Source organism: Colias eurytheme, chromosome 6 (genome assembly GCF_061535395.1).
Source record: "Colias eurytheme isolate Ceu_HAF_F1 chromosome 6, ilColEury1 Martin Lab GWU primary, whole genome shotgun sequence".
In the NCBI taxonomy this organism is placed as follows: Eukaryota; Metazoa; Arthropoda; class Insecta; order Lepidoptera; family Pieridae; genus Colias; species Colias eurytheme.
In genome coordinates, this window is record NC_142985.1 from 4,600,972 (window position 1) to 4,673,060 (window position 72,089).

A 72,089-nucleotide genomic window follows, 5' to 3' on the forward strand; every position below is an offset into this window, starting at 1 on the left:
CCCCGGCTTCGCCCGTGGTACATATGAAAAATAGATGTTGGCCGATTCTCAGACTTACCCGATATGCACAGAAAATTTCATGAGAATCGGTCCACCCGTTTCGGAGGAGTATGCAGACTAACATTGTGACACGAGAATTTTATATATAAGATATAAGATTAAATACAATATTAAATAAAATAATTTAATTTTTACATAATACTAGCGGTCCGCCCCGGCTTCGCCCGTGGTACATATGAAAAATAGATGTTGGCCGATTCTCAGACTTACCCGATATGCACAGAAAATTTCATGAGAATCGGTCCACCCGTTTCGGAGGAGTATGCAGACTAACATTGTGACACGAGAATTTTATATATAAGATAAGAAGATTTAGTGGTTCAACGTTCAGTTCGGATTTCAACTTCTGGGAATAATTAATTTACAAAGTAACCTATCTAGTTTCAAATAAAATGTAAAAAATAAGTTTTTTAAAGTTAGACGTATTTTTTTTATTTTAGGCATTTAATAAATCAATAAAAATTATATATTTATTCATTTTTAAAACTGCGCCATCTATTTTAACAATATGAAAACTCTTAAATGTTTGATGTGACCTGTGACCAAATAACGAATCACCTATTAATGGTATAATTTTCTAGATGTCACTATTAAAAAAAAATATTCCGCCTGTAGATAATTATTTATTTCATCGTAATGACCAAATGCTATGGTTATTTGCTTAATACGACAGTGACTTCAATAATTTTAACTTCTGTAATCGTACCAACATTAGTACATAATATCATCTACATATATATTTATGGTACCAATCTTTATCATAGTACTTATAAGTAGCATCTAATATTGCCTTTTGCAAATGTAACAATGAACGTTGACATTTAAAATATTTAACCATTTAAACATTTTTATATTAATCCAACAGTCACCATATTGCAATGACACTATTCCAAGTACTTACTTATCAAAAATTTGCGCCAAGTTCCCTTAAAACCTTATCATTATCAATGATAACACGTCACCTATTAGATTCGACTCATACAATGTTATCTAGTAGAGAGTGTCGCACGTAGATATTAACTCCACCTAGCTTTTGTAAAACAACATATTAACAGATTATAATCTGCGAAAATAAATTGGGTTGGACTAATCAGCACTGTGAATTTTGTGTACAATGTGAATTGGTAAGTGTTCAACGAAACTTAATACAGATAATAACTGAAAACTATTGGTACCTGTAGTACCGGAATTCTTGTTAACGATATACTCTGATTTGTTTACTTTTATTTGCAAAATCTTTTCACTAATTTCATGTTAGTCTAATGAATTTCAATACGTGTTTTCCAGTATTTATTCACAAATCTTTGCTCTTGAATATGGATTGTGGGCTGTAAGAAGATTTTTCAAGTTTGTTTGCAGTTTCGATAACAGGTGAGCTCTAGTTACGTTAACGACCTAAATTTAAGTATTCCACAACTGGCCTTTATCAATGGCTGATAAAGAAGATAAAATTGTTTTAATAAGTTGTACTTTTGTTGATATTTTCTCACTGTCAGTAAATTTAATCACGGAATTGGGACAGTTACCGTTTTTGGACTAAGTAACGTGACGGGAAAGAAATTGGACAAATTACTTGCTTCAAATGAACACCTGAGTATGCGTCAGGGCTACATCGTGATGTGACTCCTTAGGATCAACACGTAGAAAAAATATTTAACAAAAAATGATGGTATAACTAGTGATATTTTGAAAATAAACATTGTCTACTTACTTTGAGGTACTTTTGAGCCTTCACTTGCTTTGTTGGTGATTATACAAATAACAGCATGATATGAATTTATTCGTGTTTTCCTATTTTCTCTGGTGAATACGTAAATATACTCCTTTTCAAAAATAAACGTTTTGGTAATAGACTCATTAGGTAATTGTAAACTTTAATTTGGTGACTTAATGTGTTTCCTTTTCAGATAGTAATGACCCAGAGACGTAATGCTTCTATTGAAATTTTTACTTGTTTATGTTCTTATTTCGTTAACAAATTCAGAAATATTGGACTTCGATGAAGGTGGGACTGATATTTGCTACCTTTGTATTTGCAATTTTGATAAGACCAGTGTAGACTGTTCCAGAAGAGGATTAACCGATCTACCAGATGGAATCAATAGTAAGGTAAATGATTTAACAATATTGAATTACTGCTTAGTATTTATATATTAGGATATACTATGATACCTCGTAAAGAATTGCATCAAACCTAAAGACTTTAAAATATTATTCATGAAAGAAAAATAATGACTTTAAACTATAAGAAAACATATCACATATATTTCTTGTACTCGTAATAAAACACAATTATTTTCGATTATAGGTTCAGAAGCTTAATATTTCAAACAATGAAATATCAACATTTCCAAGGGCTTTTAGTCAATTATATAATCTGGTATCACTAGACATAAGCGGCAATCAATTGAAAGAAATACCAGCAAATGGATTCAACAATCTTACAACACTAGAAGTACTAAACTTATCCAGAAATAACTTTGAATCATGGGTGGACCTCAATCCAAACGATATATTGCAGCCAACAACGAACTTAAAGACACTAGATTTATCTCACAACAAATTCAAAACTATGGCGAATTTGGCAAACCAAGAACTACTTATGAGCTCATCGTTAGAAACTCTTATTGTGGATAATTGTGAGATAGCTTCAATACACGGAAGATCACCATTAAGTGGCCTTACAAACATACGTATCTTTAAAATAAACAACAATCCTTTGTTGAGATTTCAAAACCTAGTTTCGCCAACTTTGAAAAGTTTATATGTGAGCAATTGTAAGCTTTCTTATATAAATCCAAATGAACTCTCATATTTACCGTCGTTAGTGTATTTAAAAATGTCGCATAATTTTCGATTGGAAATTTCGTCGACAGTCAATACACTTTCCTCAGTGTCATTAAGATATTTGGATATATCATTTTGTAACGTTATTCAACCTAGCCTAAAAGGATTTCCTAATTTAAGGAAAGCTATAATTAATCATAACATGATAAGAATACTACCAAATAACGAATTTTTGAACAATAGCAAGTTGGAACATTTAGACATGTCTTACAATAACATTGGATCAATTACAAGCGACACATTCAGAGGTTTAACGTCTCTCAAATTTTTAGATCTTTCATGGAATGAAATTGCACAAGTACCAGAAAACAGTTTACTAGAAATGCCATCATTAACACAAATAAGGTTATCCAGAAATTATCTAACAAAGGTGGGTCACTTAAGGTCGACATCTTTGTCTGTTATAGACATGAGTTCCTGTGAAATTAATACGATAGGAAAAGATTCATTAGAAGGCTTACCATCCTTAGTAGATTTGGACCTCTCTCATAATCTTATATCAAATATACCAGACAGTATTTCTTCAAACTCCCTCAAATATTTAAATCTTAATTATAACAGACTTAGCTTCATTAGCAACTACACCTTCTTTATGTTGCCTCGCTTATCAGGGCTTGGAGTTGTTGGAAATAGATTTACAATTATATGGAGCAGATATTTTTTTCAATCTAATTTATACCTCGAGAGACTTGACCTAGGCGACAATATGTGGCGTTGTGATTGCGATGATGACAACATGTTTGATTTTTATGAATATGTTACTCTCGAACCAAATAAAAAGGAAGAGTCATATAATTTGGAGTGTCATGGTCCACTCGATGTCGTAGGGCAAACTTGGCTTGAAGCATGCTACTTTACTTGGAATCCTAGTGAAAGAACTGGGAATGCAACAAATTTAATTTGGTTCATCATTATAATGATCGTTGGGCTAGCATTGTGCCTTGTTTTAGTAAATGGAATTAAAACTTCAATGAACCGTCGTTTGACGGCCATGCAAGCTGAAAGAGAAAGACAAGTCGAGGAAGCCAGAGATCGACTTAGACAAATGAGAATTCGTGCAGAACAAGAATCTTTGATTAATACGCCCGATCCAAGAGATTTAATTGCACCACCCACCTACGACGAAGCTCTCTCTATGCCAAAACTAAACGTATCTTGTCATTCACTAAACGAAACGGGTACAGGCAAGAGCAGGAGAAAACGAGGAAGGAGGAAAACAAAATCAAGCGGAGATTTACTCGAAGAAACGGAAAGGAATGGGGATGTATTGGACACTGATGAAATGGAAATGACGGAAGCGTCAGATGATGGCCGAAGACGGCGTCGTCGGAGGTCCAGAAAATACGGAAGCCATGAGATTGCAGAATTAGATCAATCACCTGGAGTAAGAAGAAGGTTAATGTCTGATAATGCTACAGACGATAGTGTGACAGTGCAAGTTGAGGCACAATTAGAAAGACCTCATCAAAATAGAAACCGCAGACACTCAGTAGACGAGATACCTAGAGAGAGCGATTTTTAATATAAAGTTTTTATAAGATGTCTAAGTGTAATTTATATTTATTATTTCTTTTAAGTAAAAATTAAATAAGACAAGAATAATTACAATCTTTTAATACGTATTAATGGATTTATTTATTTATCTATATCCAATATCTTTCTTATTCAATCAAATTTTGGATACATACCTAATAAAATCTCGTATCGGCTTTCATGGAAAGCATGTAATTTCAGATTATCTTATTAAAACATGTCTTCGTACAAATTATTATTGCGGATTTGGTATTAATTTCATTCAAAATCAGATTTTTAATAGGTTTTTATATTAGCGCCATCTGTAATTTTATATGTTTCACAATTTAATAAACAGATGGCAATACATGCTACCTCTAATGCACAAAAGATGGCGCTGTAGTAAACATATTGAATAGTTTTTTTTAACGACACAGTTAAATCTGATACTAGATAAGTACGTAATAATATGATTGTATGATTATATTTAAAATTATAAATCTTTTAGTTAAAGTTTAAAGTTCTTTTTTTGTAATTCAATAAAACAACATTCCATTCAGTCGCTTTTGACATTTTTTTTCTGACTATTTTTCATTTCGAAATTACTTTATGACTATGTAGTTCTTATATCTATTACTAGCCCACAGGTCCCTTTTTCGCCCTTGGTAAAATTATAGCCTTGCACTCAGCCACACAGGGATCACATATCGTCAACGGAAAAAGAATTATTGAAATCGGTCCAGTAGTTCCTGAGATTTGTGTGTTCAAACAAACACACAAATAACAATCTTCAGCTGATGGCTGGCTACAGCTTTGTGGTTAATTCAGTAGTTATCTTCTCATACTTTCTGGTCAGAATATTTAGAATTCTTTGTCTATTAAGTATATTATCAATTATGTGCTATCTTATAAAAATAATTGTTCCCCATATCAAAAACATTTTTTATTAGGCAAACTATTAACTCAATATCGGGAGTAAAGGTGATATATCATTTATTAGTAATGAAAGACACATTTTCAATCAACATTTTATATCGTTCAAAATAAAATTACATCATTTATAAAACTTTTTACAATGGAATATTTATTGTTCTTGTATTTGATCTAGATTAAGATTCAGGGTTCTTAAATAAAACGTTTGATATAGAAAATAAGTCACAAGCACAGCACAACAAGCACAGATAAAGGATCAGAAAATAAAACCGGGATTTATAAAAATTAAACGAAAAGAAAATTTAAACAAAATAACCTATTATTATTATAATTAAATATACAATGTATTATCTGCAATTTGCATACATATTACGTAATAGCGTTCATTACTTATAATAAATGGTATCACATTCTTAAATACTAAATTTAATAAAATTACTTAAAGGAACTTATTCTTTAACCATGAATAAACAAATCTCTCGTAGGAAAGCTAAGACAATGAAAACGAGCGTTCGTTGTTATATCGTATAATATATGAGTTATGGATACAACATGTAAGTACACAACCATTGAAAACTCAAAATTGTATCCGAAAAATAAAATAATTATGTGGAATAAATAATAAATGTACAGGATGCGTCACCGAGAAACAAGATATTTAAAAATGTTTTAAAATTCAAAATGTAACTCTAATTATCATGGCAACATTTTATACACGTATAAAAATATTTCACTTATCGCACAATATACTCTCATAAATATATTATACTACTAACAAGTTAAAAATAAAGGCACTGTCGACTACAAACACACTTTGGCAGTACTTAATACACAATCATTACCATCATACCAGCAAATACGCTAGTCCCCCTTCTGACACACACACGTAAAATCACAGATTTTGCCAATAATAGAATGTTTGTTAATTGACACCGATATTATATAATATTATACAATCCTCTTACTGTTCACAATTGAACTAAATTTCAAGTCGTCGATTTACGTGCGGTACCATCCACCGATGGCGTGATTATAATATCACCTGCATTCGACCTACTCCTTGTGACTAACACTGGTGTTTTCGGTTTGGGAGTTTCTGACATTTTTATACGAACACGCCCCATGTCAGGTGAGTAGACTGGTACATATTCTCGGGATGGTGACAAAAAGTCAGAGTTGGTTCTGTCCCCGTTAATTAAAGGTTGAGAGTAATCCGAATCAGCATTGCCATTCAATCTTGGTGTATCATCATCAATAGGAACGAAAATATCTTCACTCGAAAGGGAATTTCTATCTTTGCCGGATGTAGGCGAAGCTGGTTCTGATTCAAAGGAAGTTTCTTGCTGTGAAATTGGATCTTCAATTAAATTATTATCTTTAGAACTACTTTTATTTTGATTTGTATCTCGGGGACTATCCGTTCGCATTTGTTTATCATCATCATGCTTCACACCATTTCCTACGTCTCCATTTTCATTTTTCTTTAAATTCGTATCATGTGTAGGCACAAGTTCATATTTGCCATTGATCTTTTTATCTATGGGAGCCTCTACAACGGCTGGCTTGCCTAGCAATGATTTATTCATATCGACCATTTCTTTAGATGCCTTTTCTACATCTCGTTTTTGCTGTCTAAGTAATCTCCTGTCTCTTCGTTTCCTCATCTGTCCTTTTGTTATAGCAAAACCTATCAATCCCACGAGAAGCACAACAATTAACGCAATACAAACGTAAGTTCCTGTTTTATGTGGAGTGACTTCTTCTTCAGTACTAGGTATCTGACCCAACACTTCAGACGCATGCGTGATACGAATTTGTTCAGACACAGTTGTATCTCTAGTAATTTGCGGAGTAACTGCTTTTTCCGTGACTTCTTCAACTTCACCATTTCTGCTATGCCAATCAGAACCACCCTCATAAACAGATGGTGGTTTAGGAATAGGAAATTCAGATGTGGTACCGTTATAGTCATCGTCATCCTCAAATATTTTCCGTGGAAGCTCGGGGTTCAGTTCTTCAAAAACTGGTGTAGTCGTTTCTGGCATCTTTTCTGTTTGTTCATCATATTCAAATCCGAAGAAACCTGATCCCTCCCCAGATCCTTCTTCCGGACTTTCTGTTGTAAGAATATTGTTTACGGGCAATATTTCTTCAGAAGCTAGAAGATTTCCGAGTACTTTGCGCTCCTGAACCGGTTCATTTATATCACTTATTGTAGTGCTCTCAACTTCACCAGAACCCTCTATATCACTTATAGGAGAAGAAGATGAAAAGCTACCTACTTTCATAAATTGCACACTATCGTCATCTTCAGCCACAGGTTCACCGTGAATTATATTTCCATCCTCTAAATCATTACCGGCCATCAAAGGCATAGATTTTAATGCTGTAGTCTCTTCACCGACTCGCATTGCATCAATAGGCTGATCTCCCATCATCATGTCTAAAAATTCTAATTTGGAGGCTTTGCATATATCTTTTGTTTTTAATTCTAACCATGAACGACCTATAAATTTTTTGGGCGTGTGACACTTGACGTTATCAATAAAAACGTTGGTGGCTAATAACTGGTCCCGAATAATAAGATTATCACAAGAACAATCCAGAGGATTACCTTCAAGTTCTAAGTGTTCCAAACTGTTCAAATGACTGACATCCGAAGGAACATCTTTTAGCAAATTATTTGTTAGGTCTAACGAGCTGACACTTTTTGGTAGATATATCAGTGACAGTTTTTTTAATCTGTTATTCGCCAAATTTAGATGGACAAGTTTTCTTGCATTGTGCAAAAACTTATTGATATCCGTAAGTCCATTTGTGGATAAGTCAAGTGTTACAACTTCAGTTAGTCGATCCAGTTCGTGAGTAATTTTTGTGATATTATTGTGCGAAAGATCTAAAATATTGATGTTATGGTGTTTTTGACGAATGGTATATTTGTGTAGTTCAGCAATATTGCTGCAGGTAGCTCTATGTAGGCCATCCCGTGTGGTACTGCATACGCAGCTATTCGGGCAGACGACAGCCAAAGTTGGATTGAGAAGTAAGGACGCCACCAAGATGCAAGCAGATATATGAAGCCACGCCATTTTAATAGACTAGCGCCATCTGAAAAAAGAAAAAAATCTAATTTAATATGACGTTCTATGCTTAAGTAGATTTATAAGGGATATTTTGCATTTTGAACCGTTGATATCAAAAGTGTTACTAAATCACACCTATTGTATAAATGTAGGACAAAATAATCTCTATTAAGACCCCTGCGATCTATTGCGGGCAAATCGGTATCACTTCAATTGTTGCAAATGCAGTTCAACGACAATTTGAATCTATGTTTCCTTTCGTTGTTGACAGCAACTGAACAATTTGTACGTCATTTATATCATATATCATGATCTTGGCAATGCCTGGGCGAAAGATTCAAGGAGAATATTCATGAAAAACGTTTATTAGAATAAACTTTGACAAATGTTGACTCTTTTTATTATTATGTCTTCTTTTATTACTTTTTTAAATATACAATATGCATTTGTTTTTAATAACTCAGGCCCCGGAATCACAGACACAATAGAAAATCTATTGTGTCGTGGACCGATCGGGCCGTTCGGGCTCAATGGGTTAAATAAATAAGACCACTATGTTGGACATTCCCTGCGGTCTATCACATACATACACAAACATAACTTAGATTATAATCTATCTGCTGTACCTATTTATTAAAAAAATATAACACCTCTTTAAATTATAAATTTAATTATTTTGTATATCGATCGTCTATTGTTTTTTTAATCGCAATTAATATTTGTAAACAAAGTTCGCTATAGCCTAACCAAGATTGTGTTAATTTTAAAACGGATTAAGACATCTGGCACATACTTGTTGGAGACAATATATTATAAACTATAAGGTATCTATTTGTATCCATATTCTCAGTGCACTTGGCCGGCGGTCAGACTAAAAGTAGTTCAATGTTATACGCAGGAAGTAAACTGTTAGGCTAACACGAATGTGACACCGACTTCGCGGGAGTGTGAATATTTTACACAATGTGTAATTGACTTTGCTTGTCCTTTTTTGCAAATAGTAATAGGGAACCTTTGCTAGCAAAATAATGATAGTCACGTTAAGAGGTAAAGACGGAAAAGCTATGATTTATAAACTAAGAAGATGTAGAGTTAGCACGATGTTACAAGGTATTTTAAAATAATAAATATCAAGCAATTGTTGGATAAAAATTAATGTTTTAGTTTTTAAAGTGAAACTTTTATTACATCGTCTCAAACTTTTTGGTCTGTGTAGCGCATGTCGCGTGTAGGTATACCTACTCGGCAGCCGACCGACACGCGCTACACAAAGCAGTGTTCGGAACCGTTCGAATAGTTTCACTTTTACCGTGGTTTCATAAAACCACACAACATTTTTTTATTACGTAAGAAATTCAAATAAAAGGATCGTTTAAATACTTGGCAATTAATTATGTTTTTTGTATGTAGTTTTTTTTTTACATTTTTTTACAATATAGACGACGATATATTTTAATCACAATATGTTTTTTACATTATACAATCTTTACAAGGTTGTAGTTGTGACTTGTGATGTTGAAATCTATCTTCACGTAGCACATATATTTAAAGAGCTACGTAACAATTATGTTAATAAAACAAACAATCTGGTACCGTCGGTATATTTACGTGTTTATTGATCGGGAAACCTGAATAGCGAACGGCCTTTACAGGCGTTGCATTTAACCGAAAGGCTGCATTTATGATGAAATATATGAGTCACAGAGGTCGATGCAACTGATATAAACATTATATACTTACAAACAGACCGGCCGTGAACACTGAAACACACCATATAGGTTTCAATTAAATGTCTCTTGTTTTTATATCCGAAATAAATGTCGTGTTCGCAATTATTTATACAGCTGTGATTGGTTTGGCGGAAACGAACTTGGCCCATTTGTAGGGTCAGAATTTATACATGATTTTTTAACAGGTCACAGGTGTTGTGAATTATATTATCTTTATTGTGGATATAAAACTTTTTAACCATAACTTGCCCGATTATAAACTAAATTCCCTTCTACGGTATTCTAAGACGGCCTGATAGATACCTAAGTTATATTTCAGCCATTTCAGCATGACAAAATAGGTATCCCATAGCATATTGAAAACATATTAAGAGTGGCAAAATTCACTCAATTCATTTATATTGAAACTAACTGTACTTTCTAAATATTTAGTCAAATTAACAAAACTTCGTATCTTCCTCTGAGTTATTGATATGAACGCAAATTATGCGTAAAATTGAAAACGTTCTCACGTTCGGTTTGGCTTCGATAGCAGCTATTTATCATTGAATCCATAAATCATTTGAAGCTTATCTATTAATTACAATGCAGTTTTCCCGCTTTCGCGTCATAATGCAATATACTGAAGACCGCCTTTCATTCAAGGTGAGTTACGTCAATAGAAACATGTGTAACATTTGTTTATTTATTAATTATTACTAACCTATGATAGCTACTAGTATAGTATATGGAGTTTCCTGCCGCTTCATAGATACTAGATACTTTCCGAATCGTTGGTAAATGTTATAAAATGTAATGAAGATTCAAAAGTTCTTTTATAGAAGTCTAATTGAATAACTCAAACTCAAGCATTTATATACTTAATTAGACTTCTTCTAGACGCACTTTTGAACTGTCATAACATAGTTTTACCAATAAGGTACCACTGTCATTACATTATCTGTGATAAAGCTATACAAATATACCTGTGTCTCCCTAAAACAAGTAAATTACTAAATCTCTTAACTTTATGTGTCTTAAATCTAGAATACGTATGCTATTAATAAATTATCATGTACGTACTACACTTTAAAAACGTTAGTGTAGTTTAGCATTAAATAATTGGAGATGATCACTCTGGTATCCTGTGGCTCTATAAAAAGCGTCACTATATGCAATCGAATCCACAAATTGGCATATCTTACGAATTACACTTCTCTTTATGCAATAGGTTAGTCACAGTAGAGAAACTGGTTTTAAAATGCAAATGCTTCTAATAATTTTCTTGTAAATATAGGTAGCGATTATTTATAAATAAATTTAAAGGAATATTATTTCGAGACCGTATTTATATAACACTTTGAGCTTACATTATTTTTGACGCAGGTATAATTAGGCTATCAGACAATTCGGCATCTCATATCGAATGCTAACCATATTTTGACGTGCTCTGGTGCGTTCTGCGAGAGATCCCGGAGTCCCCGCTATCATGCTTTGGGTTTGGCCGTCGAGGAGGTTTTAGTGGGTAAGAATCCCACATGCTCTCTTTTTCCCCCAAAAGGGAGTATCTTTTGAAGATTTCCTCCCCGTTACCAAAAAAAAAAAAAAAAAAAACATATTTTGACGTAAAAATTCAAATTAAATTTTAACCTTGTCACCAAAACTGTATACACGTGCGTCATCCTGCAATCGTGAATAAATATGAGATCAGCGATAACTAAGAAAATTACGTCAGAAAAAAGCCCATGTAGAACCTGTGTTTTGAAATTTTAAGGATAAGTCATAAGCCCAAAATGTTTTACATAAGAGTCCGTATTATGATTGCATTTCAAGTAGGCAAGTAGGTAGGTATTGCAAAATGAAGATGCAAATGGAAACCTACAAAATGATATTAATGAAGAAAACCTTATTACAATAATTATGTAAGGTAAAGACCATGTAAAAAAAAACCGATGCAAGGGTGGATATTTTCATAAAAATATTTATATTTAGATACACGAGAACTTAGATGTAGGTTACATTTCCTTATGGATTTAAAACATTTAATTAAGAATTAAACGATATCTTGACGTAAATACTTAAGCTCGAAACCAAATTAGTTCCCATTTATTTCGTTATATACTGGTTTTTAATTGATCGTATCTGAGCTCATTTGGTACTATTTCAACATAATTGAACATTTTCGTTCTCAACTTATTTTTGGCAGATTTACTTTCCTTTGTTTACTTTTATCTGATTGTCTCTGAAACAAAAAATGTTTATCTCAAAAATATATTGATCTCGCAAATGTCAACTTTCTCTTGAAAGTGAAAATGCTCTTAATTACTATAATTATTTATGTTGTGTACTGGACATTGGTTAAAAATAAAAAAAAGGTTAAGAGCTTCGTTAACAAGTAAACTTCCTTATTGGCTGGGTTTTGGTTTTCAACTCGTTTTTTTAATTGACCTTAACCCACTAAAACCTACTTAACACGCCTGCAGTTATGGTACCTATTATTACTTTTCCGCCTTATCTTTCGAGATATCCTGAAGTGTAAATAATTTAAATATATTACGTAGGATTTATTATTATGAATCAAACTATTTTAAATTCATTTTCATTTCCTTGCCATATGTATAATATTATTTACTTTGATTGAGTATTATAAGATTCAAATTTTGCAAAATAAAAATTTACTAATTAAATAAATCTGAATATCTGTATCTTTCTTTTATGGGATACCTACTCATATTGAAACATTTCAAATCTACCCTCAATATGTTCCGGTGCGGCAGTACCTACCATAGAATATTATGTACTTGGCAGTACACAAGTTAATCAGGGCAAATAATAATTATTTGTGCATGGACTAAATTAGCTACACAAGTCTTCTTCTAATTATAAAGTAAGTAGAACGTATTTTTCATTGCTCAATATTAATTTAAAACTAAAACGAAATTGTACTCATAACCGTTGATACACAAAAATTCAACAAGTCTGCTTACGTAAACCAATCGTGAATTCACTACTTAATTTGCATATAAATTACCAGAATCTATTATGAGTGTAGTGCACGGCTTATTTTCAATTCACTTGAACGTAAACTGTGATTCTTCAAGTCACTCCATTACTGAACGCGTGGGATAAATAGCCCATAAATCTTCAAGAGCTGCGTGAGCGAAAATTGTATGGCAAGTTACGTCAAATTGATTCCGCTAAATATTTCTCGTAGCATTGAAATATATTTGATTAGTATTTGAACTTTGAAGATAGGAATTGAAAACTAGATTTTAGTATACTGTAAAAAAACTATAAACTATATAAATTAAATATCAATTTAAATAGTATTTTGTCCGCGTAGAACGGCGGGAAAACCGTATTAATTTTTTAATGTAAAAATAAATTAGTTACTCCTTTTAACGTAAGCCATTTGCCGATATAAGAACTGTTATCAAATCCACATATAACATTCATAAACCATAAAATACATGTGCCTTGAGACATTTAAGAGATAAACTGTATTTTTTCCAATTTCGCGGTTTTAAACAACCGCAATAAGCTTCAGCGATACGTAATTTAAAAATAAATTGGTGTAAGAGTAAGAATTACAGTCTAAGAGCGATAAATGTGTTTCCTTTAAGTAATAAAATACATTCGTCCCTACTTTCCAGTTAATAGCGTCCGTTTTATGCGCCCGCGCATTTCGTCATAAACCTTGCTCGGAATTCCATTTAATACAAGTGTAAAATACAATTCATTTATTCAGAGACAGGTCACGTTAGTACACAAATCACGTCATATGACTGAAGTCATGTTCTGGGTAATATATTATGTTTTATTAAGTTGTTTGCAATTTGTCTATTGTGCGATGAGCCGTGTATAACAAGGCTAGAACATTAGAATAATCAGAGCTGGTTGCTGATGAAAGATTGTAAGCAATTTTATAATATCTTGAGTACGTAAATGTTTGAAGAATAGTTAATCTATTTTTAACTTTTGTCATTTCATTGTGCGGTCGATACTTTCGTATTTTTTGAATACATTTCATCGAGTTGAAAAAGATTATCATACAAAAACAAGAGTCGATTGCAATTTAAACTAGCCGGTTATTTTCTGAGGCAATTATGTATTATTTCACTCGAATAAAAACATTACGACGCGACAATTTGATGATACATAATTATTTTATTTATTTCAAAACAACAAAGTAATGTATCCAAATGTATCTCACGTTATTCGTATACAAAAGGCTAAGCTATAAGTAGTAACTCGATTCACAGAACGTTACCATTTGTAGAAAACGGAGTAAAAACGACAAACATCAAACAAGGTAAGTTGACGCAGTCACTAACCTCACTCGAACAAAGACAATTTAGTCTGCAAAGCAAACAAACATTCAAACGAACTCGTTATATCAAACAATCTCGGATTTCACTCATATACGAGAAATGAGAACTGTAGTGAACTGAAAAGTGATTTTATTTGCGGGTAAACACTCAAGGTGATGTCGACATTGTCTTTCGTTGGATAGCTTCCAATTTTTGGGATTCTGTGATATTGGGCACAAAAAATTCTGCTTTCGCTTTACATTCATACTTCAATCATCGTTCCGTTGCAATTGCGAGACAGTTTCACAGTAATTTGATATGTATGTCGTACAAACATCAACAAATTACAAAATGCGCAGGAAATGGCTTAATTTAAAAATAGCTAAGTTTTACAGTTGATGCATTTTTATAGAGGAATATAATATATTTACAATCTTTTACTAAACAAATTATTATGCTATATTATAAGCCTAAAGAATACAAAATGCAGTATGCATTCATTGATATAAATTCAAACCGACTTTACGCATAAAACACGCAGTGATATATTTATATAATAATATCATAACATCTAAGGACGTTTCTCAGGTGATTAAAAATATGAAGCGCGGAAAGTCACCGGGTCATGATGCTCTTAGTATAGAACACGTTTTATATGCTGGTAAAAACATCTACCCTGTTCTGGCTCAATTTTATACTCTCTGTCTCAAACATTGCTATTTACCTAAGGATTTAATTAAAACTATAGTTATCCCTGTCCCTAAGAATAAAACCGGTAGTATCTCGAGCGTGGCTAATTATCGACCTATCTCGCTGGCAACAATTGTGGCCAGGATACTTGAAAAAATTTTGCACTCCAAATTGTCCCCATATATTAATATTGACGATGCCCAATTCGGTTTTAGACCTGAATTGGGAACTGATATGGCTATATATACATTAAAAGAAATTGTTGACTGTTATAATAATCAGAATACTAGTGTATATGCATGTTTTTTAGACTTAAGTCGTGCCTTTGATACCTTGAACCATGATATATTATGGAAAAAAGTTCGCAGCAGTGATGTTTCTTCCGACGTTGTTGGTCTTTTTACTTATTGGTATGATAATCAGACGAACAGCGTTAGGTGGGGCAGTACTCTGTCCGACAGCTATATTCTCCCGTGTGGTGTTAGACAGGGTGGAGTAACCTCTCCCGATCTGTTTAACTTATATATTAATGATTTGATTGTGGAGCTGAGTAGGACTGAAGTTGGACTTAAACTAGATGGCAGATATGTCAATAATTTGAGTTATGCTGATGATATGGTCCTACTCAGCCCCTCAATCAAAGGGCTACGAAAACTTGTTGGCATATGTGAAAGATATGCTCTTTCGCATAGTCTACAGTATAATGTAAAGAAAACAGAAATGTTGATATTCAGATCGGGTAAGGGACCGGATAACATTCCGCCAATCTGCATTAACGGTCACCCTATTAAAATAGTAGATAGCTTTAAGTATCTTGGCCACATTGTTACATCCAAAAGAAAAGATGATGCCGATATTGAGCGACAACGACGTGCCCTCTGTGTCGTCGGCAATATGATCATCCGGAAATTTCGTAGGGCATCCAATTCCGTTAAAGTTCATTTATTTAAGACTTTCTGTCAGTCCCTCTATACTTGTCAACTTTGGACTAATTACACCAAAAAAGCATACGATGGCATTCGAGTAGAGCACAATAACATCTTCCGATATTTGATGGGGCTCGACAAATTTTGCAGCGCTTCGGAGATGTATACCAACTTTAGAGTAAACTCCTTGAATGCCATCCAGAGACACAGGATTGCTACATTTATGTCCAGAGTTGACAAGTGTAGAAATAAAATTGTACGCAGTCTGGCTGACAGAAATATAACTAGTAGTTTATATAAAACTTGGATCTCAATTATTATGAGATAATTAAGTAATGGCTTTATGTTTTTATTGTATTAAAATTGTATTCATGTAAATTATGGGACTAAATTGTTCTGAAATAAAGAATTTATTATTATTATTATAGTTACATTCAATTGAAAGTGTCTGTTTATCATTACATAAATTCAAACACCTCCACTAACCCAATTATAGACAACAATGAAGTAATATTGCAGTACCCTCATTCCGTCTGCCCACTGCAGCATACATTTGTGTTTATTATTTATTCGTTTGGCAAAATGCGTCAAACGCACACGTCAAACGGTTTTTTTGCACGAAAAAATTGCCGGTCACCGTATAAATAGACGTTATTATAATACGAGTCGGCATAATTAGCACATTAGCGTAAACTATGCTGCCTTTGATCAAGACCTTAATAACATTACATCCAGTATTGTTTATAAAGTTTATTTTGTTGAACTTTTGAGAGTTTAACTATTTGGACTTGTGATTGATTTATAGTTGTAAGTATATATACTGTGATATATACATTTAAATGTATTTTCATTTTAAGAACATTATTTTATTTACATAGACACACAAGATATACATCTTAGATATGTGCCCTTATACCACTTGAGCTACTAAACAGATTTCGATAGAATGGCACACAAATATTTGCTACATTACACAATAGTTAACTCTCATCTAAATATAAATCGTTATCCCAATTTAATTGCACTCAAAGCAGGAAGCGAACGATTAACGTTAAAAAAACTAAGAATAAAAGAAAATTGGTATGAAAACCTAGTAACACAGTGAATGTGTGGTATTTTGGGGCACGGTGCCAAAACTGAGCAGCTGGGGCAGACGCGTGGTCGCCCGAACTTGACTCTTGATTAATTAATTAGCTATTGTATTAAATTTAGATAATCTTGTATTATTGGTACGTGTAGTATGTTGTTCATGTTTGAAAGAAAGTCGGATGCTGAAAAGGAAAAGTACCAAAAAAATGGCGATATTTACAGGAGTACCTAACTATGTACATATTTAGTAATTTGTTTACTTCTTTTGCACGCCTCATAAGCGCAGCGTTGAGGTGGGTACTACTGTCACTTCGCGCAAAACATCTGATTTTTCAAACTTAAAATGTCTTTATGTATCATACATTGCACTTGTAAGATAATACATACACACACATATTAAGAAAAAACACTATTTTTAACGTTCATGATATTTTTGATGTCATTTTTGTTATTTAAACTAGTTAAAAAACAGTTTAAAAAAGTTCTGTCTTGGACGTCCGTGTGTCTGTATGTGCGGATCCTTTTTCTTGTTAACACGATAGCGACCAAAATACTTTACTAATCGAGTCTTTTTTTTTCTCTTACGCTTGAGTATGCTCAGGAATAGAACCCTTTCATTTTTCAGGGTCTGATTCGATGTGGTTTAATTGTTATTAAATAAACAAAAATAATAATTAATAAATATTTATTAAAAAAAAATTATGAGGCGTGCACTTTTGGATTTTCCAAATTATTTATACATGCTTTTTATGCATATTTCGCATAAAAATCATGTACATATAACTAACTACATAATATCTAAATTTTAAATAATTTCTTGCTCTTGTCAACTTGTTATTTTATGCAATGAAGTAAGAGGTGAAAGAATTGTTTTTTTAAGAAATTACTAGAACAACAATCCACGATAACCGAATTCGTTCTGATAGCGAGTTATTATTGAACTATTAAATACTTTCAACAGTGACCCTATAAATTAATTTATATATTATTCGCATACGATAAGCTTGTTTAAAAGTTCACCATCTAGGTCAAAAATAATTGCTTTTTATTTACAATTTAAAAAAGTATTTAACTACGCACAATGCACCTGTCATACTCCGTTATTATTTACTATCAAATTTGTATGTGTTTAATGAATCTAGACATAAGATTTATCTAGATATGAATAAAGTAGGTCGTGTTAAATCATCGAACAACTTCGGTCAGTAAGTAGTGTTTGATTGAAGTTACCGTACGAATTGATAGCAAATATAAAAGTATAAACTATAAACCAGATAATATTAATTAATTATTATTCACCTTAAATTCAGTCACATTCTCTGTAACTGAATTTAAGGTGAAATATGAACATAGGTATTATTCTTATAAAGTAAGCAATTTTATTGGAATATGAACAGAATGATTTTTTACCAATCACCATGTACCGATAAGAAATCGTCTAAAATTAGAATAAGTATCGATTGCAGATAGGAATTGAATAGATATTATAATTTTGCTATGTCTCTTTACCATTTCTCATTAAAACGTAACAGATATTTGTACTATTAATCCAATATCCAACGTTCATGTGCAATTATTTATTAATAATGACTTCGTGAAATAATCGTGATTTGTCTCATTAATAATTAATTAACAGAAGAATATTATGTTTTCACATAAAATATAAACTATTGCGATATCAGTAAAGTTATTTACTTGTACGAATAACCTCGTACCTATCGATATGCAATAAATATTCCATATCTATCTGATGTAAACCTAACTCATGGATAAAATATTTATGATGAAAACATACTGATACTGATTTCTTAGGATACATTTTAATATCACTACTTCGTAAAAACTTATCTGTTAAAATAACAATTGAATCAATGCATAATTTAATTTCTTTTGCTAATACACAATTTTAAATCCTGATTCACATAAAAATAATAGATAATACACAAAACAAATGACGTAAACAATTTTGGTTCTTCGATTACAACAGGATACACGAATATCGACTATCGATATCGATACTATAGAATATCGATAACTCTGATGACGTAGTGCAGATTAAAAATACGTTATCTAGCAGATAACAAACATTTGTGATATCCTTTTTCAATTTCTGCGAAGCACCGTCAAACATTCTCATCGTATGTTATTCTAGTATAGGAAAAAATGTTTTCAACTGAGATTGTGTTTGTTTTTGTATCGCACTAATGTGCTAAGTTGTTCGAGCTTCCAACGTCATTGCGGGGTGTGGGGTCAACTTTTTGTGTACAAATAAAAACATTATACAATATGCCACTGAGGGTCATAACTCATAGCTATGAGATGAACATCAGGGTATAGCTAGCTTGAATAAAATGCATTGTATTTTCTTGATATTGAATTTAAAGTTGTATTTTGTAAACTAGCTCAGACCATGTAGTTGCTTGTAATACTGAATGGTTTTATGTTAATCTTCATTTAGTTCAATTAGATGGAGTAATAGTAGAACATCGTCTTAATTAATGCCAACTTTTCCATTTATAATTACCCTTTTAAATTTTGAAACAAAAATGTAAAGGTAATTTATTTTTGAATATTAAGTATATCGTGATCCAAGGCTTTTATAAAATAAGCATTTGAATAAAATATGGAATTTTATTCCACGCATCGATTAAACATAATTCCCGATTTAATTAATTTTTAAATTACCTACCTTCCGTATAAAGCAAATAATACTTTCATTGTTCTTAGGGCTGATTTTTCAATCCTTGGTTAAAACTTATTCGTCGAATAATGTATAAAACTATCATTTTAAAAACGTATTCTAATTGTCCGGATTTGACAGTTTACGTGACATTTTAATATTATCGTGTAATACTTTATTGGACGGATAAGTTTTATCCAAGCATTGAAAAATCGGCCCTTAACCAATTACAGACGGTTGTTTATTTGTACGACAGTTAACGTTATTTTCTTTAACTAGGCTCGCGGTCTATATTTAAATCAACTACCTACTCATTTAAAAAGTATAGCCTGAGGCGAACGACAGTGTCTAGAATAAAGACAAGCAGCTGGTTATGGATTTACAAGATCCATTCATAATAATAACAGTATAATGTAATTCTATACACTTTATAAAATTGTAAAATGTCAGTAGATAATATAGATGAAAACTAAGACATTATAAAGTGCAACAAAGTATCAGTTTATAGTTATTTATCCTGACCATAGAGATAATAATGCCATAAAATATGTATTTATAAATACTCAATGAAAATAAAGATGCTGTCTTATTGCATTCCAAACACAATTGGATAAAAACTCGAATGAAGAATTTAAAAAGTAAAAGACATCTCGTGCCTTTAATTGAACAACAATCATTTCATTACGTAATTTATTCTTCTTATCATTACGTACTTATTAATTAATTAATTAACGATTTGATAGCTCAAATATCTTGACTGATGTGTTGGTCAGAAGATTAGTTTTCAAGGATTTTCCTCTATGTGTTTAACCCAGTAAATGGACAAGAGATAGTTATGAATCATTAGTAGGTGTATTCTGACGTCACTTTGAATCATCTTGTCTCACTGATTGTTGTTTTGAATCTAGTGTAGAAATAATGGACGTCGGAAAAACTATTTTAAAACACATGAATGGTGATCACATAACAGTCTTTGTTGAACGTAACGTAAACACTTATGGGAATAGAGTGGTCAATATTTATAAAGGCAATCATTACGCACACTATTTTTATCGTGAAGACTTGTCTGTTTTTCTAGGTTTCACGGCTCTGTACTTTGTGAAAATATACACTAAAACCATATTATACATTTTTTGTACGTGAGTAATCGGATATCTTGACTAACTCATAAATAAGCATACATACTAGTGTAAATACAAAACCAGCTAGTCACTGAATTCATCTATGCCTCTATGCCAGTTTTTATATTGATTAAATATTGAAACAATTTTGCAACTCTAACAAAAATCTAGACGTAGACGATTATACTTATAGTTATACTTTTCGCATGAAACGTTTTGACAAATTCGACTGCCACAAGAATTTAACATAAACCTTAACCTTTAACCTTTGTTTATAAAACAAAGGTGTCATCGAAGACATGATGCATCAAAAGGAGTAAGTAATTACCTTAGATTACAAGTAATTACAAATTAATACGAATACGAGATTGATCAGCGTGGTAAGAATTTGTCAAAAGAAAATTTAAAATAACCAGTTCCACTGGAATAACTGTTAACTTTTTAAATATTTCGAACGTCCTAATGGATGCATACGTCTCCTTTGTAATTAAGTCAATTAATAACAGCAATATAAAAATGCGAGATTCTAAAGTGAATTCAGTAAGTAAAAGCAACAGGTAATCTATACATATAATAAATCTGTAGAAGGGTCAATTCTGTACATTGAAAATATTGAAAAAATAAATAGCATGGGGTGTTACTGGATCGATACCAAACCCAAATATGTGATTAAAAATTTTTTTGTCTGTCTGTCTGTCTGTCTGTCTGTATGTGAAGGCATCACGTAAAAACTAACGGTTCGATTTCGATGAAACTTGGTATAATTATACCTTATTATCCTGGGCATAAAATGGGATACTTTGTATCCCGGAAAAATACGTAGAAATAAATAAATCTTAATAATTTTTCCGCGCGGACGGAGTCGCGGGCGGAAGCTAGTATCAAAATAATATGCAAATGTTAATAAATCTTGCAGATAACTGATTCCCGAAGACAGGTAGAAAGCTCTCTGAATTTGTAATTTAGTAGTTGGTGTGTGAATATTTTTATTGCTTTTTTATTTTTAAGTACTTCTTAAATAATCATACTGTAATTGAAACTTACTCAATGTAACCAGGCTCGGCGGTTAAGGCATCCCACTTCGTGCACTTCTGAAACAAGAGAATATAATTTAGTAATTAATTTTAACAAATGTACATAGTAACTGCATTGTATAAAAGCATTCTGAGAAACGGCAACTGAATTTGATCGATAGTCTTTCTAACAATGTGATTTATAGGAAATTTTCGGCGAAATATACTCCCATATAAACATTGATTCACGTCTGCAATTCAAAGCCCTAAAAAGCCGGCACGCTTTAAGTTTTTGCGAGGCCTTCGGAATGTTATTCACATGCAGCTGCTTCGTCAATGAAGATCACAATAAAATACTTGCTTCAATAACTTTATCAAATACTATCCCGTATAATAAAAGGACAGGCGAACAGATGCTTGGAGCCGGATTCCGTATTATTACCCGCATGCAGGTAAAATATCGTACGATCAAACGTTTCGCCCTTTGGCTTGTAACGGTCACAACTAGAAACTTGTGAGAAATATGTGTATGCCATGTGAAGCTTATTAATTTAAATTAAATATCAATGTTCTATTCGCTTGGAGCATTATGATAGTTGTGATTTGCCTCGAATCAACGTCAGTTCAAAGGCTATCATGAACAGCGCCGTGCCTTATTAGTTCCATGATTCTTATAATATGCGACATTTAATTTTATTTATTGAAAATAATATGAGTACTTGACTTTTAAGTATATTTACTTAATTTAATGTTGGTTTTCGTTAGCATGGTAGGCGGTATCTACTTAAAAAGCGGTGGTATATAGGTACGAATAATATATAAATATATTGATGTATGAGTTATTACTAATTAAGAAATATTAATTAAAAATGTTGTGTGGTTTTATGAAACCACGGTAAAAGTGAAACTTTCCGAACACTGCTTTATACCTACTCGGCAGCCGACCGTCACGCGACATGCGCTACACAGACCAAAAAGTTTGAGACGATGTAATAAAAGTTTCACTTATTATACAGAATCGCATCTCCGAAAGATATCGAATAATTGGGCATTAAATATGTATAACCCCAAGGTAGTTAACTTTCCCTACTGAAAGGTTATTATGCCACAATTATTTATAAATAAATTCAACGTAAGTGCGCAGGTTTTTGGAACGAATGAATGACAATATTTCCGCCGTGAACATAACAAGGTCAAAATCGAATATGATAGCGATTGACTTTGATTTGACTCGCTGTATATCATTTGAGATAGCGATAATTATTAGAATAACTTTAAATCTGTAATAAAACATTGCAGATAACATATTTTTACATGCATTAAACAAACAACCGGAATCCTTATTAAAATAAAAAGATATATTTCATATTACTCAACATGTAAAGTTTGTTTGCGTAATTTATGAGAATTAGAGTGACTTCACCTTTGTAGATAATTATGCAGTTTGCGACAATGCCTTGCGATAGGCATACGATTCATAAGCACGATAGCTCATAGTACAAACTCCACTCTTCACGCAGTTGATGTTTACGATCTTTGCAATTTGTACCTAATAATACGCGATACAGCTTATTTAAATGCAGCAGTGAAACATAATTTTGTTCCTAAAATATCTGTAACAACTGGCCATGCGGTAGTTAAAGTAACGGTAAATATAAACCGCTTCAAATACCGTACGGGATATAAACCAAAAATGGCTTTGCATTGCAATTTGCAACGTTCTCATATTACCAAATATGGCTGTATCTAGACAACATTATATGAGCACGATTTTGAATTATCAACATCTTTACTTAATAAGTAAGTAACGTAGGTCGAGTGCAATCAATCAATCAATAGTTTAAAAGCCTTGAATAGGGTTTCTGCTAGGCTAGCACGGTAATAGGTTATGAACGTACTTTGTCGGTTTCATGATTGCGGGGAAGTAGCAGCTGAGCTCTAGTATGACAATGAAAATATAAATACACATAAATTGCTATTTTTATTGGTAACGACGTGTTTACATTCTACCCAACGACTTAGGGCTAATGTATTCATTACGATTCCAAAACATTGAAGTATTTGGCAAACAATCTTAATTGATCTTAAGAAAATAAAAAGACGAATTCGGCGTGAATAAAAAAGTGTATTTTTGTCCAAAGAAACAACAACAAACACTTAACTACGGTCATGGCCATGTTAACATTAAAATTACACATTGTACGTCAATAATTTTGGTAGCGCCAAAAACATTACATGCATTCTTGAAACATCAATGACACATTGTTTTGAATAATATTTAATTATATTATTATTCATATTATGCATATAATAGCTTAGCCTTATTACTGCCCGTACAGACAAACCGAAAACTTATGGATTATTGATACCTATGTTAGTAGTAATACACAGAACGTGAAAGTAGGTAATTGAGTGTTCACTGTTTGCAAATTTGTGATAAGTAGATCATAGAGATCATTTATAAATATCTATTGAAAACAATGATGCTATTTACGAAGTACTATATTGAAACTAGTATTTAAATAATTCATATAAGCGTCATCATAGAATAAAATAAATAGAAGTCATATTAAAATTTATGCAGTTTATATCTATCAGTCCATATGGTTAGAACAAAACGAACAAGAAGAAAGACTTTTAAATAAAAACAAAACACACTTCAAACGTTAACGTCATAATAAATGTCGTCTTAACTTATGTGATGCAGTATTAGCGTTAATGTTTTTCTATTTATAATGAAAACATCGTAGACAACGTTACAGCTAAAATATATCAATGAGACAGATTGAAAATCCTTTAGTACATTTGTTTCAAAACAAGTTCGTAGTCATGGAATAGGTAGGTAAGCAATTCAGATCGGAGATACGCATTGTAGAAAATTAGAAACATTTGCGGTTGCTTGTCGTTGACCATTAGTGCGTAAATTGCATGCAGTTCTCATAGTAATCCCATCTGCCCAAGATTCATTAGCTGGATCGCAACTTCAGAACGAAACTATCGTGGGAACCGATTGAATCATGCTTCCTAGCTTATTGTACTTCTTGCGTCTATATAAAATGCTATTCACTATTATTTTCTTACAAGTTTTCATATATACAGTATTATAGTAGAAAATCATAGGATCACACTTCATAAATCGAGAAGTAGTAGGTATTATTTCTTTAATCGAGTTTGTAAACCATAGCGCATACTTTTTACCTATTATTATTAATATAAGGTCAGCCAAGACCAAAACAGGAAGGGTAGCATACAATTAAAATGATATGAAGAAGCAGCTGCTAAAAGAAAATACCAGAAACACAAAAATAATCACCTAGACTTATTACGATTGTTGAAATTCTCAAATTCACGATGCTGCTAATTTATTACCACATTTGCTTGCTTACTATGTTGACATATCAAACAGACCAAGCCCGTACAAATGCTCTCACTGATAAAGGTGTTTGCATAAGCACAAGGTCAGGGGGACAGCACTTACCGATAATATTGTCCAACAAAATCGATATTGCCAATAGTCTCATGGGAATAAATAACGTCACTTTACGCATTCTTTAATTCTACATGACGCCTATTTTTTTTTTATAGTTTTTTTATAGAATGCATTTAGGCATACCCAGGGCTCTCGGGGGGAAGCCCTGGGTTATGTCGGACTCACCCTGCTGAGTGCAGGGTCCTACCGACTAAACTCCACTGTGAATTAATAATTATGATTCAACGTATTACAGAATTTCTCCTTGAATTGAGTAATATTATGCTTTTTCGTTCAAAATTCACTATTTTAAATATTTACATAAGTTCTGCTAACCAGAAGTGTACAGTCCCCTAAGTATTCAAATATTGTGACATCATTCATGTAAATTACTCGTTATCTGGACGTTAATCGTGTGAGAAATCTTCATTTTACAAATAGCAGACTGGATTTTGAGTTCTCTTCTAATGACTAAACATATGTCAGAGTCGACTCTAAATCTGCCATGAATCCTCACGAATGACGATCCATTTAAAAGAACTTAACCTCAAAACATTCCTCACTATAGAAAAAGTTATCGCCCATTAAAATTCCTTTAAGACTGTGACGAAAATTGCCTCTAATTAGTTTCAAACTCGCAAACCAAAATTGTGGACAAATATTTAACAAAAAAAGGTCGCTAAGGGCATTAGGAAGAGCGTATAAACTATAAAGGATCTCAGTGTCGGAGGTCTTGTAAATAGAATGTAAAGGAAACGGTTTTTTGTTGATGATTTTGAATAAGGCGTCGGCTGGTCGGTCCCAGGTAGGAATTTCTCGCGAGTTCGATCCATTCCTATTTGATATTATCTCATGTTCTTGGTTACATTTAAGGACGCTGTCACAAATCTGCGTTACTCAAATTTAGGTATCTAACGACGTAACTTTGTTCGCGGCAATATCACGCTCACGTAAACATAGCGCATTCCATTTTATAAACCATCTTCATACTTGATATTATTTTTAATTTTTGATATTATGTATTTTTATTGAAATTGATTCCAGAAGATTACTAGGAACTTTAAAAATTCATTTTGTTACTTTTATTAGTAGGTACGATCCTAATAAGTATGTTAGTATATTCAAACAACTTAAAAAAGTGTGACTATTTTACATCATTATTTCATTGAATAATAATCTATGAATTGTATACAATATCAAAGCTTTTTAAGAAATGTAAAATTATTATCATACATATTATGATGTTACCGGCACTGTATTAAATCCGGCATTGTATACAATTCTTAGTAAATGTATGTTATTCCGAAAAATAGTCGGAATGAAATAAATTATAGGTATTCGTCACATAACACATTACCTAGGATACTCTTAAATCTGAACTTTTCCTACGTAGCAAACACATTTGCAAGTGTGGGTAGTTTTTGGGGTAGCTATTAACCAATATGAGGTCAAAACTAAAATCCAAGATGGCGCCGACGAAAATTTTACATCTTTTCGTCATGGGTGTCATTTTCAAGGTTTTGGAGTAGCTCTTAACAAATATGAGGTCAAAACTAAAATCCAAGATGGCGCCGACGAAAATTTGACTTTTTTCGTGATGGGTGTCATTTTCATGGTTTTTGGGGTAGCTATTAACGAATATGAGGTTAAAACCAAAATCCAAGATGGCGCCGACGAAAATTTGACTTTTTTCGTGATGGGTGTCATTTTCATGGTTTTTGGGGTAGCTATTAACGAATATGAGGTTAAAACCAAAATCCAAGATGGCGCCGACGAAAATTTGACATCTTTTCGTCATAGGTGTAATTTTCTTAATAATAAAGAAGTAAACTAAAATAAAATAACAAAGATTTTCGTCGGCGCCATCTTGGATTTTATTTTTGACCTCATATTAGTTAATAGCTACCCCAAAAACCATGAAAATGACACCCATGACGAAAAGATGTCAAATTTTCACCGGCGCCATCTTGGATTTTAGTTCTGACCTCATATTGCGTAATATCCACCCCAAAAACCATGAAAATGACACCCATCACGGAAAGATGTAAAATTTTCGTCGGCGCCATCTTGGATTTTATTTTTGACCTCATATTGGTTAATATCTACCCCAAAAACCATGAAAATGACACCCATGACGAAAAGATGTAAAATTTTCGTCGGCGCCATCTTGGATTTTATTTTTGACCTCATATTGGTTAATAGCTACCCCAAAAACCATGAAAATGACACCCATGACGAAAAGATGGCAAATTTTCGTCGGCGCCATTTTGGATTTAAGTTTTGTCAAATTGCTTTACCCCACCAATCCGTTCAACAACCCATAAAAAAAGAGGATCTCAGTCAACATAATTTTTAAAACATAATTTTCAATTACAAATAACTGGAATATGAAACTTATACAGTTTACTCTTATAAAGTATCAAATATTTCAAATCACGAAAACGACAGTATACGCACAATAATCTTTTTCTAATTCGTTTTTATTTTTGGGACGAGGAGCGATACACCCGTCCTTCCAAGAGCGCTTCTGAGCGCGGTCTGACGACCCGCGAGAGCAAAATGTATGAAGAAATCGACAAGTATTTTTAATTTAGCTTATAATTGAAATAAAATTTTGATTTAGATACAAAAAAATTATCACAATCTATAAAGGACTATATATCCCTCAATAATTTATAGGTAAGAAGATAGATTAGGCTTTTAATTTTCTTAAAAGTGTACCGGTTTAGACCCCATTTTTTTGCATTTTATGCCATCATTGTGCTGGGAAAATCGTATTTCAGCGACAATTTTGTATGACGTCGTACAATTTTTATAAGATGATCGTAGAACTGAATGTATTATCTTTAAATTAAGATATTACTTTGTTCTCACGTGTAAGTGCTTTGAGTTAAAATTGTACCGTAAAATAGCGGTTTTTGTTAAAAATCTGTTATAGCACCCTTAAGCGCAAACGTTACTATCTCCAAGCCGACTGTTTGCACAAATAAGGAGGACCTCGCCGTCCGTATACGTGACTACAGTGCGCGTGTAAATTGTAATAATATACATTTTATAACTTTTACATTACCTTAACGTTATTATAGAAGCGTTTCATCTTGCTTATAGCGCGTGACTAATAATTAATTATGATTTGTAGACATCGGTATCGATATGTCTGGCTTTAATATTTCGTGCGGTTTTAATAAATGCAAACTCATGATTCGCTCCAACTTAATCATTAATTTTAAATGTTGAACTAACACAGACGAAGTGGCCTGCATGCGCTTAACCACGGGTCAACTTAATTCGTATGCGTACCTTTTAAATATTTAAACGTCTGTCTGTCACAACGAATATATTATTTTTGGTTTACCTTTTGTTCCGTTCACTTTTCTATTCATAATTTACGTGCTTGGACTGAATGGCTTTTTGTAGGAGGAACATACAATAGATACAAAAACTAAAGAGTAGCCTTTTTCCATACATGTTTATTAAAAAATGTAAATTTACACATTTTGATTAATGACAGTCTTGTCATGTATTTGACCCTTGAGTGCTAAGTTAAATTTTACCGCGTTTGCGGAAATACTGATATGCTATTATACAAAATAGGTGTGTAAACACAGGAGCTAATTATTGACCTAATTCATTCGAGGGTAAAAATAACACATGTCCATGGGCACTGCATTTAAAATCGATAAAAGTAAATCAGTCTCAATCGACACAATCATCCAATAATTGATGCGATGCAAAACAATATGCAACTGCAATCTGCAGCGCGTGTTATTCGACCGTGAACGTTACGTTTGGAAAACAAACAGTTGATTGTTTAACAACTACTAAATACTTGGAAATTCTCTTGTGTTCATGTAAGAGTCCGAGCGGTTTACTGTATTTATTGTATAAATATGTATACTGAAATCTATCGTCCTTTGAAGCTGTGTAAAATCAAACTTATAAACCAACGCAATTAAAAGAAACAGCCGTTTTGCTGCAAATTTACAACATTCGCCAGGGAATTCATATTTTACGTATTCATAATTTACCTTAAATTGACTCGCACTTGGCCGGGTTTTTTTTTTCTCGTATAAAGTTGCATACGTTTAATTAATTCAGTAAGCACTTTGGCCTTGTTATGTCACCTTAATATTTTATCAGTTTTCGATTAATCTCGCAATCTGCCACTCAAAATCATAAAAATGTATTCATTCAACCACACTCATTCGATGCTTATCAATCGTCATCTTACATGAAAATTAAGTTCACCTTATATTTGCTTCACCTGTAGGTATACAGTATGTATGACTCGACTCCTTTAGACTCGATTTTGACGCACTTTTAAAGGACATATTTAATTAAAACTTTGAACACTTATCAAGGATCGGGGACAACACAACAAAATTATAATTTTGAGCGTGTTTTTTAGTTTCAAAACTCATCATCTTCATCATCATCAGCCAATATACTGCAGGGCCTCCTATGAGGCAGGAGCACAGGCCATAATCCACCACTCTGGCCAGTGCGGGTTGGCGGATGACACATGTCGTCGAACTTTTTGATTCTTCGACATGTCGGTTTCCTCATGATATTTTCCTTCACCGTTCGAGCAGTGGTGATGTTACAATATGTGCAGATAAATTGAAAAATCAATTTATTTCCTGCGCGCTCAATTTCAAAACTACATTAAGTAATTATTTTTTAAGCTATTGCATAGCTTCTATCGCGGACCTTGAGCGCGGGGACCGAATCGAGAAATTCCGTAACGAAAAAACCTCACGCTCCCCACTCCAACGGGCGCGGAGGTGTGGCTTGAAGGCATAGCATGCAATAGCTTTACCGCTACTGCCAGACTTTTTTTTTATATCTTATTGGTGTCGTACCGTATGATGTCAATTACACAATTATCAAACGAGCAAGTGAGTCGTGTCGCATCTCGTATGCCAATCAGGTATCCATGGCTAAACCTGTCGTGTAACCGTCAATAATGATTACAACTTGCGGTGCACTCGTAGCATCTGTAGCATGCAATCTACAGGTAATGAGTGTTTTATATGTAACGAGCAGTTTCATAAAAAGATGCGGGTAGTTAGTTTGGCGGTATCTTTGATTTCAATATTTATAGAAACATAGCTATACAATGTCAAGGAAATGTATGCTAAATAGGTAATTAAATATTGTGTCTGTAAGGCATTTTTGCTACAATGGTAAGTAAAATTTCAAATATACAACGAACACTTTATAAAGCTTTGCAAAACCTGTCTTTTTGTCACAGTGTTTCTTATATGCGAACAATTTATTAAAATTGTGATTTTGACAATTCTACTATTCGAATAAAAAATCTGTAAACCCGAAAAAAAATGTAATCGTTCTTCGTAAACATGACTATTTTTCCTGTTTAGCATATTCTTAATATTCTTGAAGGAATATTGCCTTTGTACTTGAACACGTAATCTCGTTCATTTTCATAGAATAACATATTTATGTAATGAGAACTCAAGTGCAAAACACAAGAACAAATACATATGTATGTTTAAAGAAATATCTTTTACAAATAATGCAGTTAACAGATACTACCTATCTGACCTTACTGCATATTTTATCACTCTACGGTTGTTTATTTATAGATTTTATTTGTTTTACAATGCTGAAAACTGATTTGTTGAGAAATATAAGCTCCTACGTCATTTCATTTAGTTTTATTGGACAGTTGGCAAATATGTGTATGATAAGAATTTTAATAATTATGATGATAGATAGCAATATTTCTGATTAGACTCTATTGCATTGATATTTGAATTGATAGAATATTCCAGAATATCTTTCTAACAGATATTAAGCACCTACACTTCAGGCTTCTAAAATTATGTTTTGTAACAGACAATAAACAACTTTGATTAATGATTAGGTACTTCTCTACGTACTGGAAAAGAAATCGAAAATTCTAGAAAAATTAAATGATTAGAGAGTTTCTAAAACTATCTACATAAGTATATGTATTTATTATATATTAAATGGAGTGCATGTTCCGAAATAGGACCACCCGTTATGTTCAGCTCGCTTCCATAGAATTGATGTTATAGATGCCTAATATGGTCTTCAGGAATTATATTTCAATGCAAATACGAGCTGAGAACCGAATCAAATAATTTTATATTTAAATGTCTTGTACTAATTGCATATTATAGGCACGTGATTTAAATAATAATATTTTTGATGAAATAGCCAATAAGCCTCAAATATTTAAGGTAATATTTTTGATGGAATAGCTCAAATTGTCTATTTAAATGTTCATAAAACAAAAGAAGGAAAATCTGTAACTAACTCCAAAAATATCTAAACATTACGAAACGAATCTGAATTAAAGATAAATAAAATAGCCCATTATATTAAATTCACATAACAATTCGTCTTGCAAAACTTCAAGGATATAAAATCAACACTAACTTTAAAGCCGTAAAGCTGATATTTAACACCGATATCAATCGAAAAGGCCGTTTTATAATCTGTGGTTTATTACTCCATTTCCTGCGAATAGAAAGCCTGAATTCAGCCACAGGCCACAATATAGTATCCAGATTGAAACTGTGTGGGTGTATCGGCTACGTAACTAAATCCGTTGAGGTCTGTAACAGATTGGTTTTGAAACCCATTTAGCTTTCCCTATCGAACCCGTAATTGTAACAAGGCTTTTAAATAGCAAAAATGACATGATATACATAGAATGATAGAGACGAAATATGCTTTCCTATATATTCATCACTACACGACAATATGTATAGATAACCTTAGGTTTTATTGCTCGGTATTGACTATCGTAGAATCTGAAAACCCTAAAGCAAATTAACTGTACATAAATCCATTGAATAATCCCCGCTATATATCAAAGCGGCTTGAAGTCTAGATTTTAGTGCAGGCCTTCTGTGTAGGCGTGATAGCCTTGCAAGATGGTATTATATTACACGAAATAAACGATAAGTCTGTACCTAACGGTAAGAAAAGAGAAATAGTTTGATTTATTATTTAAGAACGGGAAGATGATGTTCTTGGATTATTGGATGGGTGTTTTGTAAACTCCTTTTTTCTTGTATCTAGTAGAAAAATATTAAAATACTAGCGGTCCGCCCCGGCTTCGCCCGTGGTACATATTTACGTTTTCTCTACATAAGAACCATCCTCGTACTTCAAGGAATATAATAAAAAAAGAATTATCGAAATCGGTTCAGCCGTTCTCGAGTTATGCGCTTACCAACACATTTTGCGATTCGCTGCGATTTTATATTTTCTTCGTGATTAAGTATATACTTTCTATTTTACGATAAGTCACAAAGAAAATTGTAAGAAAATAGTTTTTGAACGTAAATACAAAAAAATGCGAATAAGAACTCGTCTTACCAAAGATCACATTCTGTAAATAAAAAAACACGTCTTACCAAAGATTGCTTCACATTCTGTAACATGATAAAAAAATGCATAATTGTAAAATAATTATCAGAAATAAAGATAGATTCTTGTATATAAATCAATCAGGAAGACGGTGGTTACCATCTAAGGAAGCCTGAGGACTAACAGTAAAGTAAACGACTTTGGAAAGCCGCGCAGTTTCTAAACAAAGATTTATTTGACATTGCTGTTATGTACTCTGTTATTGAAATAGGAAGCGTTTTTATGACCATCTGGAGATAATCTTTGTTACTAAACATAATTATTTACTGTTATGTTTATCTATTCTTTTATAGCATTAAGAACTGTCTGCGCACCTTAAGAGGGTGATAGTCTACGTTTTATCTAGATAATTAATGTTCAATATCTTATAGCACTTGTTACGTATTGCATAAACATTAGTCTATATATGTTCAAAGAGTGCATAGCGTTTGAAATATGAAACATAGATTGAATCGATTGTTTAATTGAATTTATGCTCGTTCAACATTATGACATGAAACTCCATTTAGCGGATTTAATGTCTCATATTACATACATATACATGTGTTGTTCAAAAACAAGTTTAAAATGTAAAGGAAATTTCAATTATCCAACTTTTATGTGTACTATCTATGTATTCAAATTATGTTATAAAAATATTGATAACCTCCTCCTTTTTTTTGAAGTCGGTTAAAAATGTTTACTTAGAAACGTTCTCTACTCCTTGGTAAAATATTTATATGAAATATGAATGTCGTTACTGTTTCACAAAAATTAACACAGTAGGGTGAGCATATAGGATATTTATGCGGGTAAGTACCAAGAATGTGAAACCGCAGACAGAAAGAAGATTGATAATTAAGTTTGAGAAAATTCAAGCGAATATAATCCGGTTATTCATTGCTAGGCAAAAATAAACTGGGCATAAACATACAAGAGTGAAGGTAGATAGGTTGGGCTATACAGTGAGAAGACATTGTAAGGATAAAATAGACTAGGTGGTAGAATATACAATCATAATTTATTATAACGATCTTGTAGTTAATTCTATACAATAAACATATAGCCTTTTTGGTAAAATTTTCAATTATCCTAGTCTAATATTATTTTTATTTACGCCATAAACTTATGTTTTTGTTACAGACTTTTAGTAAAAATTCGAGTTCATGATCGAATTCAAGGACGGCACTGTTTACATTCGTGGGAAAGATTTTCATCAAACTTAACTATACCATTTGTTAACAGACACAATTTTGAAATAGACAATATAAATTGTAATATTTGAACGATTATAATTTTAAGCTTTATTCATTTTCATATTTTGAAGTAATCAATCTACTAAAATAGCAAAGATAAGATATTATAAACAAATGTCAATCGTGATTATCAAACATGTTTAAAACGAAGCGCGTGCATTGGTCTCGCTACATTGTTCCACGTTAATATTGTCATTAGACAATAGACTAGCAATTACAATAGGCTCTAGATCAATTGTCGTGTGCCCTCTGACCTATTTACCATCTCAAAGACCCACCTCAGTGTCTTATAGAATTGTCACACACCTTAACATGTTCAGTCATCCGAAACGCATTCACGGTTTAATTTCGACTAAGTATTTTGCTTCAAGCTATTTCAAAGATTCGGTATGATACTTAAAATTAAAACTTCAGTATACATTGTGCTGTCATCATAAAATTATTGTAATTACGAATAATTTATCTTCACAATGATAACTCAAGATAAAATCCAACTGTCACAAAGTTCTTCAAGGCTTTGCAAAATAATCGACTTCCTGATCGGTACCGGATCGGTAATATACGAAAATAATTGCAAAATTATTATTCATTAATGTTTATTAGTATTTTTATATCTACTTGGTTTTTGGGATTTTTCGCATTTTAATTAAGATTTCAGCGTCAGCGAACCATCTCTTATACCCACTATTAATTAGTTCTCAATAAGGATTACGAAAAAACTATCCATCTGGAATAACCCTATCCTAAAACAGATTTTTTCACTAGCCTCAAAACTCAAGATAGACCCAAATAAAAACTACCTTCAACGGTAACTGTAGAAACAGGACTCACTGTAAACACGACGCGAGTTCATGAACTTCCCCGTACATTGAATCTCAACGAAGCACTACCAATAAGCCACTTAGAAACTAATAGGCTAACAAACTTACAGCAATTACCAACATACTCTGTGACATTCAAAAAGACAATTACGTCGCTAATTAGTCTTGTACGACTATATCTGATAAGTGCAGTGTCGAGTGAAAGTTGAACTGAAAGTTACGACACTGATTGAACAAGAGATTTAAACGGCAATCTGCTTCCATAAGTAAGGAAACGTAGTGGGTTCAATGTAGCACCTTGTGTGACCTTTTTGTGGATTTAAGATTACATTGGGTAAAAGCAGATAGATAAGTTTTGTTTATTAGATATTTATTGGAAATACAGGAGCTATTTTTTTGAATTGAGTTATGCTATGTCGTTAAGGAAGTTAAACTTCCATAAAATTAAGAGACCAAATTATAAACTAATTTGATTCTTTTGAAAGCGATCGTGATTTATGGCCGGTTATGATTAAAACGAAATGATTAATTAATCTTACAAATTTAAGATTTGAAATGCTGACTTTACGTTACATGTGACCTAGCATTATTTTCATTGGGGAAGACCTAATGGCCTCAATTTTTTGCAAGTGTAGATACAGTTTCGTGTGCTAATTTGTACAGACTTTCACTTCAAATAAACAGACATTTAATCGCCATTTTCAGTTACAGCGTCATGGCTTGAACGAAATAATTGCAAGATTTATGAGAGCATGTTTAGTAATGACAATATTAACTCCGAATTGTCAATGTAATAGCTGGTAATTAGTGAAATTAAGTTGGCATCTTAGTGCGCTCAGTCACACGCTTAAGTAGGTCTTCATGTTCGAGATAAGCTAATTACGTTTATAATACTCATTAAAGTAAATATAAACTAAAAAATATGTATATTCTATATGTATTCTCTATTTCTTTAATTTAAATCGAACATTGCAAAATGATTAATTTGAAATTAAAACATCGACGATTTTATAAGCAAACAAGTTGAAATATTAACCGTGCTATCAGCGAAATGTTCTATATATGATGACATTGATAAACTTTGCATGTAACATTAATAAATTGTTACAACTTTGATTTTATACATTTACATAACCGGTAATTCAAGTGCCAATTAAAGGAAGTGGCAACATTATAATGTCGCGAATTATCAGTTTTGCGCCAAAAATGTAGTCAAACGTGCACCGGGTGGCCATATCCCTCTTAATTTATTTCAATACAAAGCAAATAAATTATTTGACGAAAGACATTTTTTCATCTATTTTAAGTTCATATTTCAACATTAGTTACACTCTTACACATATGGTAGATTACCAGTTTGCCATTTCAAAAAATGCTCTATAATATATTTTAACTTGTAAATGACACCTCTTTGATGTATTTAAAACCTATTTCTGTATTCCACTTAAATCACATTGTGTAATACGATAGTTACATTATTTTATGCTCTAGCAATATTTTCTTTTGTTGAATCTTGCATTACTTAGGCGTTAGTAACGAGTGTAAATTTGTTGATAACGTTTTATTAGAATTATAAAAACTGATTATGTCATGTACATAATCTTCATGTAAGGTCACGACGACTGTACAAATATTAAATATGTGAATAGTTTTACGTCGTTTTTAGGCGACATTTCTTTTGGTAACATACGACACTATTGACAATTTATTAACATATTTGGAAGCACTTTTCAGAGGGATTTTTTGCCTCATTTAAATCCTGTCTACTTTGAGAAAATGTTTTAACAGATAGCAACTAGCACAAGAAGCATTTACTTCAACAAATATAGAAACAAAAAATTTAAACGATCTTGAAATAAATAGGACACCAAAAACCACAATAAAAAGCAAAACCCTCTACGGATAAGCGTACACGCTACAAATTACAATAAGCAGATTCGGTTGAAAAAACGCTAATACTAATGATATTAGAATCCCTACAAGTTGTCCCTGTATCGGAACGTAACAATAATTTGTTATATAACAGCCACGGTCAAGGTTTATTCAATACTATCGACCCTTGTAAAGCAGGGGGCATCATAATAGCAACATCCTTAAGAGTTGTTTTGCACCGACACTAGGGGAACTGTATATTTTAATGAGCGACGCTGAACTTTACCGGTACTGCTTATTATAGTTAAATTGTTTCCAAATTGAATTTGATAAAAATCGCTAATATGAATACATATTTTAATAATCTGTAATGGGAAACTTGATTTGAATTTAGTTTATGTAACGTACATTGTTCAAATTAAAACAAACGCATCGTGCTTATTTAAAATAGTGATACAAAGATGAAAAATATGTACCTAGTTTATTATGAAATCTATGTTTAATTTGAGTGGTTCATTTTGTGAGACTATATTTCGTTACAAGCTGCTCCGCGCGGTTTCACCCCCGTGGCTCCACTCCTGTTGGTCGTAGCGTGATGATAACCTTCCTCGATAAATGAGCTATCTAACAGCGAAAGAATTTTTCAAATCGGACCGGAGTTCACGAGTTTAGCGCGTTCAAACAAACAAACTTTTCAGCTTTATAATATTAGTATAGATTTAATTATAATTAATAAGCATTCAATTTAAAATTCACATCGTTTAAATTTTCAACTGTTTATTCTACAAAATAATACATAAATAAATAACGCAGACAAAAATATAGTTTCATGTTGAGGATTTCGTGGTTACCCTACATACAAAAAGGGGACATCAACTACAAGGCCAAGGAGGCCGTTATTATCAAATCACTTTGATCCAAATAGATGATTTGTTATTAATAAAACTAATGCATTATCAAATTTTACGACCACATTCTTATCGTAATTAAGAAAAACAAGTTTATTGGAAATATCCAGTTATTTTGAATTTGCTTTTGTTAACAGGTAGGTACGTAATTAATTTGAATAAGGAACATTTAATGAGCCTTTATTAATAGTTAATTATTGTTTATTTACTTGATTTTTTTGTATCTATTTAATTAGATAATATTCGAATAACTAAAAATGCGCCTATCATTGTATTTTATTACATTTCATTTTAAACCTTTAAAAATATTTATATTTATTAATACAATTTCGTAATAACCGCAACCGGATTTGATCGTACTTAAAACAAACGCCGCGACGCGATTTCGAAAACGACGTCAAGTCTTACCAGCGATTACGACAGCCGTAAAATTAAATAACATAATATCTTGAACATATACTTTAGATATCGGGATTACGTTGCCATGGCAATACGTAAAATTAATTTTCATGTCAATAAACCCATGAAAATAAAATTAGACACGGGGTCCAAAAGACCAGTGAGGTAAATGCCATTCACTTATCACGCCACCATTGCGCCAGTGGATCTGCAAGTGCGCGGGCGCAGACTCCAAGCCGTCTAGGTTATACGGGGCATTGGCCCCTTTACATAAGTCTAGCCTTGGGAATCAAAAAAGAAAACAGCCTGAGTAAAGGTGTGTTTTAACAGGTTTTACAAACAGCGTAATATAATTCAATCGGCTTTTAATGAACGCGTTTACAAGAATAGAAGCGAACTTTTTTTCTGTGCATATTAAATGTCGCAAAACCAAATTTTAACCTGGTCTACTTTATAACTTAATTTGGCAATTACGTTAAACTTTGCAAGAAAATTAAAATTATTAATTCTATCATTTTATAAACAGCTATCCATTATTCGTAAAATATCATTTACATCATAATTATTTTTTGCATAAATTAAAAATAAGTATGTTAAAATTTTGCAGTCATTAAAAATGAACAGTAACAAATTAGTATTGTCCACAGGTATTGTCAGATACAAAAAAAGAAATAATACAAAATGGAGAAACTTAGCACATTATGAAATGACGAATAATAATAATCGTATTTGTAATAAATAATAAATATTCGATTGAAATTTAGGTACTATTTTATCTATTGATGCAAGTACAAATTTTATATCACTATCATTAATGCTGATATGAAATTTCAATCACTCACTCATTGAATACGTAATTCTAATGTAGGTATGTCAAGAATCAAGATTAAATAAAATACGGGAATTTAAAACAGTTTACACAACGGCCGAAAGGCATTATCAAAACGATTTATTTCTCAGCTAATTACCTACGTTTTCTTCAAAGCGCACGACTCGTTTTAATTTTAGCAGAAAGTAATAAAAGTGTAGGTACGCAAATGCTCACTTTTAGAACAAAAAAAAAGTAACTCGTAACTAAACGTAAAAATGGAAACCTTGAAAACCAGTTCCTCAGTTCAACAGTCGAGGTTTATAGACAGCCGATTAATTTGTTATTTCGTAATAGAAAAAATACATTTTGTAACAATTAATTGTAGCTACTACCTTCATTCACACAAAAAATTTCAGCACTCACCTAAAATGATCGCGCAATTGCAGTGAGTGTATGAAGAAAAATCGTAAAATCGTAGTCGAGTTCAGTCGAAATTAGTTGTTGAGTAAGTCCAGAGAAATTTTCCCGAACACTTTTCTGCACACTGACGCACTGTCACTTTTCAACCCGTGCACAGCCGGCTTTTTCTCAATATCACGCCACGTTTGTGCGGTGTTTGGCACGCGGTGGCGTGACGACGAGTCGGTGGTTCGGTACAGACTGGCGTGGCGCGGGCTCGGCGGCTCGCAACTCGCACCTCGCACGATCCTGCAAACACGCTTTGAATAGACATAGATATCAACATGCACTCGCCCACAGCACTGGCCTAAAACTATCCCGAACAATAATTTCAAATTCTTGCCAAAACAGATAAGCTCTTTTTTTTCGAGAATTAAAGTTTAGTATGACAAATAACTGTTCCAGTTACAGCGACCCATGAAATATGAAAGTAGCTTAATCTGGTTTAAAGTAAACCAGATTTCGCTCCTGAATGTTTTGGTTCGCCCTTTAATAACACGGATAAGTACTAACTTCGATATAATACCGGTCCAGACAAGCTGTGTCGTACTCGTACCACATCGGACCACCTTTGCTATTTGAATTATTATTATGTATTTTCTTATTTTTTTTTTTGCGAACTCAGAACCGTAGTTTGCGTGACTGATAACCTCCTATTATAAGATAATAAACTAAATGGATGCTGGGTATCGTTCATATTTTTTATCGTCTCATTATTTCGTTCTGGAATTGAATACGAGAATGTAAGATAAAGTAATTAAAATTAATTTAATGAAATGCACAGAATGACGCAATTATACCTACATACTTCATTTTGTGCTGATTACAAAAATGCAATAACTTATAAGCAAAATATTCTCGTGTTTCGTTAATGCGTTCTTGTTTTCAATTTCACAATAATGGCAATTTTTATTTGTTTCAATGCTAATAATATTCAGTATTACCGTATATTTTCATTGACACATAATTAATATTTATTCACGATTTAAATTAATCGGTTAAATACCTATTCCACAATTAACATTCTATAGATGTACCTATTAAATTTAAATTATTTTATCTAAAAATAATGTTGCCATAAATTAAAAAGTTCTCAAACAAATGTTGTATCACCAGCGAGGTTACATGCTGAGCTAGTGTTTTCTATAATTAATACTAAACTATAACTCTAAAAAAATGATAAAATGTTAACTATTCATCCGTAAAAAAATTAAATCTAGCATTATTTTTTCTCTAACTACCGCACTGCTACTGCTAACCAGCAAATGTGTGTGTGTGTGTTTAAATTAATTAACCCTCCGTGCACCATGTGGGGTTTAATACACCCCAGCCATACAAAAAATCTTTGTATCTTTTCCAAACATTGTGCGAAAGTCTTGAAACCTCGTGTAGCTGGAGTTGCGACCTTGCCAGACCTCTTAGCGACATTGGTTTAGTAATAGCGTCGCAGACGCGGTAAACGGACGCCGTCAAAGTGCAGCTGGGTGTCAGAAACCCCACGTAGTTCGGGACGTTCACTAAAAGGTGAGCAGTATGGTGTGATAAAATACGACTATTTTTATATAAATATTTATTTAGTTTGTTTTTTTATTATTTAAAATTATCTGAAATTGTTTCTAGGGCTCATTATGGCTCATCACATCAATGAAAATGCAATAATATCCGCACTTATGGAAGAAAATGATAGCGATACGGATGAGCTGTTTCTACCTGGAAGTGAAGATGACTCGGATCACTTGAGCATTCAGTCTGAAAGTGAAAGTGAAGAGGATGTACAGGATATTAATTTTTAAGCTATTGCATAGCTTCTATCGCGGGCTTTGAGCGCGGGGACCGAATCCAGAAATTCCGTAACGAAAAACCTCACGCTACCCACTCCGACGGGCACGGAGGTGTGGTTTGAAGGCATAGCATGCAATATCTTTACCGCGGCAGTCCCCGAGTGCCACACGTATTTTTTTTTTCTTAAAGTCTTACCGAACCGAACATAGTCTTATTTTAGTTGGTAAAAAGTACTATTTTTGTTACATAGCCTAAATATATAATAAATGTTTATAATATTTGATAAATTTATTTTATTTTTAACCTCTTATAGTCAAGGGATAATAATAATATACACATTACAAATTTACAATAAATACTAGCTATAAAAACGTGGAAAGATTATTGGGTCCAGGAAACCCCACGTAGTTCAGGACGTAACTTTTATCCACGTGGTTCACGGAGGGTTAACAAAAATACAACGACCTTCATATAAACAAACTAGTTTTGAAATTGTGATCTTAAAATAAGATAATTATAATACGTGGCTTATTTGCTGACTTTACTTGTAAACTGACAACTACATATATACATAGTAATCTTGTAGAAAAAAGTTTTTTATGCGATCCTTTTTTTATCCCGGTTCAATCTAAGCGGAATCTACGTGAGCGGCTTCTAATTGCACGCCTCATAAGCGAAGCGTTGAGGTGGGTACTACTGTCACTTCGCGCAAAACATCTGATTTTTCAAACTTAAAATGTCTTTATGTATCATACATTGCACTTGTAAGATAATACATACACACACATATTAAGAAAAAAACACTATTTTTAACGTTCATGATATTTTTGATGTCATTTTTGTTATTTAAACTAGTTAAAAAACAGTTTAAAAAAGTTCTGTCTTGGACGTCCGTGTGTCTGTATGTGCGGATCCTTTTTCTTGTTAACACGATAGCGACCGAAATACTTTACTAATCGAGTCTTTTTTTTTCTCTTACGCTTGAGTATGCTCAGGAATAGAACCCTTTCATTTTTCAGGGTCTGATTCGATGTGGTTTAATTGTTATTAAATAAACAAAAATAATAATTAATAAATATTTATTAAAAAAAAATTATGAGGCGTGCACTTTTGGATTTTCCAAATTATTTCTATAATTATTGTGTACAAGACGTAGAAGTTTGTCTGTTTGTTACTTAATCATGCAAAAAGGATAAGCACGAACTTAATATTAGTTCATTCAGTATCGAATTAATACATGTCTAGATAGGAGGATTAACATGCTATAAATAATCATTTTTGTAGCGGTTGTAAAAAACTAATATAATTAATATAAAAATCGTCATAAAATTAATTTAAGATACCTATTTTTTATAAATTTACCATCTTCCAAGGTGAATAGGCAGAGAATTTTATATTTTAAAAGCAATTCTATTGTATTGTCTATGCAATTTGATAAAATTTTGAACAATAGTTGACTCTAACAAAATAAAAAGAATAATGTTATCGTAATAGTTAGTCACTTATCTATGAAAAATGCTTCAACAGTTCCAAATTTCAATGAAGAAATTGAAAGTTAAAATTAAAAAAGTGGATTACAAATTGGCATGTTTTAGGAACGGCATCAAAAATAAATTATTCACTTACAGGTAAATGCTGTCTAAAATTATTATATTCTCTACCCAGTTGTGTTAAAAAAGCATATTTACTTAATCAAAACGGGTCTATCCGTTTTAGGAAAACGACGGTACAGAGAGATACACAAACACATAAATATTACATAGAAATGGCTTTACATCCGCATATGACGGTATCAAAAATCAGGTGATGCTTCGCCCTCGTTTGTCATTGGTCTCTATTATTCTAATTATGCAAAATCGAATAATATTGAGCTTTCTGCATAGATAGCAAATATTATTAAACAACTTATTGTAAACTAGAAATATTATAAGTAGCGTTATAATTATATGATAAAAAATGCCACAGGTACTATAAACAGGCGCCCGCATAAGGCAAAATTACTTTTGATTTCAACTTTTTATTTCAGTTCAATGAAACAACAGCGGCAAACTATTTATACTTTATACATTAAATTTGTATGCATAGCTAAATATAAACATAATTTATTCGTTTTAATATGTATGTATATTTAACTGTTTATGAATTTCAAGATTGCGAGCTTTCCTTTAAATCTTTTGCACTTCTCGAGTTACAGACAGATTTACTTTCACTTAAAACATGTATTTATATTAAATTAAAGTTAACTTTAATATTCATTATATTTCTTTTATTTTATTTAAAAAATGAAAACAATAAAGCTAAAAAACGTGTTTAAAATAAGATACGCGTGTACCTGTAATTTTAAAATAGTAGTTACACGTGTAACATAGATTACAAAATTGACTACCATGTGACGTGCGTTTATGATCTAAGTCTAAAAAATTGAATATTGGGCTTACAATTTTGAAAGAATGTATACGTTTTGAGTTTTGACGCTGGGCAGTCAAAACTCAAAATTTTCCCAATATGATTGACATCACCGGGCACATTATAGTTTCTTGATTCTCCCAGCAGTATTTGAAAAATTTAATCTGATCTGTAATCTAAGTAAGTGAATAATGAAAAATCAAGTATTCTCACCTCTCTGGAAACACTTGTTATATTTTAACCGACAGATATAGTTTTTTTTTTGTTTTAAGTCCAAGACAAACACACTCCAACCAGGGTGAATTACTAGATAGTATTTAAAATAATGCTATGGCCTATGTAAAACGTGGTAAAACTTTATTAATGTTTGTTGAAGTAACACATCATTAAAGTGGTCATTATTCATAATTAAATAAAATGCATACTGCTAAATGTCCATTTAAATTGTCAACAAGTTATTTAATTGTGTAGCACGACATTAAAAATAAGTGCAGCATTCATTTAACTAGTGCTATTTCAGAATAGTTTGTCTGACTAGAACAGTTGTTAAACTTTTAGTCTGCTCTCGTCGTATTATTAAGTTTTAGTTTTATTTTTGGAATTTGAATCAGCAACGTATCAGCTATTTTTATGCAGCATTTTAAATAATAATGACTTCATGTAGCGTGTAATATTATGTACCACATGATTTCTAATGTATTCAGTCTCTTTTGATTACTTAAGAGTTATTTCGATTGTTTATTTTAGAGACTCAGTTCCGAAAAGTATTTACAAGTTCGGCGTTCGAAATCATCACAAAAGGAGCACTAAGCTTCTTATTATAAGGACAGAAAATCAACAGATAGTAAAAACATAAGATTTTACTTCAAAAACAAATGTATCTAAAGTGATCTTGATAATGAACCTTTTTGAAAAAAGTTCAAAGTCAGATTGTATTTTAAATAATGCTCAGAATACATTATCGTAAATGCGACGCACTCAAATGACTTTTTCTATAAGATGAACATTTATCGATTAATTAAACTTTAAACTTCCTACTAAGGACAAGGTTATAACCTCGATACTCGTACAGGCTTTTAGGCTAATGTATTCTCACTTATAAATATTTAGGGAACTCGTAAAATGGTTCAATTATATCAGTTTCTCTAACCTAGTTGTTAAGTAAAGACAAATCAGGACATGACTTAATAAATAAGAGAGTAATATTTATTTATTACAAGCTTGATCCCTCGCAATACTTTGTTGTGTTAAACTTGCACTATCCATTACAAATTTTTATTTTTAGTTTGTTTGTTTGTATGAACGCGCTAATCTCAGGAACTACTGGACCGATTTGAAATACAGGAGCAATGCGGCCTGCGGGTGAAACCGCGGGGAACAGCTAGTAATATATATTTACGCGACAAAAGGAACAATTTTAATCTTTTAAGAACATCAGTCTCTCCTTGTGATACCTGAATAAATATTTCATCCAAAGACCAAATAAACGGATATTTTTTGGTCTTTGGATGGATAAGGTTGAAATTGTAGCGAAGAAGACCCATCTAGCTTTAAAATGTAACCCGTAATCTTAAATTCATAACGAATGTGAACTTTATTTAAAAAAATAAATAATATCTACGTTAACCTAACCCCAGTAACACTGACAGCGAACAACAACAAGGTGTCGTCGAACGATAACAGAGGCAATTGTAACATTTGCAAGATAATGGAAGTAGATGGGAACTAATGTAAGTTGGTGTAACTCGAAGCTATTACGGCGACCCACATACGCTAATCGCCAGTGTGGTGTTGAGTTACGGAAGCGTTTAAGGAAACGGTAAGGAACTCTTCCGAAACATTTGATGTACGTAAATCTAGAAGTAAGTGAAGGGAAAGACTTGTCAACAATATGTAAGGCAGTACGTAAGCATAAAATGTTGTGAAAAATGTTCCTTGTACGTTTTCTGTTGCAGATTATGGTATGACCCTGCTAATAGTATAAATGCGAAAGTTTGTAAGGATGGATGGATGGATGGATGTTTGTTATTCTTTCACGTAAAAACTACTGAACCGATTACAATGAAATTTGGTATGTAGGTAGCTGAAGACCCAGAATAAGACATATGCTACTTTCTATCCCGGAAATCCCACTGAAACGGGAACTATGCGGGTTTTTTCTTTGAAAAAAGCGAGCGAAGCCGCGGGCGGGAATGTAGTTGATAATAATTTACGATTTTAGAGGTAAATAATATAATTTCTAACATCTGCAAAACATTAGGATACACTCATCCTTTGATGACCACTAAAATTGGGAAATGGACGATTCCACTGTCACGCTACTCGTATCTTCATCAAGAAAATTTGACGTTCGACCTTCACACAAATTGTAAAGGTACAAGGCATACAATACAAGGTTCAACTATATTATCACAGCGGCTACAAGACTTTATTAATTTATTAAACATGTATCAACGTCATAATTTGTGCTTTTTTTATGCATAAATAATCGCCTTTTTTAAGTGGGGAAATCTTCCAAAGATACCCACGGCCCCCGGGGAAGGAGCCGTGGGTTATGTCGGATTCTTACCGACTAAAACAGTGGGCTGTGGGGTTCTTCCGTTCTTCCGTCGAGGGGGCCGCGGGTATTGGTTGGAAATCTTCCGCGACATAATCGCCTACGTTCTATAAATGTGTTACGAAATGTAACTCAAGTACCTAGATAGTAATATACTTATGTAAATTACAATTACACTTTATTATTAGTTAAGGCACAGAATATAATAGTACTGTTAAGGGTCGTTTAAACATGAAAATATCACATTAAATTAATTAAAACAGATGTGTCCTGATAAACTCGTTCTAAACAATGTGAATGTATTGATCAATTTACTAATTTCCACTATCTAATGAAATTATTGTCCCCACATAGTTTCACAAATTACTTAAGTGTGCAATAAATCTTCGTTCTCCCCTAACTAGTGTGAAATTAAATAAACGCATCTATAACGGCCGTTTTAATATGAGATAATTAAGTAATGATAACCTTGAACCTTTACAATTAACATTTTGATAAATAGAATATTATTTTTAGTTTATCTACAATTTTGAAGTAAATTGATACTGTTTATGGTAACCCTGTGATAAATAAGAATTGACAGTTATAGCGACGAAGGTTACCGTGATTAAAGGAGGGATAAACAGACAACTAACAGTACGTACTTATGTTTTATTCAATGTCATGTTTAATTTTGTTAATAAGCCTAAAACTGTCGAATAAATTACTTGACGATGAACGATTACTTGCGAATTGTGGTGTTAGATTTCCACTGTAAATTTAATTTTAAATACCAGCGTAGTGTCGCCTTTTTCTGCATGTTTTGTAAAATGACTTATGTATGTATTAAAATTTTAATAAAATTAATATGAAAGATAGAAGTGTTGAAGGACCTTTCGATAAAAAAGGTTACTCGACTAAAGGCCTCAGTATTATAAGCACGGAACTTACTACCTACGTGTTTTGTAGTTGCCGACATCCGTTGATTTATTCCCGTGTCTACCATTTCCTTTGAGAGTTATCATGCGTGTTAAATATTGAATAAAACGCATTAATTGTATGTGAATTTTTATTTTAAATCTCGTCTTTGGTAAGCGTGGTTGTATCCACGAAAGAAATCATTCTAAAACCAACTACCTACATTATTTGAAATTTAATTATAAATACATACTTATTATTGACCATACTAATTAATTAAAAATGTAAGATTTTAATGGCTTTTTTATCTCCGCGCAATGACTGGTTTAAGCAGAAGGTCAAGGTTGAAAATGTTTAACCAACCACGTTTTAATCGTTATATTTGTGAGAAACCGATAAGATATTTCAAATAATGCATGATCATAACGAGATAAATGTTTAATGACCAACTCTACGTACGCATATCTAAAGAATAACGTTATACTTTAGAAATATTGATAAATATCCCGTTTAGCACAAATTGAGATATCCAGTCGCAATCCTAGAATCTCATAAGCCTTAATAACCACCATACTAAGCGAGTCAAGGTAAAAAGCCCAGGCATTAGCATTAGTATGGCCATGTTCGTGATCCCTGCATTGTTTGGTTTCACTAGTAAATGACCGTTAGAAAGCCGTCGCGGAGATGTGCTAACCATTTAGTGAATACTATTGCAGAAAATGAAAGTTAATCTCTTGTAATTGGCCGCTCTCTGGACATTCAAGCAGGCTATTTGACATTGATGACGCTAATTAACTAATGTATTTATGAGAATGGTTTTATGAAAAGGGCCGCTAGTATAGGTGGTCATAACAATCTCATTAGTTACTTTCATTTAAAACACATTATGTTTTGTTACTACAGTTGTTTGTTAAACTCCAAACAATAAATAAGTAAAGTAAACAATTTTTAAGGCTCCTTTCAGGGTCTATGTTTTGAATTTTGATGGTTCCAGATGAATTTTCAACGACGTGTCGGTATTATTTGTCTAAGGTCTTTTGGGATTCCACAGCGGTTGGTATTAACATGTTTGAATCCTCTAGAGAAACAGGCAAGACCTTTTCAAATTCAGTTGAACTAATTTACACTTAAATTCACACTAAGAAGACATAGTTTACGCGTTTCTGTTATTTATTCATTAAATACATGACACGTGTAAAAACAACCCTCAATAGACATAAACATAAATAAACACCAACTTGATCTATAACCTAACACCAATTAGTGTATTAAAGAAAATTACATAATAATATAGACATTGTACTATGTAATATTATGTTATATACTTAGCAGGCCTTATGATAACTGTAATCCAATAAATAGGATAGAAATAATAATACATGTTCAAGGTTATCTGCTTCTTTAGAAAAACGATTCTTAAAGTATATTCTTACAGTTTCAAAAAAACCTTAGGTATTCTACTTATGTTATAAATATCAACTTTAACATTTCCCGTAGTTCATCATATCACAAAGTTACGGTTATGAACACAGAACATTAAATAATAGTTCTAAATAGTCGAGCCAAATCAAACAGCCTAATATGAATTATAACTCTAATACACAATTAATATCACGAAAATATTATACGTTGTTGTAATAAAGATAATAGTTAAACTATTATGCTAATAAGAATTGAGATCAAATCTTATCTCGACGCAAACAATTTCGAGTAGCAATTTAGTAATAATAGATAGGAAGTTAAACACAATTATTTAATTAAACATTCTCCAATTGTTGCTCGTGGGACCCGCATTCACAAAAAAGCTTTTCAAGTAAGTATTTCATCAATAAGTGCAATGGAATGTTTATAAATTACTAGCTTTCCACCCGCAGTTTCGCCCGCGCAGTCAAAGAAAAATCCGTATAGTTCCCGTTCCCGTGGGATTTCCGGGATAAAACCTATCCTATTTCCTGGGGTAAAAAGTAGCCTATGTCCTTTCTCGGGTATCAAAATATCTCTATACCAAATTTCATACAAATTGGTTCAGTAGTTAAGGCGTGATTGAGTAACAGACAGACAGACAGAGTTACTTTCGCATTTATAATACATATTAGTATGGATAAGCAATGTAGCAGACTAAATTTTGTTGATCGGTATCAATGTCAGCGACTGAGTCGCCAGCGACTGGTCGACAGTGCGTAATAGCTCTAAGTCTCATATTCCGTACTCAAGATTCACTCTATCTATTAAAAAAACCGCATCAAAATCCGTAGTTTTAAAGATTTAAGCATACATAGAGATGTAGGAACAGAGAAAGCGACTTTGTTTTATACTATGTAGTGATGATATTGCTAAAAATATTTTTTATAGATCATTTTTACGAGAAAAAAGAACCCAATTATCCAATAGTCGGCGCTAAATATGCAGGTTTTAGTTTTTTATCGACACTTTTTAAAATATTAGAATTAGATGGAACTCGGCCAACTTCGAACTAACGGTTGATGGCTGTAGACCTTGTCTTTGTATAACACTCTTAAAAGGTATTGTTGAATTTCAATGGGGTGAAAAAATATAAGTCAAGATGATGCTTTTATCAAATTCTTTTTAACAATTGGTTGGAAGCGGTATTTTAAACGCACCCAAATTCTATTGTTTGAATTTTAAACGTGTATGATATTGATATCCCTTCCTTTTTTATGTCTTGTGCATCTGCAAATGCATTTGGATCTTTCAGGTCTTTAAATAATAGATTTCCCTTTATTTATGTAGGAGTTTCAAACATTTTTGGAATTTTATTTGCTTAGGACTTTTCATTTTGCATAGATTCAACCATTAAATATGATCATTTTATTTTATTTTTAATTATTTATAGTTGCTATGTTCATAATGTTCAATTTTTATTTTGTTAAATTGGACCATTATTTACTCCCATGACTACATTTAGTACTTTTCGTGTGTCTTCTCTACATAGGAACTAGGAAGGTTCTGAATATTTGGGTGCAAAGGATCTGTAGATTTTGAACAACAACTTTCTGACGAATAAAACAATACGCAGGCAAAACATACGACAGGATAAAATTAAGAAACACGCTCCCAAAATGTTTATTGAAATGCTTTCTTCAATGAAATAGGTGTCCTGTAAGAAGGTTAAGCAATGTTAATGTGAACCTTGACCCTGTCTTCACCAGTCGAATAAGGATGTCCTGGTTCACTGCAACGTCATTTTGCGACTGTTTGCACTGACAAAATAATCCCGGGGTGGTTGTTATCAATCTTCATACGTGAACCGAAATAAAGGCGGGCCTCCCGTCTCGCGTAAGTGGTACGATCTGCAAATAAGGGTTTATTATTTTTTGGGAGCATAATAATTCACATAAATAATAATAGTAATGTAATATTTCAGATAAGGATTAAGTAAATTTAATAAATGCACAATTTATATTTAAGTGTATGTGTTTCTATTGGTGAAATGGATGCAGTTTAGTTTCAAAATACCCTGCAATCCTAAAACAAATGTATGTTTAAATACAATTTTTAAATCTATATTTTCAATTGTATGAGATCTGAATTTGATTTGTGTATTTGTGTATATAAATTGTATCTTTAGGTAAAGGATCTATATACCTTAAAAATTTAAAATAGATCCAGCATAGCATAGCTGGATAGTTAAGAGTTCTTTGAAATCAAATCTAATCAATAATCATACAATAGATTTGTACTATTGATTTTACAAATAACGTAGTTTTTCTAAAAAGTCCACCCAGGAAGTTTACAGGAAAACTTACAAAACTTAGTGGTAGTCCACAAACTATCTTGCAAAATTTTCTCCTAACGCTCCAGAAGCCCGCATCGCAGCAATCTTCGCATTTATACAGTTAACGGTGACGCCGCGACCTTGCGGCCAGGACACAATTAGTGCTTCGATCCTTGAGTGCATCCTTACAATACGAACATCGCTTGAAATAGACGTATTGAACTCGAAACCTGTACGACAAACTCACCTATAATGGTCAACCATTATCTAGCAATACTTTGATAGGCATGGGCATGAGATATCGCATGCTTCATGTTATATAATCCATCAAGTCAGCAGAGGCAGTTACTGACAAATGTTTTCAACGTACGGCTTGTCATTACAGTATTTGCCGGTTAGAAATTTGCATAATCACGCCTCCTATCTTCCAACGAGCCTAAATAGCATCTTAAGTTACTCGGGGCGATAGGAAATTGCTTTAAGAGTTAAGCGGTAATTACTGTTATCGTGTAAACCAACTATGGTGAAGTCTCGAGCGTATCCTGCGTTCATTTAACGGTTCTATCGAATTAGATATTGACCCAGAGAGGAAAAATTAGCTGCGGCACGGGTCAGCTCCGTACGGTTTATAATTGTTCTAATAGCATAAAAATAAGCGGCTAAGAGTAATCTTGTTAAGAGGTGAACTCTGTAATGATCGCTTCGAACGCAGGAGATTAGCCTCGAAGGCTATAATTGTTATGGGCTATAAAGCAAAATGTTTGCTTTGATTGGAGACTAAATAATTATTAATAAATACAGAAAAACGTGTTGGAAAATATAATACATTGTAAATACAGAATAAAAAACAGTTTTAGTTATAGAGATTATTAAGGATTTGCTAAAATTACTGTATTTAACTGGTATGACCTTTTGATGACAATGTTTCGGGAGATTAACGTCAACATTGTTTGAAATATCCAAATTAATTGACATTGTTGTTTCCAGCAGGAAAGTGACGAATGGATAGTTTATATAAATCGTTATTTTTAGCAACATACCCTCATAACGTCTGTCAGAGGGCTTGGCAGGTTTCAGATTACATCACAATAGGCTGATTATGTGAACGGTAGTCTTATTAACTTGGCTGGATTATTTACGTCATTTTGGCAATTCTAGACCGGTTGTCATGTTCAAAGCTAATCTCCTCACTTTATAAAGGTAGAGGATATATTGTTTCCTTATTTATTTGGTAGAGCAAGCTATAAAAAGCTGACCACAATCACTACTGATTCACCGATATCCGAACGGCTATTACCAGAGATTTATATTTCTTGGAGTTCGGAAACATGGTGGGGTATCGTGCCAAAAACTGTTAAGTCGTGTCTTAACCATAGTTATTAGTTAGAAACTACATGCAGTTATATGTTGTTCCGTTAGTTAGCTGTTGACGTTATAACCAAGGATGTAGCTGTTCTTAAAAAAGCACGGGTTAAAGAATTGGTCTGACAGGAAACAATTAATACAACCAGTCTGTCTAAAATACATCTTGGGAGTGCCCTTAAGCGTAAAATTTATCTGTGGAATAGATATAATATATTCCAAGAACAATGATATTCAAACTGCACTGTTATACAAGTGAAAATAAGTTTTTTTGCTCTACAAACAATAAAGTACTACTTTATCTGGGTCATAATGCACGTCAATGTCCTCTGTTCAATGCTTTGACTCATAAATGATATGTTTTTATATTGTTATAGCTATGTTAATAGGAAACATTGGCTATTGTTGATTGTTCAGACTATAAATGTATAATAATTCTTGGCTTATAAAGTCTATATCCGTCCACCTTATCACGATTATTTAATAAATGCGAAAGGCTTATGAATTTCTTGACAATTAAATAAATATAATATGTATAAGTAAAAATTAGATAATGTAATATCTAAAGCAAATTACTATTAATAATATATAAATAAAATTGATGCTGAAACTGATCACAATATTGAAATGCCTTTACAGTCAGAAAGTAACAAGCTATTACTGACTATTTCTGAAGTATTAACAACAGAAACATAAAATTAATTGCACAGTAAATGTCAGGAAACATATTCAAGAAATTCTTAATTTAGCAGCTGGAAGACAAAATCATAGATTTTTCTTTTTGCACATTTTATAAATGTTTAAATAGATTAAGATGAAGAGATCGTGTGTAATCGCGCATTGAAATGGACCTTGAATTATGTAAAGTCGCTGTTATTATTAGAAAAATAAATAGAATACGCTACCAAGGCCAATACAATAAATAATAATTATTGTTCCTTCAGTTTTACTTCATTTTAAATTATCTGTTTATTTTATTGATAAATTGTTAAATATTTGTTTATTGATAATTGTTTTATTAAACTGTGTCTTCTATATGCTCAACTTATAAGTACCAGGATAGAAGGACGCCTTCGGTAGTCAACTGCTGTCTGGGCAGTAACCAACACAATCTGAGGTCTTTTTTTAATCTTAGGCATGCATAATTCATTCGCCAAACTTAAAAAATTCAAAAGCAGATGACATACATTAACAAAAACTTTAAATAAATAAATAATGATCCAGCGTTGGATTCTATTATGCAGAATAACTAAGACGTCTTTCAAATTCGCAGTCCATGTTTCCATCAGAGAAAACAATCAGAGCGATTGCCACAGATAAAAAACATAATAATTGAAGTATCCATTCTCAATAGCGTTATCCAGTTATTGAACCGGCAAAAAGTACCAGCGATTTGACTGAGAAAGTAGGCCTGTCGATGACTCGACCAGACTGACGCTAGACGGTATTGCAGACTCATTTCAAAGATCACTGTTACGTCGCTCACGAAATGTTTTACGTTCAATGCTGCGTTCTTTACGTAACCGTTATACGCTATTGAATCTGTAACAGTAATGAATAAGATGCATGGAATAGAAAATTCAAATAAGACAAAAAATGTATATTGCAAATTTTTTATTACTTAGATAATAAAAAGTAATCGCTACTAACCCGGTTGTGGTGTAATCAGCTTCGTTTTACTACGCGATTTTTTGGAGATATTGGTAAAAATACTGTTTATTTACTGTTATGAGTAATCATCGATGGTTGTAAAATTATAAAAAAAGAGATCTGAAGATTATTATATTATAAAATATATAAACAGAATGTTATTAACAATTAACAGCCCACGGAACCTTGTAGTAAGTACCTTGTAACAAAAATGTTGAGAAAAAAATCTTGTCACACATTTGAACGTATTATGAAAATAACTAATTAAAAGTTAAATATATTTTTTAATCCACAGAACACAAGCACTAAGAAGCTTATCGAATAATCGCAGTGATTTACTTGAAGCTGTTATATAAATGTATTCATCATACGTTATGTGCAGTTATAGTGGTCGCTAATGAAGCTGGTTGCGAGTGTTTATTTTTTATAGTACAGGATTGGCGAGATTGCAGGTGGCAATATAAATAAAACGATAAAAAGTGTGTGCTATTACTCTCTAGCGAATAAGACTGTATTAATTTATTTGATAATGTACCAATATATTTTCAAAGGATCTATAATTCCCATCCGCTCAATTTCTTTTTAAAGCAATAGCCAATAATTACCTCGATTTTAGAAGCTACATAAAATGTGTTCAGATTTGTATAAACAATAAAACATTTTTTTTTTTGGTTATGAATTAACGTCGTATTTCGTATTTCATAATGTTATAAACTAGACCACATAGCAAAGCAACACCTCGCGTATAATTCAATTTATCTTTGAAAGTTAGTGTCGAAACGGTTATTAAAAACTATACATAATGCAACAATAAAATATGTAGGTATTTTATTATATAAATATGTGCAGTGTTCCTGCATTTTATCACTTATAAGTGGAGCAATAGCATTCAGAGTAAGCGGGTCCGATTAAAGAAACACTCGATCGTGTAGATACATCAATCAGATGTCTTGTTAATGTAAATATGGTACATTTATAGCTTTTTACTTTAAATTTAATATTAATTTACATCAGTTATTTCTTTATTTGGTTAATGTACGAAAATTGGATGTGGGCCACACACATTGAGGTGTCATAAGGACACGATTTTCCATTATGGAGACTGCAGATATGGTTAAAGAAACTAGTAGCGATACTACAAAAATATTCTGGAATTGAAATTACACAAAAAATAAGCATAATCAAGCCTAGCATTTGTTTAGTTACTTAATCGACGATCAATGATTTTCCTAAAATGTGTTAGTTAAAAAAATCTTAAAAGCTTTCCAAAACAAAACATTTCGAAAGCATTCAATTTTTTAAGCGGTACACTTAATCCATCTAAGCAAAAACTGTTTCAAAGCCAGCTGCATGTTCAATATACCTATAATTGTATTGCAAGGCAGACTTGTTGATATAGAATCGATTCCGACTAGAAGATCAATAGATCAATCAGAATCGACATTGTGCTGTATCAAGAACCCTAATCAATATTATTTCTGCAAACATATGTCTTGTACTACTGGTATTATTATAATAATGTATGAAGCATATAAGAATATAGCGCATATCTGACCTACTTTTGATTGTCCTAGGTATAAATTGAATATTAACATTAACAATTTAAACGGATACGTTAATTACAATATTTACTTCCATTCAGCATTATTTGTAGTGTCAATTATTTATCATTTTTCCTATTCACATACAAATATCAGGTAATCGATGGAAATTCAATTTCTAATCTAACAATCGCCAAAAGTTTGGAGAAAAGTTTACTTTCAACGTCTTCTATAAACTTCGGGCACAGAATATAAACTACAGTAGACTAAGACACAATGTAAATAGGCTTTGGGGCAGAAAATTATAGCAGAAAAAGTTTCAACGATACCATATTAGTTCGCTTCGAGAAAATACTATTTCTCGAAAAGAGGACATGCCAATTTAAAATCTTAATTAATTATCATTTATAATCTGACGACTTTCAAAAGCTAACCACAAGACTAATGACTGTATCGTTAAATGAAACTATAAAATGTTTCCACACAGCAGCATAAGGTAAAACCGATGAATAACTATTACCAATATTTGTTAACCTCTCATTTGAGGTCGGCCATGTTTCCTGTATTGAAATGCCTGGTGCAAGACATCTTTGAGCCCTAAAATATTACCTCTAAGGATTTACGTTACAAAGGAATTGCTTTTCTATCTCTCTAATGGTAGGGTTTAAAGTTGTTTGCACGCATGTTTATAGGCCTAATATCAAGATGACAAATTACACTTTGTTCCTCCGCACCATAGGTGGTCCTATTAGCAGCAAAGTGATAGTATTTATCACTGAAGTTTTGATACTGTATTTTATAATTTTTTATAATTTTGATTAATAACTCAGGCCCCGGAATCACAGACACAATAGAAAATCTATTGTGTCGTGGCGTGGCCCGATCGGGCCGTTCGGGGCTCAATGGGTTAAAAAAAAACATTATAAATGAAAAATCTCGTTTTGAAAACAGGAAATGAACTAATGTTTCGAATGAGATGTATGATTTAAAAGGAAAATAAGGTGTAATATTTTTATATCGCGATCATGAAAGGTGAGTATTAAATTAATGTTAATCAACATTCATATTAATATTTAATTATGATATCTAAGTACTTCATTTAACGGTTCAGATCGCCATGTAATTTTATTAATATCAGTATTATTTCCCACAACCATTAAAATTTATGCTCTTGCAGTTGCAAACTTAATGCCTTCTCGGTCATAATTTTATGGCATCTTTTTATTCCGTTTTAGGTCTTTAATATAAATATGCATAAACAACTTCTCACGCATCTATCTGACGTTGAATTGTTTTGTTTAATAGCAAATTCGTGTAATAGATTGTAAATGGAAGGAACATCTTTCTAAATCGTGACCGTGTAGTTGTATAGCATCCTGGAGCCAAGGTCTAGGCATATTAACCTTTCTCTTAGTTTTTGAGAGTAATGTCTACTTCAAATGTCAGGGCACTATCTCGATACATGACAATAGATTGTTGATAGCACATCTAATGGTCTCAATGTTATAATATGAATATCAAATTGAATAAAATGTTAGGATCAGTTAGTATGACAAGATAATAACGTGTCACATAACACGATTTGCTATTTAGCGATCTTATTATATTTAGCATCAAATCATTATACATAAAATATTTACACAAACATGATCCATACTTATAAACGTAAATTGGTCACGGTTCTATTGCTGAACCACAGCCTTGACTTGAATGAAAGTTAGTGTGAAAACACATAGGTAGTTACGTCTTGAATAACCAAAATAACCGAAAAAAAACATACTTTTATCCCAGAGTTTGTACGAAGCGCAGAATGCGCAGGTGAAATCAGGGAGTCCTTATAAAATGTCACTCTTAAACATAACTAATTTTATTAAGACTAATGTGCAGTTAAATTAGTATGAATGGATATAAAGATAATGGAACTTGTAAAATAATTAACCTAGAACTCTCTGCTGATCATGCGAACGTTTCACACAGACCAGGGGCGCCGACTACGTGGGTGCTCGGGTGCTCCAGCACCTACGAGAGGTAAATAGTGTGTGCCGAGCACCCACGAGGTCCACGACTATGAATATTTAAAATAATAATTCTCATCTTTTAACAAACCCGCGCGATCTCAATAATAAACATAATTATTAAACGTAATACGCGCGCCTATTATAGAAACAATCTTGTATTTTCTTGTGTCCATTTAGTAATTACTTGCTAGACTTCCGTACGCAGCTTCGCTTTCATAGATTTGGTCTTCCGTTGTAAGTACTTCTGACTTCTCGAATCTCGATGGATTGATCGCCATACAAAATGGCGACACCTAGATATGTCATTTAAAAAGCTGGACTCCAGCTCCAGGAGCACCCACGAGAATTTTAAAAACCCGGCGCCCCTGACACAGACCAAGGTAAAATAAAAAATAGGCATGTTTAATCGGATTCATGTAATAGCAGCGAAGAAATGTAACTGAAGAATACACGTTTTTATGTACGTAACTTATTACTATCCTTGTTGTCATACAAGCTCCATTGTGTTTATATAACGTATAGATGTATTGATGTATTCCTTCAAAATAATACAATTCTCGCAGTAGGTGGTCTTGTTTTACATTCACTAATACATATATTCAATGTTCGTGCGTTTCCCGTTACATTGTCCACAATTCCTTGAATATATCCTAGTATTTGATTCCGACGAATTGATTTGACACTTTTTATTGCACTGATCTAATCTACCATAGCAACGAGCGTTTCAATCGACTTCTGATGGAGTCATGGCTATGGGAATCGATGATGTAGCTCTGCTTTTATATCACGAATTCGAGTAGAGGTTATCTGGTTATTATTATAAGCCCACTTTCTCCCATGGCTCTAATGAGACTGATGTCTAAAAAAAAACGTGAGTTCCGATCTCCAAAAATTTATGAAGCTGAACATTTTAGTGTTTATCAAAGCAATGGCAAAATACAATAGGTAGGTACCAATTATAACAATGAAAATAAACAATTTTTAAAAATTTACATTACCATCACAAACTTATCCTGAAATACTTACATACTTCTCGTGCTTATTAAAGAATATCAAAAAATAGGTATTATTAATACACTTCAACAGCATAAAATTTAAAAATAACTATAAGGTAGAATTAATTTACAACAACTGAATAATAAACTGAATTTTTGAACAACTTTTTCTTTGGATTAAAAGACCAAGAATAAATACAACATTTAAGAATACGTAATTGAAAGATATGCAAAAAGTATAATAACATGTATGGGAAATAATTATAAACATTGTCGTCGAACAAAGCACACGTCTATGATATTAAGGTAGTTATCAACCCATCGCAAGACATAACATTTCAAATACAACTATCAACAAAGTTAGAAAAAACAATTGCCTCCAATGACTAAGGTAAGGTCAGCAGACTATTGCATAAAAACAACGACAACGCTTCATTGCCTTCGCAAAAAGTCGAAAAAATAGGATTATTGACTGTATCCGGCAATTACCCCATGATTTGCTATTTATTTTCAGTCTAGCAAGCTGTTTAGCACGTCAAAGCGATTTATCGTCATGGTTAGATAACTTGAGATTGCCAGATACATATCGAATTGAAATAAAACTGGCTTTCTGTTAATTTTGAATTCAGTCTTAAAACAAACGACTTTTATCAAGAATCGTCATCGTGATTTAGATCAAATGCCTAAATCTTTATGTAAATTAGTGAGAATAGTATGATATTGTGTTTACTTCAACTATATTATTATAAGAAACGCTAAAATAACGTAATTTATAAGAATAAACACAATTATCGACTACAATGAATAACACAATAAAAAGGGCAACTCTATATTCTTTCAGAATTTATAGCGGTACATGCTTTTTTACAGAATCAATACATTTCAATGTCATAAAACAACAGAATAAAAGTGACACGAAAGACTCCAAGAAATTCAACTGAGACCTTCATCTTTTTATTTCTCGAAGAGAAAATTAAATAAAATGTACATCCCTAAAGAAATAGAGAGTTTACTAGATAATTAATTTCCTACTAGTCAGGAAAATTAGAACATAAATATGCAGGTTGTGAATTAATGAAATAACGCTTATTGTATTCATATTTTGATTCTTTGGAAATCGTACAGCCATTGTCTATACGAATAATGACCTTATTGTAATGTAAATCCTTTTGAAATTACCAGAACCAATAATTAGGACAGTGTGCGAGTACTATGTAAAACCACAAAAGAGAATGTTTGAAATAAGTAATTAGTAAACAGTAGGTATATTTATTGTGGTTTCCTCAGTCTGACGAAAAATGTTCGCGCACAAGCGTCAACCGCAAATACAAGTTTGTTTGTTTGAATGCGCTAATCTCGGGAACTGCTGGTCTGATTAGAAAAAAAATTTCAGTGTTAAATAGCCCATTTATCGAGGAGTGCTCCGCTGAGCACAGCTAGTACGAAATAAATCGTACAAAATCACTTAATGAATGGAAAATAGACACAAACAAGATTTAAGATAGAAACCATTAGAGATATTTCCATATAAATCGTTTTGCAAAGGGTCTTGTTTTGTCCTTGTTTAGAAAATGTAAAATAAAGCATGCAAATCGACATTTTTTAGGTTTTTTATATGGTCTTTACAAAAAATATTGGCTCTAATTTTCTCCTAATGACCAATTCCGAAGACTTAAGTATTTACACCTTCTAATTAGATACAAATGAACCTTAAATATAGTTTATATTTAAGAAGACATTTCTTATTAAAATGGATGTAATTGGTTTTCACACATCATGGTGTAGCAAAATACGTTGACAAAGAGTTCCAACCATCTGCGAAGGAATCCAGAGGAAGCATTGCATGGACGAGTAAAAAATAAACAATGCAGCATCGCATGTGCGGATCACACGTGCACAACACGTTCTTGTGCCGCTTTGTGTTGCATTGTGCCGGCAATGCACATCAAACCTGTGTAAAAGATCGTCTTACGTGTAGTACATTACCCGCGGGTAACGCGGGAGATGGTAAAAAACGGTATTGGATACGCAATGTACCAGAAATTAGATTAAGTATCGAGTTCTGGCAGGCTGTATATTATAAATTAAGTTCTCTTATGAAAAAGTGATGAGTATTTAAATTAAAACCTCGTTAAAAGTGTATTTACTTTTGTTTACACCCTCCCCTCATCCTGACAAGTTCACGTGAAGTGGAACTTACAAACAAATAAGCTTTAATGTCAAACAACATTCACAGTATCCGTAGCTTTGATCAGATATCGTAGAAAATCCGCATCAACGTATAATAAACATTCATAAACAGCATGGAGATAGCTATTGACACTCCCAGTCGAGTCTTAACGCAGGTGTGGTCCTATTATACGATAAATGGAGGCAGTGACTCGTAAATCCCGATTTTTTATTAAAAACCACTAGTTACACAGAGTGGTTATAAAATCACTTTCATTGCCTTTCTCTAGTTGCAGAGTCCTCACATCAATCAATATTTATGTTATGATAAAGCGACGCAAGTTTCAATGCAACTTTCTCGGTCAACGTTCACGATTGCCGCTAATAACTGCTCCGGGACAGGCCTCTGGCTTTACTTTCTGACGTTATTGTTATCAGTATTTGTAATTTTATTTGCTAGAGCAGCATGAAAAGAAGTAAATGGAAATCGATCAATGATAAACGACCAAGTAAATCAAGATTTGGAAAGCTCTGAATAAACATTCAAAGTTGCATATCCAATTCTTTTTGTTGTGCCAAAAAATATATATCTTTACTGATTGTAACGATATAAGTACTGATTACTTCCATAAAGTATTGACCGATAGTTTGAACTCAAGAAATAAACTTGATGCCAGCGAAATGAATGGTATACGCACGGAATACACTAATCTGGTAATTCTAGATTTTATTGAGTTGTTAGCTGTCATAAGGCCGCCGGATGCGAAGAGCATTACAGAATAATTACACGATACCTGTGCTTCTGCAGAAAAAATTTAACAGATTGGCTTAAGAGAAATTGCCGAGCGAGTGCGGCTGTGAAATGAAATAAATTATGGTTCATCTTACATCTTTACCTAGTGTTTTTTTTTCTAGTACAACAGAATATATACATGCTTAATTATTATTATTATAGATTGAAGGCATTGCATGATTATAGCAATTAAATTTAAAACATTTGCACAATTGACAAACCGAGTATATAACCGAATACGTCCCCATTCCTTACGATATAGAAATGGACAATCAAAATCTTATAAGCTTTTAAATTTATATGGATAGTCGTAATTTGAAATCTCAGTTATAGACTGGGGTAGAAGCCTTTGAAAATAATGAAAAGATAAAAAAAATCGCAGTCGGATGAAACCCATTAGAAAAGGAGGGGAATATGATAAAAATGTAAGGAAAAATAAATTACGGTCAATCCGAGTTCGGGAAGCGGGAGGGGGGAGCTTTAAAGAGAAAAAAATGGTTTCTCTCGATTTCCGACGAAACTACAAGTCCTATAGAAAAAAGTTCAATGGCAAAGTTGTAGGTAATTAAAAGTTCTACAACTTTTGTATTCACAATTTTTTCACATAACCTAAAAATTTAGGTGAAAAATTCAAAAAACCAAGTTTTTGGTCTTTTATTTCTATCTACTTCAAAATTTATTTTTTTTCTACGAAATTTGGTGGAAACTTACTTTATTATGTCCCAAATACACTGTAATTTATTTGATTGAAAATATTTATTTTTTCGCCTTATTTTGAATTAATACCAAAAAAACAACCTAATTTTCAATCGAAAAGTCACCCGTCAAAATATCAGCTTTTTTCAAAAACTTGGGGTGCCTTTTATTCATTGAAATCTCTACTTTCATATGGTGTAAAAAAAATAAACACCACCATAGTAAATGTTCTCAGGAAATGCATACAAACAGTCTGAAAATTAGCTTTTACTAAATCAGGCTCACTTCTTGAACTCTATATCTTCTCTTGTATCGGCTTTTCGGTAATATTTCAAAAGAAAAATAATTATCTGTTCTAATTTTAATATTTTACAGCATATTCAAAAGCAAAATGATGTCGATAAAACCATTTCAGGTAGTTCGAGAAGTGTGCCTGATTTAGTAAAAGCTAATTTTCAGACTGTTTGTATGCATTTCCTGAGAACATTTACTATGGTGGTGTTTATTTTTTTTACACCATATGAAAGTAGAGATTTCAATGAATAAAAGCCACCCCAAGTTTTTGAAAAAAGCAGATATTTTGACGGGTGACTTTTCGATTGAAAATTAGGTTGTTTTTTTGGTATTAATTCAATATAAGGCGAAAAAATAAATATTTTCAATCAAATAAATTACAGTGTATTTGAGACATAATAAAGTAAGTTTCCACCAAATTTCGTAGAAAAAAAATAAATTTTGAAGTAGATAGAAATAAAAGACCAAAAACTTGGTTTTTTGAATTTTTCACCTAAATTTTTAGGTTATGTGAAAAAATTGTAAATAAAAATGTTGTAGAACTTTTAATTACCTACAACTTTGCCATTGAACTTTTTTCTATAGGACTTGTAGTTTCGTCGGAAATCGAGAGAAACCATTTTTTTCTCTTTAAAGCTCCCCCCTCCCGCTTCCCGAACTCGGATTGACCGTAATTTATTTTTCCTTACATTTTTATCATATTCCCCTCCTTTTCTAATGGGTTTCATCCGACTGCGATTTTTTTTTGTTTCAAAAATTATCTACTCTAGTCTATTACTTTATGGTGTGAACATAAAATGATCAATTACGATTTACGTCTTTACGATGCGTAATAATAATATGACGAATATAATAAATCAACCTTTGACACGCTGTAATAGTAGACTTATTTTGTCCGTAAATTACATTGTACCGGTTGTCTTGCTTTGACGTCAAATTTTTTACATCGTGTTTTGGTTATTACGTTGTGGTAAGATCGAATATTTTGTATTACCTTGACTGTCTAAACACAACGTTAAATATCATTAATAATTCACTTTGTCACCGCTCGAAAATACTTGGTGTCTAACATCATACAAAGCCAGGAGCAATTTTAGTTAGATTCATTAAAAAGATCTTAAGAGTCTTTATACCCCATAAAGTAAAATTACCAATCTTCTATTAGATGATATGTGTAATATTAAAGACCAAGTTTATTTGGTAAAAAGGTTCTCGAATGATCAAAGTGGCGGGTAGCCGCTGGAGTCAGGCCGCCGGTGATCGGTCGTTATGGAAATCTTTGGGGGAGGCCTATGTCCTGCAGTGGACGTCCTAAAAGGCTGGAACGACGAAGGTCATTTGGTAATTGGAAATTTTGCTTTTTATCCACTCTTTACATAAATAGGTACTAGCGGCAAGCGAAACTCTAACACTGATAAAGAGAGACTATCTGCTTTATGATACGATATCTAAACAAACTAATCCACATCAGAAGATAGATAGCCCTCTCCCTAAGCCTCGGAATGTTAATAGTACATTTATCAAACCTTTAATACCTTCACACGGCGTACATCCTATTACATAAAAACTTGACAACAAAATACAAACCTAAAGTGTAAAGCTTCAAGTGTTATTTTCCATTATTCTTAAAATGATACACAAGGATTTTAAGGTGACGTTTGTTTATGGTGCATTATGGCATTATGGTCTAATGGAGGTTTTTAATATTGGAAATTAATTTTAATTTATGGATTTGTATCAGGCGCTTTCTATAGTAGACTGGGGTAGAAGCCTTTGAAAATAATGAAAAGATAAAAAAAAATCGCAGTCAGATGAAACCCATTAGAAAAGGAGGGGAATATGATAAAAATGTAAGGAAAAATAAATTACGGTCAATCCGAGTTCGGGAAGCGGGAGGGGGGAGCTTTTAAGAGAAAAAAATGGTTTCTCTCGATTTCAATTTTAATTTGGTGGAAACTTACTTTATTATATCCCAAATACACTGTAATTTATTTGATTGAAAATATTTATTTTTTCGCCTTATTTTGAATTAATACCAAAAAAACAACCTAATTTTCAATCGAAAAGTCACCCGTCAAAATATCAGCTTTTTTCAAAAACTTGGGGTGCCTTTTATTCATTGAAATCTCTACTTTCATATGGTGTAAAAAAAATAAACACCACTATAGTAAATGTTCTCAGGAAATGCATACAAACAGTGTGATAATGAGCTTTTACTAAATCAGGCACACTTCTTGAACTCTATATCTTCTCTTGTATCGGCTTTTCGGTAATATTTCAAAAGAAAAATAATTATCTGTTCTAAGTTTAATATTTTACAGCATATTCAAAAGCAAAATGATGTCGATAAAAACATTTCAGGTAGTTCGAGAAGTGTGCCTGATTTAGTAAAAGCTAATTTTCAGACTGTTTGTATGCATTTCCTGAGAACATTTACTATAGTGGTGTTTATTTTTTTTACACCATATGAAAGTAGAGATTTCAATGAATAAAAGGCATCCCAAGTTTTTGAAAATAGGTGATATTTTGACGGGTGACTTTTCGATTGAAAATTAGTTTGTTTTTTTGGTATTAATTCAAAATAAGGCGAAAAAATAAATATTTTCAATCAAATAAATTACAGTGTATTTGGGACATAATAAAGTAAGTTTCCACCAAATTTCGTAGAAAAAAAATAAATTTTGAAGTAGATAGAAATAAAAGACCAAAAACTTGGTTTTTTAATTTTTCACCTAAATTTTTAGGTTATGTGAAAAAATTGTGAATACAAAAGTTGTAGAACTTTTAATTACCTACAACTTTGCCATTGAACTTTTTTCTATAGGACTTGTAGTTTTGTCGGAAATAGAGAGAAACCATTTTTTTCTCTTAAAAGCTCCCCCCTCCCACTTCCCGAACTCGGATTGACCGTAATTTATTTTTCCTTACATTTTTATCATATTCCCCTCCTTTTCTAATGGGTTTCATCCGACTGCGATTTTTTTTTGTTTCAAAAATTATCTACTCTAGTCTATAGTGACATAAGAAGCACTTATAGGGATTTGGTTCTTGCTCATACAAAGATTTATTGACAAGCTGCCGAAACATAACATAAAGCAAAGCTGGCGAGGTAACGAACTGATCCGAACAAATATATATAAAATTTGCGGTGAGATATAAATTATCTATCTAAACGGTTTTTAATCCGATCATATCAAGGAAATACTCACCAACATGCTTCTAATCACCAAAAATATTCAATAGATATAGTGTTACGGATAAAAAACATATTGATTCCATGTACCTACAAATTGTCACAAACCAAAATGAATAAGACTAATTAATTAAATTCCAACATCGAATAAAACTGTCAGATCATAGCCTTATCATTCATCACCATCACCACCGGTTCGGAAAGCAGCAATTGTAACCGATAGTATATGTTCATACATCGCTCTCTGTTTCAGACTATTTCTTATAAGCTTTCAGGTTCAGGTACAGCAAGTGTGCTGTTTATGCTAATATTATAACTGTGAAAATCTGTCTATCTATTACGCTTTCACGTCTAAACCACAACTACGATTTTGATGAAACTTGTTGCAGAATCGAATGTGTTCCAGAGTCCGCAGGTGACACCGGCATTGCTAACTTTATCAGTAACTTTAGACAATGGTAATAAAAAAATTGTCAGATTAATAATTATTAATGTATGATGTAACCATGGACGTATAAAAAAAGACGGACGGTATATCGCCTAAACATTGAGTGAAGCCTAGTAATGGCGGCGAAACATCCATGTGTGTGTGCCATGTTGCCATGGCAACAGCTGTCCTGATGACAATGGCGGCTGTATTTTTTTTCTATAAATTTTGCCGTAATAATTTTGTCATTAAAACATAAAAGAAATAACTTGCTTCCCTGTGGAATGTAATCCCTTGTGTTTTGCTATTTAAAATTGTACTGTTGCGGCACCATTTAACCACACAAGACGGCATTTTAAATATTTTTTGTGAAACAGTGACGCAGTTAATCAGTCGGTAGTTCACGACGTAATGGCGGCCGACTAGCTTACTATGGTGAGAGTGTGTGCGTGTTTATTGTCTTTACACGATCGCTAGCTTACTATGGTGGCTTCACGTTGTTTGTTCGTAATACGGTGTCCGTCTTTTTTTATACGTCCATGGATGTAACTATGTGTATTTGTGAGTGTATGAGAGCGTGTCTCTAGCAACATTATAATTATTGATATTATTGATATACTCTTGAATACAAATGAAGAATCAAAACGATTGCTACTTACTTCGTCACAAAATACGTCATAATGTTATAGTAATTTACAATGGGTTATTAGAAATAATGACTGTGGTGCGTCAGAGCCTTCGTCTACGTAAACAATCTTCAATAATATAATTGATATGTTATTTTGTAAAAGTTTTGTTTTAATAAACAACGACATGCGTTTTACATGTTAGTATAATAGAGATTTTCGAGATTTTTATTGATTTTTACTATTATTACTATAGCAAAACTCAGTTCATCTTAACAAGTGCATATTTCTAAAAAATCGTAGGTACTGGACCTTTTTAATATTGTTTGAAAATTTGAAATATAAATGTAATAAGTAGGTACATATTATATCCTCGTATAGAACATATAAAACATCCAACAACATAATATAACGATAATATCCGAATTTTTAGTTCGACATTAACAAGGTATCGGTTATATTTTGATATCCATTTAAGGTAGCTATAATCATCTTGCATGACGTGCACTAATGATTCTATTCATCGGAAGACGCTGGTGATTTTACTCTCACAGACTAAATAGAAAATTACTATTATTAATGAATAATCTGTAGATAATATTATGCTATCGCTTTCACTAAGTTCATAGATAATATATATGTTATTATTTACTAATATATCATTAATTAAGCCTAATTACTCTTAATAACAGTATCTTCTATACTTCTGTACAGTATTTCAAACTATGGGACTTACCTGTTATACATTGCTTACAGTTTACACAGTTATTTTAATGTGTATAGTGCTTTTCAGTGAACTCTCTAAGACCATCAATTCAATATATTCCAACACAAACTTTTAACTTAGCAGAATGTTTATAGGAAAAAGGTACCGCTTACTTTATGAGTAATAAAAATCCTGCTTATAATTTATCGTACATTAATTAATCGTGTCGATAAATTGCCGCTTTATGGAGGAAGATACAGTGACCCTACTATCAATTTGTTTACTTATCAAATAGAATTACTCATTGATCGGAAGTATACAGTATATTAACATAGTAAGAAAACTGTATAAGGTGTGCATAAAATACTAAGTGACCTGGCAAAAATCTTTCTGTTTGCCTACTCTTCCTATATACGGGGTATAAATATTAAATATACATAGATAACGATCTTAATCTGATACCTACGGAATATTCAAAAAGTTTCATAAAAATTTGTTAAGCTGATTCAGAGAAATTTAGTTACAAACACTGCGACACGAAAATCTTAATCAATTCATAATATGATATACATACAAATTACTAAAATATTTATGAAACTACTATTATAATATTATGTGCACTTCTGAATGCATTTTAATAATATTAAAATTAATGATGAGTACCTAATACCGTATTAATATATTAATGGGTATTTTGTTTGGGTATCGTTATAATATATTGACTGTTTTTAACAAACAATAGACTATCATTGTATTAATTTCCATTGTCTTTTTTTTATTTGTTCACACACCTCGAATTCTAATGTTACATAACAAATTTTAACGCGAGGGCTTGTTGACTATGTAATTTGTAAATATTTGTTATTGAAAATATCTTTCATAAACTTCATTTAAATTAAAAGCTGTTTATTATTTCATTAACTCTACAATGTGTCATTATTATATGCTTTATTTAAATAAATATTTTTTTACGCCCGAAGGTTCATTCATGCGAGATCATGACTTAAGTCTTATCTTCTAACAAAGTATCTTCATTACTAAATTCATATTATGTTTAAATCGTCAACACAAAACTAACAGCTTCATCATTGTCATCAAAAACAGCCTTTAATTCAACCTGTAATACCACAAAATATCGCTGAAACAAACAAAGAGACAATTTCATGTCTACATCATTACATCTTTGTTTGTTTCAGCTTCAGTTTAAATTCTAATTTAACTAGAGCTTTTATTATCTTACAAAGTTCTTAAAAACAGCAAAACAATATTCACCCATCAATTGACCCATTGATACATTGTGTGTTAACCACATATCTATCACAGTAGTATAGGAATTAAGTAGTACACACAATCTGTTTATTCGTACCATGCTCTTAACCTATTCCCGCAAACTCATATTACACTTAACAAAATATCGCAATATGTATGCAATATTTCTACTATTACTGGGCGGTTGGGTTGCGGTGTCCATGTTACATTGACCACATACGGGTCACTGAACCCACATCGCCACAATAAACGCGAGTAGCTGTGATAAAGTTGGTACACTGTAAACACTCATTATTTACAATGTTCCGATAATTGCATATTTTCTAGGAAGATTTATTTTATGGGAGTGAGGAGGTTCATGTGAATTGTAGCGGTCGTATTAATTTAACCGTTGAATGTAGAAATGTTTTAAAATCGTTACTATTTTACTATTTTTTTATCTTTTTTAAAAAGTAGATGCAATGGCAGCGATCATGTTAAAAAAAATTCGATAATATAGACACTGGAGACGTAAAATTTATTGAAGATGTGTGTTGATGTTTTTATTTGCTCTATTTTATGAATAAATAAATCTTTTTAAAAAATATACAGTAGGCACAACCAAAAATAAAATTAACCTTTTTGTATTTTATATTGTAAATTATCTACAATTCTTTATATACGTACCTACTACTAAAATCTATGGTATAGTCAATAGATAAATGCATCCAAAAATGCATTACTAATGACAATATTTTGACTGATATTCATTACCATTAATTACATCAATTAAAGAACAATACCTACTCCCAACCTATCAAACAATCCTATACCGAAACGACTAGCAGTATCGTAGTGCTGATTATATTGTCCACAAAGCAGGTCAGTGCAATTGATCCACATCTGATGCTTTGTACTCCGGCGACCACCGTGACTGCACCAGGGTCGTATTGAGTATTTCCTTTGGAAAAAGTTTGGTCGCTTTGTTCATTTCATTTCCTTACTACCTGTAGGTAAACAAATAATCAACACGACTTTACTGAAAACTGGTACCTAGTTAGTTTGTTTACGTCTAAACAAATTGTCATCGATAGATATAAAATAAAAATTACAAAGTATTTATAAACTTTAAAATTAAAATTAAATTTGAATGTCTTGATTATAAGTTTGACTGATAAGCATCAATCTTATAATGGTTTCGGACTAAAATTCATAAATAATGAATTTTAGTACATTTATATCAATAAAATAATGTAGTTGCATCATTCTCAAATTTTGAAGTCACCTGGAAAGTGCAACAGTTATTAGATAAGCCCTAAATAAATTAAACATCACCTATGTGTTTAGGAAAACTAGTTACCTATCAAAACAGTTATTTGATTAGCTCTACGTAAATTATATCATCTATAATAATTCTATCCGGTTAGGAAGACTAAGTTACTAAACCAAATAAATAGCACAAAGCAGAAAATACCAACACTCATAGCAGACTAAAGGTCAACGAGTTCACAAACTATACACCATACACCATATAGTAACAATTTTATCTGACTCATGGGATGCACGTAACACAGATATAGCGGGTCATTTACCGTGACGAATTTTGACGCAACTGCAAATTACGTGACAACTAGACTAGCCGTGAAAGGCCGGCACTAATTTCTTAGCACCAATATCGATTGTAATTGTTTCTTTTAAAACTTTTTGGATCTAGTATTCTCGTTGTTACATCAGAATGAATAATAATGCAATTGTGTACAATTATATGTTTGAATATTTTAAGTGATATATTTAAAGTATATTGTTCCTATTTATCCGAGTGAGATAGGTACGCTGAAAATATATCATGACGGTGTTTCGATATAAAATTATTGAGTAGGTCCCTAATATATAGAAGACATAGTTTTTAGTCCTTAAAAATTGATTACCAATAAATATATTGCTCTAGGTTTTGTCTATTTCCTTGGCTTGATATTTAGACTTCTCTTTTCATAAAGATTAATTTACTTACTGATAACTTTTAGTAGGGGAGCCCAAGAGGAGATTTTGGGATTTACTCGAGCGCGTCAGATTACTATATGGGACGGTACCTTAGCTATTCATTAGTACCTCTAGTCAATATGAGCAGTTATGGTTGGTGGGTGCGCTCAGGGGCCCCGCTGGAAAATTTGAATAATCCATAATTCCCTAAGGTTGAGCTCGAATCGTCAGATTAGCGAAATGGGGACTTCTTATATTGTAATTAACCCCCCCATATATTAATCTGACGCGCTCGAATAATATTACTTTAATTTTTTACCCTTTCTTCATAGCGATTAAATCGTCAGATTAACGTATACTTTTTTTCAGTGACGTCCTGGAGCATGCAAAATATCAATATCTAACGCGCTTGAGTATTTCCAAGCCAATTTTTTTCTTTTTTTAAATTAAAAAAAATCAAAAAACCCTTCCCCACCGCTAAAAGTGAAAACATTATAGGACCTTTTTTTCTCCCTATGGTCTAATCTACCAATTCTAATAGGTTCCCGTGACGCTCGAGTAAATCCACATTTAGCATCCTGGGCTCCCCTACTATTTGAAATAGTTCCACAGGTCGTAATTGTTATCACTTTAATTGTAACTAGAGAATGGTAACAAATTTATTTAATACTCTAGTAATAAAAAACTCGTATGTAATAATTAAAAAAGTGGTTAATGTAAATATATAATAATTGCAGAAATAATATCATTTAAAATAATAAAAAAAGCTTTTCTGTACTTGTCAGTGACATATTTAACACTCATTAAAACATATATCTCACCCCAAGGCAATTGTAAGATAAAATATATTAAACAGCGTGGGTATAATAAAATACGTTATTTTTATATAAGAGGACAATAATACGTTGTCTATACAAGTTGGTGACCCTGACCGTAATGCATGACGTAAGTACATTTTTCCTCAAATTTTGAGTGAGCAAAAACTTTCAAAGTCGCCGCACTTCTTGGTACAGCATAGTATTATATTATCTGCGGTACAGCTAACAGATAAGCGATGGGTTGTATGATGATACAATCATATTATACATATATTCTCTTTATTCCTATGTTGCTAAGAGACAATTTAACTAGTCATCAATTTATTTGTAACCCGGTTTGAAATCTATGGAAATATAAAATTGTACAAGTTTTACTAATATTTGGTAAATAAAGAAAAATATTACAGTAAATTAATGAAGAAAAGCTATTGAAAATATTCTTCAAAGTTCTCGAAACTAAGCTTTCTCTCTATTCTCTGTTTTTACACAATTTTTGTATGCGTAAGCGCTTACGTTTATTCACAAAACTCATTTAAATGTTATATTGACCAATGTAGAGATAAGATCACATTCACTTGAGTCAGGTTTGCGTAAACATAGGAATTTCATGGGATATTTCCGAAATATGTACTTATAATGTTATCAGAAATGATTACAAATTTTAAAATGAATCAGCGTGTCTTCTTCGTACGCACATCCTTGCAATTTGACGTAGGACATCGAGATATATTACTAGAGGGGTTATTCCAAACAAAAACATTGCGCGCGGCCGATGTGGTGGGGTACGTGTGGAACGAGCGAGGCGTGGCTTCAAGTTCAAAGA

General features: G+C 32.3%; 2 protein-coding genes across 2 annotated transcripts; one reads left to right on the forward strand and one right to left on the reverse strand.

Moving 5' to 3' along the window:
* Positions 1-1,110: 1,110 nt before the first annotated feature.
* Positions 1,111-4,517, forward strand: LOC149907602 (uncharacterized). Its single transcript, XM_090102618.1, has 4 exons — positions 1,111-1,184; positions 1,348-1,431; positions 1,968-2,169; positions 2,369-4,517. Exons 3-4 carry the CDS (start codon positions 1,990-1,992, stop codon positions 4,427-4,429), a joined length of 2,241 nt encoding a protein of 746 aa, XP_089958744.1. The 5' UTR covers positions 1,111-1,184; positions 1,348-1,431; positions 1,968-1,989; the 3' UTR covers positions 4,430-4,517.
* Positions 4,518-5,433: 916 nt separating this feature from the next.
* On the reverse strand, positions 5,434-39,589 carry wdp (Leucine rich repeat protein windpipe). The gene is made up of 3 exons (XM_090102621.1): positions 39,337-39,589; positions 22,005-22,051; positions 5,434-8,460 (listed from the first exon to the last, which is right to left on the reverse strand). The coding sequence occupies exon 3, from the start codon at positions 8,439-8,441 to the stop codon at positions 6,339-6,341; it is 2,103 nt and encodes a 700-aa protein (XP_089958747.1). The 5' UTR covers positions 8,442-8,460; positions 22,005-22,051; positions 39,337-39,589; the 3' UTR covers positions 5,434-6,338.
* Between the last annotated feature and the right edge of the window lie 32,500 nt (positions 39,590-72,089).

Coding starts and splice junctions, on each gene's coding strand:
- LOC149907602 (XM_090102618.1), top strand. CDS start 1,990: ATGCTTCTATTGAAATTTTTACTTGTTTATGTTCTTATTTCGTTAACA. Junction 2,170..2,368: donor CAGATGGAATCAATAGTAAG/GTAAATGATTTA, acceptor TTTCGATTATAG/GTTCAGAAGCTTAATATTTC.
- wdp (XM_090102621.1), bottom strand. CDS start 8,441: ATGGCGTGGCTTCATATATCTGCTTGCATCTTGGTGGCGTCCTTACTT.